Below are 59,210 nucleotides of genomic sequence, written 5' to 3'. Positions count from 1 at the left end.
GAGTAGAACAGCTGATGGTGACGCTCTGGGTCTGAGAGGCCTGGTTATGTTGCTGATTCATTCTGATTGGTCCGGCTGTTTCCTTGTACGGTTATGAGGTGCACCAGAATCATGCCTGAGTAAATGCTCCCAAATTGAGAATTTGAAAAGATCTATTGTACATGCATATGAAATTTTAGAAACAATTGCTCCAAAAACAAATATCTCACCAAAAATTGAAGTAAACATTTTGCTATGATAAAATTAATTTGTAAATTACACCACTTTGTAAAAATATGCAGTTTATATAATGTGTGGTTTGAGCAAAATTGATTGGGAGACCATACATTTGTATGAAAATGCCTCTAACTTCTTTTGTTGTCGATTTTCTATACTTTTATACTACTTTTGATATGTCACTTTTTACATATTTAACTCTTGCTTAGTAATTAGATTTTTTGTTTGCCAAAAAAATGATAGTATGAAATTGTAATCTGATTATAATCAAGAAGTATTACATGTCTGTTAACATGATCTGATTTATTGTTTTCTGATATTATGTTTTCTGAGGATAATCAATAAGCACTTGATTTTGTTACTTGAAAAAAATCTGCACTTGATTTGAATAGAAGCAGATTACAAAAACTATGCAAAACTATTAAATAGCTCAGTAGGGGTGGGATTATGTAAATTTGCTTCTTCCCACTCCTACTTGACTTAATGAGCACTATTTTTAATGAATCAAATGTGATTAAGTGTGTGCATTTATCTGCTTGTTTTTTTTAGTCAATACAATCATTTCTGTAATGAGCTTGATAAAAATGTGTGTGATTGATTATTAATTGTATTCCTTACAATTACTGCTTGAAATAAACCAAATCAATGAATCAATCAATCAATCAATGAATCAATCAATGAATCAATGAATCAATCAATGAATCAATCAATCAATCATTCAATCAATCAATCAATCACTCAAACTAAAATAATATGCAGTGTTTGATGCAAGACTAAACCTTGATAGCTTTTTAAAGGAAATAATGATACTGGTCCATTTGCCAGTTTGACAATCTTTTTGGATGAGATGGATTTGTGTTTTAGTTTAATTTTGAATAAACAAATAAGAAATCTTCCACATAATAAAACCTTACCGGCAGGTGGATTTTAATGGAACCGAAAGTATCTGGATATGGTCTAGTCAAAAAAAGGAAACTATTTGTTTGTTTGTGAATTTTATACAGAATGCTATATGTATTAATAAATTTTGGACTGATTTTGGAAATTATGTTAATCGTAAAACTGAAATTCTGAACAATCAAACTTTTAGAAAAAGACCCAAATGTGGATTGTTATTATAGGGACCTAATTTTGTTTTGGAGGAATTTTCACATTTATTAAAGGACATGGTCAAAGTCCAAACCTAATTTTGAACACATTTTCATGAAATAATGCAAAATGATAATATCATCAAAACAACGAAAAAAAAAAACAAATTCCAGCCATTTTTAAACCTATTTTTAAAAGGTACTTTTTTATGTAAATAAATCCTGTAGCTCATTGTATTTTTATTCATTTGGTTATGTGGTGTTTCTGTACTTTGGTTGTATATAAGGGCTATACGTTTTTTTTGTTTGTTTTATTAATTTAATTTAATTTAATTTAATTTAATTTAATTTAATTTAATTTAATTTAATTTAATTTAATTTAATTTAATTTAATTTGTTAATTCATTCATTCATTCAAAAAAATGAATAATTTAATTTAATTTAATTTAATATTATTTAATTCTTTATTACTTTCTTTTTGGTATTCACATTTTCACTGTTTATGTTGTTTACAAATAAAGTTTTTAAAAAATAAAGAAACAACGACTGCCCCCTAGAGGCAGGTCCTGCAAAAACATGATGACGTTTCACATGCGACACAACAGTCTGCTCTTGCAACAGCCACGCGCAAAATGTAGCCTAGTTAGTTTCATTTGAGAGCCTCGGGGGAGAAAAAGTAGATATATTCATCTAAAAGTTGTTCCGGATTGTTATTATAACCTTCACAGTGTGAGTTTGCAAATGGACGTCGAGGAGAGGTGCGTTCGCCTGCAGGAGAAGACGTGAAGCGAGCGGCTCCGCTCTTCTTCCTCCTCTGACTGCTGCTGAATGAGACACGACCGTGGAGCTGCCATGTATGTAGCCGAGAAGCATGAGTAGTCAGGACAGTCAGACAGACGACTACGCGGTGCAGCAGGAAAACGAATTAGAGGCCCTTGCGTCTATATTTGGGGAGGATTTCCATGATCTTCGGAGCAAAGACCCCTGGAAGGTGGAAGCTTGTTTGCAGTGTGTGCATCATGGGTGGTGGTGGTGGGGGGGGGAAGTTTGATTGTGATGTACTAGTAAGAGTGGTATTTATACCCCTAACTTCATCTCATGTAGGTTAAAAGGCCTCCCGAGGTCTATCTCTGTCTGCGGCCCAACGGGTTAAACAATGGCCAGGAATGCTACGTGACCGTGGACCTGCAGGTGAAATGTGTCCCCACTTACCCGGACGTGTAAGTACTGATCTGTGATGACACGCGAGTTTTTGTGGGAAATGGTGACTGTCTGATTAATATATAGTCCATCTGAAACAAATGTGCTTCTTAATTCATCCTTTAATGATAATAGGTCCTGCATTCCAGAATGAGGGGCTTTTATTTTGAAAGATTCAGCAACCCTCTATAGACCCCCCTAATAATTTCCCTCTAAACAACTCGAAAGTTTTTTGATAAATTTCTGCAAAAGAAGTTTCATAAAGTTTTTTCCATTTAAAAAAAGAAAAACCACATATTTATTTCATACAGTTTTATGTTTTGAGTGTTAGTCCTTAATAATTCAATTCCTCAAAATATATTTTTTAATTGTTATATTAAAATCTGAAATCTTCTTTCTCTTTCGGCTTTTCCCATCAGGGGTCGCCACAGCGAATCATCCTTTTCCACCTCACTCTATCATGAACATCTTCTACCCTAACGTTAGCCAACTTCATGTCCTCTGTTAAGACATCCATATATCTCCTCTTTGGCCGTCCTCTTGCCCTCCGGCCAGGCAGCTCCATCTCCAACATCCTTCTACCAATATATCCACTATCCCTCCTCTGAACATGTCCAAACCATCTCAGTCTGGCTTCTCTGACTTTGTCGCTAACACAGGCAACATGGGCCGTCCCTCTGATGTACTCGTTCCTTATCCTGTCTAACCTGGTCACTCCTAAGGAGAACCTCAACATCTTCATCTCTGCTACCTCCATCTCAGCCTCTTGTCTCTGTCTCACTGCTACCGTCTCTAACCCATAGAGCAGAGCTGGTCTCACCACTGTCTTGTACACCTTTCCTTTGAGTCTTGCTGGCACTTTTCTGTCACACAACACTCCTGACACTTTCCTCCACCCGCTCCAACCTGCCTGCACTCGCCTCTTCACCTCTTTTCCACAATCCCCATCACACTGAACTGTTGACCCCAAGTACTTAAACTCCTGCACCTTCTTCACCTCAGTCCCCTGTAACCTAACGCTTCTACCTTGATCCCTCTCGTTCAGACACATGTATTCTGTCTTACTACGACTGACCTTCATACCTCTTCTTTCCAGAGCAAACCTCCACCTCTCTAGCTGTTCCTCCACCTGCTCTCTACTCTCACTGCAAATTACAATGTCATCCGCAAACATCATTGTCCAGGGAGATTCCTGTCTTACCTCGTCTGTCAGCCTGTCCATCAGCATAGCAAACAAAAAAGGACTCAAAGCTGATCCTTGGTGTAGTCCCACTTCCACCTTGAACTCCTCTGTCTGACCTACAGCACATCTCACCACCGTCATACTTCTCTCATACATGTCCTGAACTACTCTGACATACTTCTCTGCCACTCCAGACGACCTCATACAGTACCACAGCTCCTCCCTCGGCACCCTGTCATACGCCTTCTCTAAATCTACGAACACACAATGCAGCTCCTTCTGACCTTCTCTGTACTTTTCCATCAACATTCTCAAAGCAAAAATGGCATCAGTGGTGCTCTTACGGGGCATGAAACCATACTGCTGCTCACAGATCTCCACCTTCTTCCAGGCTTAGGAAGAAGCCGCCTCTGAAAGTGTCCAACCCACAGCAAAATCTGATCGAAAAGAGGCTGGCTGTGGGCGCCTCTGAAAGTGTCCAACCCACAGCAAAAAACTGACGGGGATGCCCTGCCTCCAGACTCTGAGCGTTTCCCACCGCCTCAGTTGAAGTCAGACTGTTCACTTGGCCAGCCTACCGATGAGCTCGTGAGTGAGTGAGCCAGAGGCCGCCTCTGAAAGTGTCCAACCCACAGCAAAAAACTGACGGGGATGCCGTGCCTCCAGACTCTGAGCGTTTCCCACCGCCTCAGTTGAAGTCAGACTGTTCACTTGGCCAGCCTACCGATGAGCTCGTGAGTGAGTGAGCCAGAGGCTGCCTCTGAAAGTGTCCAACCCACAGCAAAATCTGCCGGGGATGCCCTGCCTCCAGACTCTGAGCGTTTCCCACCGCCTCAGTTGAAGTCAGACTGCTCACTTGGCCAGCCTACCGATGAGCTCGTGAGTGAGTGAGCCACACGCAGATCCAGATGTAGTGTTGGCAGCAGGTTCGCGCACACCACGAGCATGGAGTCTGACAAAAAGGCCCCGCAGAAGGAGCGAGCGGCGTTGCCCCACAGGGAATCTAACACCGCCGTGGTGCGAATGGTGGAACTCCCCACCGACAGGAGAGCTCTGTTCCTCGCGTTGGACACCGAAATGCTGCACGACGACGAGACGGTCGAGCTGGCTTTTCGGGCTCTGCCGCCCTGCGAAAGGTCTTTGGTGCAGCTGCTCCTCTACCTCACCTATTGCTGCAAAGGACAAGTCCTCCAGTTGACCTTGGAGGACCCGGACTTTTCGAGCATGTCGGCCCCCGTCAGGGAGGACTTTGCGCACGGAAGGCTTTTCTGTTTCGTGTTGGACATGAACGGGGGCGACTCTCCCGGAATTTCTAGCTTTGTGGCCGCTGGACGCGAGTCGGGTAAACGTCGCGGTCGCGAGGACGGCGACCCGGCCGAGTGCGTTTACGGCGGTGGTCTACTGCGTTTCGTGGAGGCGGACGCGAGCGTGTTCCGCAGTCCCGGGGCGAGCGGAGACGAGCATTCCGACACCAGTGTGGACAGCGAGCCTGACGAGGGCGATGACGGCGACGAGGAGCCACACGACTGGACCGCCATCGACTACGAGCTTGGAGAGGAGGCCTACAACGCCTTCATGAGACTTCAGCTCGTCAGGCAGAAAGCTGTGTCGCTGAACAACGCTATGATCGTCATGAGAGACCCCAAGGGAGAACTGAACCCTGCGTTCGAGTGGTTAGACATTCGCAGCGATACGCTGAACCCCGACAAGATAGATCGGAAAAAGGTCAAGGAACTGCAGGGCTCGATGTACGTGCCCGCCTGCCAGGGCGGAAAGCAGACGACCGCGCTGCCCGAGGCGATCACCGGTCTGACGCTGAAGTCCCTGGCCGAGGCGATAGGGAGGATCACGGACACCGAGAGTCGGGACCAAGGCAAGGAACTCTTCGAGCGCCTGGTCTCGAGGCTCGCAGAGGACAACTGGAGAAGGCACAAAGTGGTGCAGAGGTACAGCTCGAGCATCCCAAACAACGCAAGATTCTTGGAGGAGGTGAGAGCCTTCACGCGAGCCCTCGCGGGCGGGACAGCGCCCCAAGTCTGCGTGGGTAGGCTCCTGGTGTTTAGGTACTCGATCGAAAGGCTTATAGACAGGGACAAACCCGACGCCTTCCTGAACTCCATGCTCCACAGGCACATGCCGGTGACGAAGCCTCGCATCTCGAGAGCGCTGCGAGAGATCAGGGCCAACCGCAGGACCCGGCACCTCGCTCGGCTGTTGACGGGCGGCCGCTGCCACTGCCCCTGCCCCCGGCCCGGCCCGGCCGTCGACCAGGATCGTCGAGGGAGGAGGTGCCGGGAAGACTGTCAGACTGCGTACGCGTGCTTCTACAACGTGTGCGAGCAGCACCCCTTCTCCGTGAGCAGGTGCGACTACAACCATTACTTTGCGCACCTGTACCCTCACCTGGGAAAACTCGAACGCCTGAGCAAGGACATGAAGACGAAATACGGAGGACACAGGCACTTCGAGAGCATAGCCAACATGGTCTTCGACATCCTCGCGAAGCGCCGTTCCTCGCACGCCGACGCGCTGTACGCGGGGCTCCGGGACCTGATGGGAGAAGGGATGCTCAACTCGCGCCTGTCTCTCGGCCGCGCTCTCCCCGACATACACGAGGAGCTGTGCCTGGAGTTCCCGGCTGAGGACTACTACGACGACTACGCCGAGGACCCGCGCTCGCTGAACCCGGTGAAGGTCTACGACCACGCGCTGGTGCGCTACATGTTCTCTGACAGCCTCCAGGTGGGCAGGCTATTTCAGGCCTCCACCACCTTCAACTACGTGGTGACCAACACCGCGCCCAGGTACACGATCGAACGGATCATGCTGTTCAACGTCACCGGGCCCGGGGAGGGCAAGAGCTACGCCAACAACGTGCTGAACTGCCAGTTCAGGCAGGTGAAGGGCTGCATAGAGACGCTCACGTCCTTCACCCCGCAAGCTTTCAAGTACAAGCAACAGAGGAAAGCTTGCGTGGTGATGATAGACGACGCTCACATCACCCACGAGAAAAACCTAAAGGCCCTGGACAAGGAGTCCAGCGTGATACCCAACACGTTCAAGAACCTGCTGGACACCAGCGTCTTGGAGAGCGACGTGGTGGGCAAGGACGCGTGCAGCGGAAAGGTGGACACCGTGAGGTATCACGCGGTGCACAACTGCGGGTTCGTGTGGAACACCAACACCCTGGGGTTCGTGAGCGGTACGTCATCAGGACCGACGGCCTTTCCGCTCTTCATCCTTTTCAGAGCCTTCCTAACCTCATCCTTTCCAATCTCTGCTACTTCCTGCTCCACAACAACCACATCTTCCTCCCTTCTTTCCCTGTCATTTTCTTCGTTCATCAGCTCCTCAAAATACTCCTTCCATCTTTTCTGTACACTCTCTTGGGTTGTTAGCACCTTTCCCTCTCTGTCCTTAATCACCCTTATCTGTTGCACGTCCTTCCCATCTCTGTCTCTCTGTCTGGCTAGCCTGTACAAGTCCTTCTCTTCTTCCTTTGTGTCTAACCTGTCATATAGCTCATCGTAAGCTTTCTGTTTGGCCTTTGCCACCTCTCTCTTCACTCTACGCTGCGCTTCCTTGTACTCCTGTCTACCTTCCTCAGTCCTTTCTACATCCCACTTCCTTTTAGCCAACCTCTTCTTCTGGACGCATTCCTGTACTTCCTCATTCCACCACCAAGTCTCTTTACCGTCTTTCCTCTTTCCAGATGACACACCTAGCACCTTCCTACCTGTTTCCCTGATAATCTCTGCTGTAGTTTCCCAGTCCTCTGGAAGCTCATCCTGACCACCCAGGACCTGCCTCAACTTCTGCCTAAATTCCTCACAAGTTTCTTCATTCTGTAGCTTCCACCACTTGGTCTTCTTTTCTGTTTTCCCTCTCTTCTTCTTCCTGACCTCCAGAGTCATTTTACACACCACCATGCGGTGCTGTCTGGCTACACTCTCTCCTACCACCACTTTGCAGTCATTAACCTCTCTCAAATGACCTCGTCTACATAGGATGTAGTCCACCTGAGTACTCCTACCTCCACTTCTGTATGTCACTCTATGTTCCTCTCTCTTCTGGAAGTAAGTGTTGACTACAGCCATTTCCATCCTCTTCGCAAAGTCCACCACCATCTGTCCCTCCAGATTCCTTTCCTTCACACCAAACCTGCCCATCACCTCCTCATCACCTCTGTTGCCCTCACCAACATGCCCATTAAAGTCTGCTCCAATAACAACTCTCTCTCCTCTGGGAAAACTCTCTATGACCTCATCCAACTCACTCCAGAATCTCTCCTTCACTTCTAACTCACAGCCAACCTGTGGCGCATACCCACTGACTACATTCACCATCACCCCTTCAATTTCTAACTTTAGGCTCATCATCCTGTCTGAGACTCTTTTCACCTCTAGAACACTGTTTACAAACTCCCCCTTCAGAATCACTCCTACCCCGTTTCTCTTCCTATCAACACCATGATAGAACAGTTTGTATCCTCCTCCAATACTACGTGCCTTGCTGCCCTTCCACCTTGTCTCCTGCACACACAGTACATCTACCTTCCTTCTCTCCATCATGTCTGCCAGCTCTCTGCCTTTCCCTGTCATTGTGCCAACGTTAAGAGTCCCTATTCTCAAACCTATGTTCCTGCCTTTTCCCTTCTCTCTCTGGCCACGGACCCTTCTGCCTCCCCTCTTTCTTCCACCAACAGTAGTCAAATTTCCACCGACACCCTGTAGGTTAACAGCATCGGTGGCGGTCGTTGTTAACCCGGGCCTCGACCGATCCGGTATGTCTAAAGTGTGGATGATTCGCATGGTTATTTTGGCAATTTTTACGCCGGATGCCCTTCCTGACGCAACCCTCTCTATTTATCCGGGCTTGGGACCGGCACAGAAGTTACTGGCTTGCAACCCCTGTGGCTAGATTATATTAAAATCTGAAATGATAGCAATTATTTGTTAATTTAAAAAAGTACAATAAAGTTCAAGTTTCACTTTTTGAAATGACTGATAAATATTGAACTTTCTCACTACATTCTCGGTTTTTGAGACGTACATAAAATATCATTACTGCAACTTTAAAAACAAAAAGTCTTATTTGCATCCAGGATGCAGCTGCACACAATAAAGAATTTTCCTAAGTAATAAATTGAATGTGGACCATAAACATATTTTCCTTTTAGTTTTAAAGTAGACTTGAATGCTGTAGATTTTGTTTAAAATTTTATTTACACGTAAAAAAACCTGATATAGGAAAAAAATTAGATACATTCTTCAGTGAATTAAAGTTGTAAGATTGGATGTTTGTTGAGCATGTTTAAATCAGAGTTTAAGACTGTCTGTGTGTAAATCTCTTTAATAGACATTTTTCCATGTTTTCTAGTCATATATGTTTGAATTTACTCACTTTTAGTGCAATTCAGACGTATGCTTTTTATTTTATTTATTTTTAAACGTAAATAAAAATAGGTTTATTAAGTATAAATCTAATAAATATGAACATTATACAAAGAATATCCATGAATCCACTGTGTTCTGATGATTACACCTCAGATGATTTAAAAAAAATAAAACATTTACAGAAATTTTCAAATGACAAATGAAATATAAGAGAATTTGGAAGGAATGTGGATGCAAATGGTGCAGGGATTTCAAATATTTTGGCAGAAATAGGCTATGGTTTTAGAGTAATTCAAATCAAATATCTAGATTGCAGTTTTAAACGTTTCTTTTTTTTTTTTGCTGCTATTGCTATCATCAGGCCTCCAGAGCTGGAACTGAAGAACGCCAAAGGTCTCTCAAACGAAAAACTGCAGAACCTCCAGGATGAACTCACTAAGCTGGCAGCAGTACGATGTGGGGAGGTGAGGATGCCCTGGAATGCATCTTGATAACACTTTTGCACAAATTATTGTTCATTATTTTGGTAATGGATCTACTTGCTCTCAGGTGATGATTTACGAGCTCGCAGACCATGTCCAGGGGTTTTTGAGCAAGCACAACAAACCTCCATCGCGCTCCTTCCACGAGGAGATGCTAAAAAACCAGCGGAGGCAGCAGGAGAAACAGGCCCTGGAGGAGCAGCAGAGGATGGACCGGCAGCGCCAGAAAGAGGAGGAGATGGTCAGGATGGAGGGGAGGGGTAGAATAGTCTTCTGTGCTCAATCTCTAAATGAAACTTTCTGTGGATTCTTTCTTTTAGGAAAAGGAAATCATGGCTGTAATCCAAAAAAGAGAAGAGGAGAAGCGAGAGGAGAAGAGAAGAAAGGAAATTGCCAAACAGGTGTTCTTCTTGGAGATTATTCAGAGGGGAGATCGAAACACTTCATCATTGATCATATCAGCCTGTTCTGCTCATTCATTCAAATATACAGATGTGTATTAACAAAGCTGTTGCAGAAACTCCCTCAGGCTATAAAATGTCCCGTGATCCTGGTAGAAAAACCGTGAAACCAGAGCAAATGTATTCTATATAATCTACTAGGAAAAGTGGAAGAACAGCTGCAGTGTATTGACCTGTTCTACCTTTCAACAATTTCCTAACCACAGGAGCGTCTTGAGAGCATAGAGTCGGTGTCTGTGTTAGGAAAAAGTCCACCCAGTTCAGGTGGAACTGCTGCTGAACTAACTGAAGCCAAGGCAGCTGCTGGGAACCAGCGACGAACAACCTCAAGTTCACGCCACAGGTACAAGATCCGCAATCTGAGCATCTTCGTTAGTGGAAAACAAGTATTTGAAGCAAAAGAGCCTTTAAACGCTTACTTATTGTTTTTTATAAATGACATGAAAAAAGGAGGCAAAAAACCAAACAATTTATTGATCATACTCAACTTTTTAATTATGTTATATATCAAATAATAAGAGGACTAAAAAAGTATTAAAGTCATAAAAGATTTTTTCCAAATTCATTTTCATTTTTTTAAATATGTCTAGAAAATGATAAAAATGATCAAATTTTAATTTGTTTTCCAAGGCGCTTTTGTAAGTAGTTATTTACAAAATACAGAGTAGTTTTTTAATTGCTAATATTTTTTTAAGTATTCAATCTTTTTTTATGAATTTTTTTTTTTTTATTATTTTGTGTTACTAACTTTACTAACCCTTAAGAGGAGGGGTTTACCAACCCCACTTTTTTAATCTAATAGTCTAATGGAGATAAACTATTAGAAACCCACTGAGGTTTCTCTAAATCTCAGTGGGTCTAAGGTATTGTTTCTGCTTTAACCCTGTAATTCTTGTGTTTTATCCTACCAGACGCGACACAGTAAACGACGACGGGCTCCGCCCACAGGAGCTTCTGCACTTTCACAGCAACACTTTAGGAGAGCTCGTCGTCCACAAAGGCAAATGTTTGGGTGAGAGCCGTCAGTGCTGCGGGTTTGCTGCTGAAGCCACCACAGAGAAGCTGACGTCCATGCTCCTGACAGGTGAAAGCCAGCGCCTTGGTCGTAGCGTTTACTGCGCTTTTGAAGCCAACTCTGGAGAGTTTTCCGTCCTCTATGAGTGGTCGTTGCGCTGGAGCAAGAAGATGGGCAAGTTCTTCACCAGCCAAGAAAAAGGAAAGATAGAGAACTGTAAGAAGCAGGCAAGTAGAGAGGAAAATGTTGGAAATTTGTATGTGGAATTGTGTCTTTAGAGCAGAAACGTGTGCTTCGTTGCTACTCAAAGCCTCTATAACAAATTCTCCTGAAGCTTTGACATGCTTCTGCTTTTGTCTGAAAACTTTACAGATCCATGCAGCAGAAAATGAGTTTAACTCCCTCCTGCGTCTCAGTCACCAAAACTTGGTTCACTACATGGCGCTGAGCTCCATTGAGAAGGAAGACTGCCTCACCGTTCATCTGCTGGTGGAGCATGTGCCAGGAACCAGCTTGAATCAAAGTTTAGGTGCTGACTCCCCGGTCCTTCTGGACAAACTCTGCCACTACGCGGCACAGCTGCTGTCTGCCCTTGACTACCTCCACACCAACTCCGTTGTCCACAAGCATCTGGGGGCCTCCAGCGTGCTGGTGGACTCCGAGGGCACCGTTCGCTTGACAGATTACAGCTTATCGAAACGGTTCTCCGACATCTGCAAGGAAGACATTTTTGAGCAAGCCCACGTTCGTTTCTCTGAGGGCGTGGTCATGCCAACAAAAACCGGCAAGAAGGGGGATGTGTGGAACTTGGGGCTGATGCTGCTGGCTCTGAGTCAGGGCAAAGAAGTGATGGAGTATCCAGTGACGGTGCCGGCGAGCTTGCCTGCTGATTTCCAGGATTTTTTACACAAGTATGCATGAAAAGGGAGTCTCACTGCATTTTTACTCTGCGGTAAAGCTAGTTACAGTAAAACGATTTATATAAAAATGTGTTATTGTCTCTTAAGGACATTTACAACTTAAAAATATATAGATAGGTGCAAAACAAAAAAAATAAAATCCAACTTTAGCAGATGCAAAAACATTCATAAAAATGTTGCACTACAAAAGGCTGGTAAAATTTCACAGTCCTGTTTTGATTAGGACTTTAAAGCAAATGTAAAAAGATTGAAAGTCAACTGATGTTCTTTATAATCTTTTTTCATTATTAGGTTATCGGAGTAAGGCTGCACTATATGAGGATAACTCACGATTTACGATATTGGTGATCAATATCGCGATGACGATATAATTTGCGATACATGAACAAATGAGAAAAACAACTAAATACATCATTTCCATTTCACTTTAACAGATTAATTATAAAAAAAAGTGTCAACATAACTTAAATTATAATCCAAATGAGTCTTGTCTACATAGGAAGAGAACATCTACCATAAAGGAGTCCATCCGATTGGTCAAATGCATAAAGGAATTAGTTTGATTCATTTAATACTTCAAGCTGGTTTTAGCACATTTAAGGTTAAATTATTTTGCAATCTTTGGCGACTTTTGTAAAATGCGTATTGCAAAACTTATCAGTTTCACACCAATGCAGCAATAGGGCTGCATGATAAATCGTAAATTTATTGTACAGGCCTATTGCTGCATTTGTGTTTTCTTTACTAAAACAGAAAAACTCAAACCAGCTGCAGCATTTTTAATTTTCTTCTAACAAGAAAAAAAGAGGAAAAACAAAAGACAAAACATTGATTTATGTGTTTATCTGCTTTAAATCCAAATCAGAATTCCAGGACAAGACATAGATCCTGCCAACACCTATTTGTGCTTTTTTTTGGTGTCAGTTTTGCATTTTAGAAAAGTGATATAAATAAAAAAAATTAAAATGTATTTGTGATAGGTTTATTAAATATTTCGTATCTCAATATGAATTTAGCCCCTCCTCCAACTATAATTTATTATCATATTAAATATGAATTTAGCAAGACATATAAAAAGGACTAAATGCAAAAATCAAACACGGACTGTGATCTTCGTTCTCTTTCAGATGCGTTTGTCTGAATGATGCTGAACGCTGGACGACTCAGCAGCTCTTGGACCATTCCTTCCTCAAACCTCCGTTACCTAAAAACCTCCTGCACTACCAGGAAACCAGCCCAGAAGGTAGAAGCCATACAATTTTAACGCAAATGATGTGATAAATCATTTATGACCAGGTATGACAAAGCTGAAAGGAAACATTTTTGGCACATGCTTTAGATTTTTTCTCCAGCTTTTGTCCAAACATCAAGTTTTTGGCCCGTGCAAAATGTAACCAAATTCAATTAAACTTTATTTATAAAGCATTTTTAAACACAAAGTGCTTGACATAATAAAGCATCTTTCAAACTTGAATATCATTCTGACAAATGTTGAAAATAGTGCCATTAAAAAAAGTCAAATCTCTTTTGCACCGCGACTGTTTTAAACTAAAATGACTTTACTTCAAGTCTACCTCGTCCTTTTAAACACGATTAAATTTTTAACATAACAAAATGCTTTAGTGAATAAAAATGGGAAAATGTTCATAAGCCAGTAAAAGACAGAAACTAAGCGATCAAGGAACAGTCCAGCTCTACATATTTTCTTTTGTAAATATACAAATCTGTTTTTTGTTCTGTTTCAGATCTAGCGGAGGACTTTGCATCAACCGTCATCCCACAAAACCACATCCTCAATTCTCCCTTCAGCTCAGGGTTGCAGAGACAATTTTCCCGTTACTTCAACGAGTTTGAGGAGTTGCAGCTCCTTGGTAAAGGTGCCTTTGGTGCTGTCATTAAGGTGAACTACACTGTTTTTGTAATTCAGATTTTTTTTTGTTTACATATGTTTACATTGAAGTTTTGCTCCGCTGGTCATCTTTTCTGCGCAGGTCCAAAACAAACTTGATGGCTGTTATTATGCAGTGAAGCGCATCCAGGTCAATCCAGCTAGTAAGCAATTCAGGCGGATCAAAGGCGAGGTCACGCTGCTGTCGCGCCTGAACCACGAGAACATTGTCCGCTATTACAATGCGTGGATTGAGCGCCACGAGCTGCCCTCCACAGGCATCCCGAGCAACTCGGACAGCTCAGAAGCGCAGAGCCCAGCTGACCAACATCCAAAGAGCAGAGCATCACCTCAGCGCATGAATGAACTGGGTCTGCCAGACAACGTGGAGGACATGGCGCCGCCTCCTGCCCTGTCCAGCTCTGTGGAGTGGTCCACCTCCATTGAGAAATCCTCCAGCGCGAAGTGCAGCGGACATCAGTCAAGTGATGAAGACGAAGATGAAGATGATGAAGATGTATTTGGAGCATCTTTTTTGTAGGTTTTTTTCCCCCAGCCTGAACTAAGACTCGTGTTTTGGAAGAGCTCAAACTCCTTAAACTTGTTTTCTATTTAGGCCTTCAGACAGCGACTCAAGGAGCGACATCATCTTCGATAATGGCGATGAAAGTGCTGATGAGATGTCCCAGGTTTGAACATTTTCACCTCATCCTCATTCACTTTGTCAGATCGTGACTCATCCAAGAGCCGACTTGGTTTTTTTTTCCTCCAGGCTGAGAAGAGCGAAAGGCCGGCGACCGACACGACGGAGAGCTTAGACTCCGATCGGCAGCTGTCCATAGCGCATTACTTGTACATACAGGTGAGCCTCCTGTTCTCCATTCACATTTACCACTTGGCATCTCTGCTGTGTTTTTAACAGACTTCTGTTTCCCCGGTAGATGGAATACTGTGAAAAAAGCACTTTAAGAGACACAATCGATCAAAGTTTGCACTTGGACCAGAACCGACTCTGGAGACTCTTCAGAGAAATCCTGGATGGCCTTGCTTACATCCATGAGCAGGTTTAGACTTCATTCATGAATATCCAGATGAGCTTGGACAATAATTTGAAGCCTTGTGCCTCAGTATTGTGATTATTTTTCTTGTAGGGCATGATCCACAGAGATCTGAAGCCAGTCAACATCTTCCTGGACTCCCAGGACCACGTGAAAATTGGAGACTTTGGCTTAGCTACAGATCATCCTGCTAATGTGGTACAAAGTTTAAAAACTTTAGCCCAGCTTAGTGTTTTTGTAAAACTTTATTGTAACTCTAAATTTTTAGGTTTTTTATTTTTTATTTTTTTCTCTCAGGCTGCAGGGAAGTTTGAGCTGGAAGACAGTGGCTCTGCTGCCGTTCTTAAACCGGACCCAACAGGTACTGAAAATACCAGACAGACATACAGCTCTGAGTTTCAAAACCTGTGGCAGCTGAATGACAGTCACTCGTCTGGCCCTTTAAATACCTTTTGCATCACTGTTCAGGAAACATGACAGGGATGGTGGGCACAGCCCTTTATGTTAGTCCAGAGGTTCAGGGAAACACCAAAGCCACTTACAACCAGGTAAATTTATCTCCTACAAGTTTACCACAGCGTGTCTACTTCACTCCTTAGCGCCTCCTATTTATCATTTTGCAGAAAGTGGACCTGTTTAGCCTGGGCATCATCCTGTTTGAGATGTCCTACAGGCCGATGACCACTGGCGCAGAGCGGATTTCTGTCCTTGGCAAGCTGCGAGTGGTAGGTCAGGCAGACAATTGGAGCTTCAAACATGTCCTGGATCTGAATCCTTTTAAGCTACAGTCTCTTTGAACCCTGCAGGAACCCATCTCCCTCCCAGAAGATTTTCCAGCGTATAATCAGGGAACACAGGTGAGAGTGATTGCAGCTTTTTTAATTTATTGTGTATTAAAGTAGCATAGCTGCAGTTTTCCTTTCTGTCTTTCAGAGAAAGGTGATCGAGTGGCTTCTAAAACACGACCCAGCCCTTCGGCCCACCGCGCAGGAGCTGCTCAAGAGCGAACTCCTGCCACCTCCTCAGATGGAGGAGTCGGAACTGCATGAGGTCCTGCAGCACACCATGGCTAACATCAACGGCAAAGCCTACCGCACCATGGTGGGCCAGCTTTTTGCCCAGAACGCCTCACCAGTAATGGATTATACCTATGATATAGATCTGCACAAGGTGATGCACAACCTTTAAAATATACCAGTGACCTTTTTGATTTTGTGTACTTTTTTCTCTGTTTTTAGCATGTCCAGATCAACAATGAATAGCACAAAAAAGTCCGGAACTCTGATCTTTTTCTAATCTCAACCTGCAGATGTCACTATAGGCACGCAAACATCTTTCTCCATTAAGCTCTACAAGAGAGTACGGTGCCCTTTTTCATGCTTTTAATGATCCCTCACAAAGGCTGTTTGTTTGCTTTCCCTTCAGGGCAACTTCAGCGTTAACACTGCCAAATTGCAGCAGCATGTGTACGAAACCATCACCAGGATCTTTAAGAAGCACGGTGAGCACACTGCCGCGTTCAGTATGCACGAACAAGAGTCTTTGTTTACTGTCCTCGCGCTGCCGTCTCTCCGTAAGCCTGCTTCAGGTGCTCCAGCTTCTGCCCCAAACAATACACTCACTGTTAGGAGTGCAGATTTCTGCAATGGTGTTGCCTTTTTTCCCCGTTTTCCTGATGGCGTGCAGCTGTGCTTGTTTATATCAGCTCGCATGCAGCTGTGGGTGGAAGGATCTTCATGGAGATGTTCTATTGACGGCTGATGTTTGTCTCCAGGTGCCGTGCGCCTCCAGACTCCTCTGCTTCTGCCCAGAAACAGGAAGTTGTACGACGGCAGTGAGCTCGCCTGCTTCATGGACCACAGCGGCATGCTGGTCACACTGCCCTATGACCTTCGAGTGAGTTCATTACACACACGCACGTCCACACCAGCACTAATCACTCATCTGTTTGCATCAGCAAATGCAAACACTTCACAGTGTGAGGCTGCAATCAGCAGCCGCCTCGAGATCCTTAGGCCTCAGGAAACCCTGAGGACTAAATGGTTGTTTCCAGTCTGTGATTGATTACAGACCGGTATGCACCGACTTCACTGTCATTAAAAATGCCCAATACTTCCCCTCTGCCTTCTCTGTAGATGGCGTTTGCGAGATTTGTGGCCCGCAATAATATAGCTCACCTGAAGAGGTAAAGTTTCTAAAGTGTTTATAATCACTAAAATTTGCTGTTTACATGCAACTCTGGAAAGAACAAGTCACAATGTGATTATATTAGCATCTGTGAGTGTCAGAAACGAATGATCATCAGGACCACTGCCCTTTGATTGCCAACCGCTTTCTGCTTCCTGTTTATTAAAAGGTACAGCATCGAGCGTGTGTTCCGCCCAAGGAAGCTGGACCGTGCACACCCCCGGGAGCTCGTGGAGTGCGCCTTCGACATTGTCACGCCCGTCACCAACAGCTTGCTGCCTGACGCAGAAATTATTTACACCATCTCGGAAATAATTCAGGAATTCTCAGCGTTGCAGGTGAGACGGCGCATGCTTTCCAAGCTCCGTGTTTGTGCTGCAGCTTCCTTCTGAACAGCTTGTCATCCGATTGCCATCAGCAAAACTTGACCTTTTGTTGTTTTTCTGTTCCAACCCCCCCGCCGCCCGCCTGTACTTCCTATCTGAATTCTTAACATACCAAAGTGTTGGCAAGCCTCGCTGATTTACACTGTATTTATTGTTTATGTTGTAAATCTGTTATGCCAAGCTTTGTCCGGTTACTTCCCTCCCTCCTGGTGCAGTCCATTTCCTGTCAACATTCATCCCTGCGCTGCGTCAGTCATCCACCCCGAACCCAGTCAACCTTGAGCCCGGGCCCTGGGTTATCCCTTTTATAGATCCCGTTTCTGATCTTCTCCTCTGCCCTGCTGTTTGTCTGAGAGCTTTTAAGAGTACGTCCAGGACAGAATGAGAGGGCAGCTGGACATAGTGGTTGTTATTCGCAGACTCTTTATTGCGCGGTGGTGCCATTTGGTATTGACTGTAATTGCAGCTGAGTGGGTTAAAGGTGTGTTTGTGCCTGCAGGAAAGGAACTATAACATCTATCTGAATCACACCAGCTTGTTGAAGGCCATCCTGCTTTACAGCGGCGTCCCAGAGGACAAACTAAGCCAGGCCTCCAACATTCTCTGCGACGCCATGGTCAGTGCTGTTCTTTATTGATGGGATTGTATCAGTAAACATAGAGGTGATCTTTAATCTCTTTGTTTTTGACTCAGAATGAAAAACTGACTAAACGTGAGGTGGAGGCAAAGTTCTGTAATTTTTCGCTATCGAGCAGCAGCGTAAGCGTCCTCCTGGTTCATGCACATATTTTAATTTCACACATGCTCAGTCATAACAGTTTGGCTTCCCTTTTCAGCTGCAAACGCTCTACAAGTACATAGAACAGAAGGGCAGCCTGCAGGAACTGGCACCGCTGCTGGCGTTGCTCACCAAACAGAAGACGGCCGTCACCCAGCTCGCCAAGCAGGGGCTGAAGGACCTGGAGGAGCTGATTTTGCTTCTGCGCAGACTGGGCGTGAAACTGAGGGTGAGTCTCTGCACAGACAAATGAAAATGAGGTGATTTTACAGGCTTCCTTCTCAATGCAGGTGTTTTCTTCTCATTAGGTGGTGGTTAATTTGGGCCTGGTCTACAAGGTGCAGCACCACTCTGGAGTCATTTTCCAGTTTGTGGCTTTCATCAGGAAGCGGAAGCGAACTGTCCCAGATATAGTGGCTGCTGGAGGACGCTATGACCACCTGGTATGTTTGAATCTTTTATTCTCTAACAAGCTTTCCTGTATTGTAACATTTCATTACTATATCCTGTTTTGCTTTCCACATAGATTCTGGAATTCCGAAGTCCGACTTCGACGATCCCAGTGCCGAATGCCGTGGGGGGCAGTGTGGCTCTGGACAAAGTCTGTGCAGCCATAGCCAGCATGGAGGAGCCAGTGAGACAGACACTCTTACAGACCTGACTGTCCTGATTACTGTAATGAAGGCGCAGCAGGCTTAGTTTCATATTTAATAACGGCTCTTTGCAGCCGTCCGCCGCCACACGGCTACTTTTAGCAACTTTTTAATGACTATGATCACTGCAGCTATTAACTGCATGGAGTCAATTTCTATGTTTTGAATCCAGACAGTTTGATTAATTTATTGCTATTATTTTTATGTTGCTGAATGTTTTTTGTCTGTTTTTCTTTATGTCAGGTAATGGTGAGCTCTTGTGATGCACTAGTGGTACCAGTAGGACACTCTTCCATGTGCAGAGCTATTAATGTCGTCCAGAAATTGTGGAGCAGCGGCGTCTCTGCAGACATCACCTACGATTTCTCACAGGTCAGCATGTTTTTCAAAAATTTTCAGGTAGTTTCTTCTGCTTTTTCTGTCCTTGACTTATCTTGAAATACTGATGTATTTGTTCCCTTCTTTTGCTGTTGCATTGCTGACCACTTTAGTTACAAACCAGAGGAACAAAACTATTACAAATTGCACAAAAAGGGAAATAAACAAGAATAAACAGCGCATGGAAAACTGCTAAACTATTGGAAATACCATAGGAAGCAGCTTCATAAATGCAGTTGTTTAACATTTTCATCAGTAGCTGGAGTTTCATGGTTTTTTCCATGAATTTGAAGCCCTTCGTTCAGTTTGTAATTTTGAACATTCATGACAGTGTTAAAAAGTGACACTTTCTTGTATATAAAGTTCTGTTTAAAACAATCGAATCAATTAAATGATGCAACACACTTCCTTTGTCAAATCTTTTTTCTCTAAGCTGTAAAATGTAAAAGTACTTTTATTCCCTGCCATTTTGTCTTGATGTATGAAATTTTAGAGTTGATAGGATTTTTCTATTAAGAGACAACTGAAATTCTTATATCTAGTAGATTAAGCAGAATCTGCTTTGAGGTTCTTTTTAGTTCACTATTTTGTTATGTAGTTAAAAAAGCACAATCACAAGTATGTGTATGCAGGCTTTTATAAATGAGATCTGTCTCAATTCAACTACCCTTGTGCTATCCTAGTCACTTTGACATTGGGAGTTGGGTCATCGAGACCCACTAGACAGTGCTCTGAACCTTTTTTCTTCAATGATTTGTGATCTTCACTGGTGTCCATGGATTACATGAAATCCTTTTCACCTTTATCCTCCTTTGTCATGGTAGGGAGAACACGTCGATGTAAGGGTCGGGGCATCTGGACCCCATAGGACAGCACAGGGGCTATTCATTGTACAATTTGCCTATTTATTAACTTCTATTTTTGACTAAAAAGTATTGCTTCATTTTTTAACACATTTTTAAAAAATAATTTGATACTCTAGTAAACGTCTTAAATTCGTTTTTGCTAGATACATTTGTTTGCTTCTTTAGTTTCTCCTTGACTGTTTTACGTCGGTTTAAGGAAATATGACAGAGAATCTGAGTTCAGGTTTATCAAACACGATGAAGAGTTTCAGTCAGGATCTGCTCAAATTGGGTTTCCCCCTGAATCCGACATTTTCTATATCTCTGACAGTAGAAGCTTTTGTGTTAAGCAGGTGACTTCCTGATCACACACTGCCCACATGCTTCTGCTCCTGCTGTAAGCTCAAGCTGGATTTCCGTTGTTGGGAAAAGGCTTGTTTTTTCAGCAGCAGACTCAACGTGGCAACATGAGAAATGGTAACTGAGCTATGGTTTGTGGTTACATTTCACTCACACAACCTCTATAAAATACACTTGAATAAATTCTTCTAAATTATAAACTTGAGAATACCTGAACTCAAAGGAATTCCTCACAATAAAAGCATCCAAAAGGCCGAGCTTTGGTTGCAATGTTTGACCTTTGCTGTGTTTGTGTAGCGATGCTTCCTGTCTCGGCCCATTTCAATGCCCTCCTGTTTTTTTTCTTTCTTCTATTGTCTTAATTTTCCACCTCTGCGCTTAATGCCTGCATTTATTTTCCACTTTTTCCCCCTGAAGTCCACAGAAACATTTTGGAGGCTTTGAGTCTTGCTGAAAACAAGCCAAATCATCACTAAGGGCTTTGTGATCGTTTGTTCAACACCATCTTTCTACTCCTTTACCCATGATCTCCCCCCTCCCTGTTAGACTTTTGTTAACACTCCTCACTTCTTTGGAGGAAAGATCAGAGCCCCAAGAGATGCTTCCGTCTTTCAGCTGATCATCTGCCCGTAAGCCGCTGCTTAGCTTTGACATGACCTCATCTGTCGGTGGGAAAGTTGGGAGAAAGGAGGAAGTGTGAGGGTTTGCATCATGACACAGCAAAGTGCACACTGCTGGCTCTGTTCTACACCCTCGCTGCTCACAGGAGCCAAACCAAAATGAACCAGAAATGAAAAACTCTGCAGACACAATCGCGCTCAGTTACCCTATCCTGATTGTGGTTTCGATCTGGGCTCATTGCCTTCCTCTCTTGATTCGAACAAGTCTTTTTTTATTTGTTTTATATGTTCTTTTTTTCCTCAGCAGTGTCTGCTCACTTTCTGCAACTGGATCACTCACAGAGGAAATACAGACTTATGACAGTTAAATTATGTAATTTGGGTTCAGTGAATTTATAACCCTTCATTAATTCATGGAACAAATCACACTGTAAAACTTGCGTAAGGCGGGGAAAGCTGTTAAGCGGTTTCCAGTTCTTAGAATTCATCCCACAGTAACCAGCATGTTTCATGTCGAAATTGTGAGAGCAACAGGAACTGGATTTCAGTTTGGCGTGAATTTCTGACCCAAACAGTTGAAGTGTTTTTTTGCTTTGTGTTTTCAGTCCCAGGAGACGTTGGTGGAGCACTGCAGGCTGGCAGGCATCACATGCCTGGCCCTCGTGTCTGACAAAGAAGGAAACTATGTGAAGGTGATCCAGCCTTTTCAGTCCTGGCCTCAGACAAACACAGACACCTCAGATGTTTTGGATGTTCAAGGCCACAAATAACCTTGCAGTTTTGCATGATAGATCCCTAGCAGTTTCACACAGCTCTGTGAAGAGCTTTCTGGACTCACATGTTAAAGTGATCTCCATCTCTCAGGTGAAATCCTTCGAGAAGGACCGACAGTCTGAGAAGCGAATTCCAGAGTCGGACTTGGTGGACCACATCATTCAGAAATGTCGGACCAAGTTCTTTGATGAGAGAAACATCAGGTAGGGAAATGTTTTTGTAGGCGCTGCTCAGAGCTCTGGAACCGGGAGATCCTCTTACTAATGTTGCCCTCCTGCCAATGCAGAGAAATGACTGAAAGCATGAGCCTTCAGAACCCCAAAGGATCGACCCAGAACTGCACAGGTATGCCGACCCACCTCTTTCTCTGGAATTTTTCAAATGTGAGTAGCAGACTTCTCTATCCTGCTTTTGAGGAAAAACTGAAGAAGTGTAAATGTTACATTTTGTTCCACAAATGTCTTACAGAACATACAGTATAAGATAAGAGTATCGACTTCTGTACGTTACCTAACCTTCAACTGCATAATCTTCTGCAGGCTCTTCAGAGCCTCATGGGAGCAGCAGCACAACCAACATGAACGTGAACGTCATTAGTCCGGAAAAGGTTTCTGCAAGTGCCAGACGGCGCTATGAGACTCAGGTCTGTGACGCACAAACAGGTTTCAGCTGAGATGTTTTTTGTGTGTGTTGTTGCATCATGCTTGGAACCGTTTTTAGCAGATTTGTCAGAACGGGGCTCACCTCACAAGAGAGGGAAGCAGTAGAAGGAAAAGCCTGCTGATTGGAGGACAATGTGGACACCCGCTTGCTACTTTACTCATGGAAACTTACAAACTGGTTTCTAATGAACAACATCTTTCTTTTTTTTTGTATTGTGGCTACAAGCTACAATCTGCAGGCTACAAGCTTCCTGCTCCACTCCATTCTGATGCATCCACTTGAAGACAAATAGATCCATATACGTCTTTGTTTTCCTCATCTGAGCTGGCATCTGGCTCAAAGCTGTACCGCTGGATAGCTCCAATATTGCTCCCCATTTTTGTTGCACCGGCCATGTTAGCAGGAGAGAGTGTAAAGGGAGAGCTGTCAGTTATGGTTGATGGGAAGGGGGGGGGGGGGTCGCACACAAACTGTCCTGCCCATAATTCAGAAGCAAATTTCCAATCAACTCCTGCTGCTCTGCAGAAACTATGTCCTGGAAAACAACACAGACAAGTTTTTAGATTTTGGCAAAAAAACAGCAACCATTATTAAAAGACCACTGCTTTCCTCCTTAAAATGTTTATTATTTAAACTTTCAGCCTTTGCAGAGATTGTTTTTTTCCAGCTGTTTTTATTTCATAGGAACAACTGTTACTCATGTCTTCCTTTATGTCTTTGTTTTTTTTCTGCCTTTGCAGATCCAAACTAGACTGCAGAATCTCAGCACCAATTTACAAAACAAGAGCAATGACATTGAGGTTCTAGCAGTAAGTTTGTTTCTGTTAATATCTTCCTTTCAGTCAGAGGATCAGGATTTTTGTCTACTTTTATTTGTTGAATCAGAGAATGGAGTTAAGAACCGAGAGGAGCCATGCTAAGCTCTGGTACTGGTGGTCAGATGCTTCTGAACCATAAACACAAAACAGAAGGCAGACGCTGTCGTGGACATGAATAAATGTCCTATTAGATGGTTAGTTTGTGGTTGTAGAGTTGTGGCTCCTCATTTTCCTGCTTCTAATGTTGCTGGTAATTCCAATTGCATTTCTAAAATGTGTTCACATCTGGACTGCATCTGCGGTGCAGCGTAGACCTTATCAGAATCAGCGTAATGCTGGGGAGACCTCCTAGTCTTTAATGCTGCATGAATCAATATGGGAGGCGTTTGATCACTTTTGAACAGTCGCTCGTGAGCTTTTCATGTGATTATCTTTGATATTTTGTTTAGTTTATACTGTTATAATCTCAGTTTTGTTACCTTTCTTTTTCCACAGGTTGACTTGCAGAAGGAAATCTTGATCAACTTCCTGTCTCTGGAGGTTTGTTCATTTATAGCTTTGTAAAAAGCACAGTACATTAATAAATGTTCGCACACCGGTGACGGCTGTCAGGAAGGAGGAAGGGAAAGAACAGCCTGGGGAGGTCAGCCTGCTAGACAGGAAGAGGGAATCCCGTCTCCTTCCTTTCATGATGAGGAGCGAAGTGAAGGGAACTCCCGCTGCACTTTCCAGTGGCCTGAGAGTCCAGGGACACTCCAGTTTGGCTCCCCTTTCTAAAAAACAGCCTGTGCAGTGCAGTTAACAAAACACATTTTAGGTGTTAATGATCACATTCCTAACATGTGACCAAGGCTTTTTAGCTCATAAAAGTCCCAGGTTTCCTCCTGCAAAGGCTAATTATAAAGCAAAGAAATCCAAAGAGAGCTGAAAAATGTTCTTACCGCTGCAGTTAAATAAGCAAAGAGCCCCCACTCCAGAAATGAACGGCCCACCAATGCAGCAGCACATGCGATAATGACGGTACGTTCTGCATTTGAACCCTCAGTGTGGGTTTCTCGGCAACCCTGAGTTTTAAAACGGCTCAAAAAAACAATTAAACCTAAAGGCCGTCACTGTTCTGCCACAACAGGTGTAAAAATGTTTAGATCATATTAATCTAAATGCTATCTGCAAAATGCGACTTTTCTTGTTAATTTCTATTTAATGTCTCCAGGATATTTGGGGGTTATTGTGTTTCATGTTCCTGTTTGATATGCATTTTTTTTCTTCCTTTTAACTTTTTACAAGGTTTGAACGTTTTATTTTCTAGTTTGAAAGCGAAGAACAGTTCAACAGCAGCGTGAAGACCCTGTTGTCTCATCTCCCAAAGCAGCGCTACCTGAAGTCCATCTGCGACGAGATCCATCACTTCAAAATAACAAAAAGGTCCTTTTTTCTTAGTAGCTTTGTTGTAACAAAGGAAAATTGTTTTTATGTGATCAAAGTCACTTGAAAATTAGGAAACGGAACAAGTCAACCAGCCAGAGTTGCCACAGCAGTTCAATTTTATCATGTTAACTTAAAACAAAATACAATTTATTGGTTTCTTCCAGACCTAGACAGAAAATTGTGGTTTCTGTGTTTTTAGCATGTTCTTGTGGCATTTTGACGGAGGACAGATACGGTATACAGAAAATTAGGCTCAAAATTTCATTTATGTGTATTTTTGTATTCAAATCTTTGTAAATCAGGAAATTGTTTGATATGTAGAAAATACTCTGGGCAAGCCACAAGCTCCCTGCTCCATTCTGATGCATCAACCTGTAGACGACTAGATTCATGTATGTCTTTGTTTTTCATTCGAGCTGGAATTTGGGGATGTTAGGTTGGGGGTGTGAAGGGCTGTAAGCTAGCAGTAGAGTAAAGAACTATGAGGAAGAGGGTGCTGAAACTATGTTAGAGAAAATAACAGTGGTTTTTAGATTTGGGCTAAAATTGGCATAATCATAATTAATAGACATCTGGAAACAATTTTATAATAGGTAAAAAGATGATTGGTGTGGCACTTTCCATTAAATCTATTTAAATAAAACGCTGAAACATTTCATGGCGTTTTAAAAAGTCTGTTTTGAGTTGCAATAAGTGTTAACAAATGTACATATACGTTTTTCATCTATTTCAAATTATCATAAAATATTTACAGTTTTGGAATCAGATGAATAATGAGGCTGGATTACACTTCACGAAATAGTGCAAAGAAATGAATTATGGGAACACAGATTTATTTGAATATGACTCCACATGTTCATTCTTTCAATCCTACTGGTTTCTTTCCTCTTTGAACTTTTTTTTAAATAAAGCTTTAGAGCAAAAGGTTAAATATGTAAAAATAATGAAAGAAAGCTGCAGGCGAGCTGACTCTCAGGTGTGACTGTGACAATCAGATCTTCAAAGAGAGTTGTAAAATGTAACCTCCGAGCATATAAATCCTCTGCTGATCCTGTTTCTTGAGGAGCAGAGAAGGGAGGCCTTTCTGTCTTATTTGGTCTTGTCATGCCGGGCCTGTAACGGCTCTTTGACTGACGTTCCTGTTATTGTGGCTCTGATGTTATGAGTGACCATTTAAAGCTGCCCTGTTAGGCATCCAGTCCTTTTTTGCTGTTTTAAAAATGAAAGCTCTTTCTTGAGAAGGCGACTAAGGGGTTTTTCCTAGGTTTTATTTTCCAGCTGTTTTAAAGCGACAGGATCAAATTTTTTCTGTTACCTTTTATTTTGAGACACAACTGCTGGTATTCATGCCATCCCATGTGCATATGAGTTACCACATGTTATACTTTTGGTGTTCAGTTGGTGTAAGAGCTCATGTATGGACAGCAAACCTGCGTGCAGTTCGTCCTGATTAAATTTTTTATCCTATTAAACAATTCTACAATTTATAATGTTGCATCACAGCTTCCCGTCCTCCTGAAATAGACTCCCGGTGGAGTTGTTTCCTCATATTAAACAGAACAATGTCCCTGGAAACTCTCTGGGTTGACTTGAATTGATCTAATTTTGAAATCTTCCATTTGGAAATACTTTCTTTTTCTTTCTCTTTCTTTTGTTTATAAATAGCACATGTTCTTCTCTTCCAGGGTGGCTGTGGTTGTACTGTACAGCTACAAGGATGACTACTACAAGATCCTCCTGTGAGCATTGCAGGGATCCCAACGGACCAGGAAGTATTTCAGTTCGACTTGGACTGAACCAAGTCTCAAAGGCGGCTTTTTTTTTTTTTTTTTTAACCTTTAATCTGTGAAATCGGATGGACAATTTCATTGATTTCTGCTGTTTTGGATTCAGGTGTTGGAGCCAAATTGTACTTCCTTCCAAAGAGACTTCTGACAGGTTCTGGTTTGGACATGGTTTTCATTAGACTCTTTGCCTTAAGGCAACTCTACAGTTTGAAAGAAAAAGGGCTTTTTATTGAAGATTACACCACAATCAGGGGAATGTTACTTTTCTATTAGCAACACGTTGGATAAAGAGAATAAAAACTCATTTTTCTCATCTGTTTTCTGTGGATGTGTGCTAATTACCTTCATTTGTTTCCACAAAAGCTAACAAAGAACTGACCTGTTTTTATTCTTTTCTAGTTAAACCACTAAAGCATTATTTTGTTTGTAAGAAAAGGCAGACTTTAAAGATGGAATTGGGAAAGCTTTCTGTTACACCTCTTCTCATGTATTTACCAGCAACTTCTGGAAATAATTTTCAGATGCATCTTTTAGCCCCTATTATCAAAAGTTATACAATGTAATTTATCAACAATAATGACATTTTTTTCCACCTTTCCCTTTTGTCATTTATAGCGTAATGTGTTCAAGCTATTTGTTGGAGTGACACAATTACAAACAAAATGTAATTTTAGTTTACGCTGGAATAATGGAGCTTTTGCTATGTAGCCAGCCATCTTTCAATTAAGTGGCTGGGGGTTCAAATCCCAGGCTGCACAGGTTCATGAGATACTCCAAATTGCCTGTAGCTGTGTGTGAGACCTATGCTGGGATAGGCTCCAACAGCCACGTGGCCCGAAAAGGAATAAGGGGGTTCTCAAAGTGATGAATGAATGAAGGGGTTTAAATTCCATGAATACCATAGTGCCTTTGATGCTCAGCTCAACACTGCATCAAGAAAAAAACCAAGCATTAAAGCATCTCCATAACAGTTGCATGTAAATGATGTAAAAAACTAGCTAATGGAACATATTTCTAAAAGTTTTGTGGGGGATTAATGCCTATTTTTCTTAAAGATTTTTTGAAATTGTATTTAAAATGATAGAGGGCCCTCACTTTATCTTAAAGACTTGAAGCTAAATCTGAATCCATGAAATATTTGCAAAACTTGTATAATAATGCATTTTTGCTACAGTCACCAGTGCAGTGTGTGTGTGTGCTTCCTCCATTTTTTTATATCAAAGCCATAATGGTGCCATGATGTATACGCTATGGTGATAAAACAAATTCTAAACTAAGTTGTTGTACGGTGGGGGTGGGGGTGGGTAAAATACAGTTTAAATGTAGAAAGAAAAATACAAGAATTTGACTCCTCTTCATTCATATGAGCAATTTCATGCTCTCTTGAGAAAGAATATAAGTTCACTCCTTCCTAAGGATTAGTTTGTAACTTTGTGTTTATGATTGAAGAAACACATTTACTTAATTGATCTGTTTTTTTGTTTAAAATTAAAGTGGCTGAAGGGGAAATATTTAAAGACCAAAGATGAGCAAATTTCCAATCAGAAGCACAAATCCAGGACCAGATGTTCCTGCAAAGAATGAATACCACAAACCAATCTCAGCCTGGATGACAACACTGTTCTCTGGGGATTTGAAACTATCAGTCCATGCCACTTTGGATACCACTTTTATTTTTCAAAATAAGAGAAAATGTTATTGTGTGTATTCTAGGAAAGATATTTACAATATTTAAGACAAGAAATAAATAAAATCAGATAGAAATGGTCAAAGGTCTAAAATGCACAGGAACTTTGGTTACTAAAAGTTTATTTAAAAAAAACAAAGTGATGTTTTGTATTAATAAATAAAGCTATGAAAAAATAAATAGGGTCCTCTTCTGTCCTATTTAAACTACCTTTTTTTTAAAAAACACAAAGAACAAAGAATCGCTTACAGTTTACTCATCATTTCAAAGCCCAAAAAAAAGCAGGTACAAATGCAGGAGAACACCTAAAAAGAAAAATGTTTTCTCAACAATTTTCACACCAAAATCGGGTTGAAATAATAAACATGGATTTTGGGAGTTGCCACATTTGATTGACCAAACTGGAGGCAGCAGTGTGTCCACGTAAGTGGTTTAACATTTTTGTGTACTTGATGTTAAAATCCCAGATTATGGTTTTAATCCGGCGAGATGTTTCTACACGATTCCTCCACAGAAGATAGCTTCCTCTCTTAAATAAACTGTTTTGTTTTTTTGTGACACTGCAGCTTCAAATTCAATGTTTTTTTTTATTAATTTGAATTTAAATTTCTTAGTTTTTTTCTTCATTTGGGATTATTTCCCTTTACATCAGCATGTACTTACAATAACTCCACACGTGTCTAGGAATGGAATCAAGCTTGATATCAAAGACATTTTTCTTTTTATGAGACAAATGAAAGATTCACCAACACTCCCCTCCTCTGCTGATCACTAAATGACAACTTGAAAGAGCTAAATTTACAAAAGCTTAACGAAAAGTTGTAGTTGGTCATCTGAGCTTTCACTGAATACATTTACTACATGTGCAAAACGTTTTTTTTTAAATTGTTATCAAAATCATTTAATCTTGGCCTTAGACTAGACACAACACCTCTAGAACAAATACTGTCAAAATATACAAAAACTAGATTGGAAACCACACATTCTACATCAAGGGTGCTGTGATGGAGCAGCTCCACTGCTCTCTGGGCTCCATATGGATTACGATGGTCGCACGAGGCGCAGCAACATCCTTGGCATCTCTAACCTCTGCCCTAGAGCTTTTGGTGCTGCTTTCAATGCCCCAAAGTTCCAGTTTTTCATAGGGCAACAAGCAGCAGAAATAACATATATTGTTCACAGTCAAAAAGTTTGATTTAACCAGAAGAACTTTGTCCTTTACATGTCCGTTTGTCCATCCACCTCTGGGTATGTCATTCCAAGTCCAAACACAGATAATTATGGGTGTATAATGAAAGAAAAAGTGGTCATTTGTTTTTGTTTTTCTTGACTGAAGTAGCACACAAAAGGAAGCTTGAAAAAAATAAGGCTTCCTCATGTGTATGTACAGTAACTATAAGAGCCACAGTGGGAGACAGCCAGAGGTGCAGGAAGAACAGCTCCGATCTGCAGTATTTCTTTCATTTTCAACAGTTATTTAGCGTGACGTCCAGTCATTGGCTAGTTTGGCCCTGGGGATGGTCATCCTGTCTTTGCAAGGGGAACTCATGTCTGGAGAGAAGTGAATGACGCCACAGTCGTTCTTCACATTCTGAAACTTGTTCTCCTTGGAGGGCTCCATGTAGACCACAGAGTTCTTGTTTATGTGCTTTTTCAGGATCACCGTCTGCGAAGAAACAAGAGGTAATAAACACACAGAGGCCGTTATTTAGTTCACTGCTGGTCTGGAGCGACACCCAATTAACTTTGACCTTTCCGTATCATTTAAAGGTTGACACTTTTTAAGCTTTTTATTTCTAAATGGAGTGGCAAAATTAGATTTAAAGTATTTTTTATCACTGTTTAAAATAAGCAGTAGAATTGAAAAAAAGTTTGCTAACAAAAAATGCAAAATAAACACTTTTTTTTTCATTTGACAGTATCCGTCACCTTCTTTGGTGCACTATAGCAGGACATCTGCACCCATTTCTTTTTCTTGTTGATGAAAAACGCAACAAAGAGGAAGATGATGATGGCCAAGAGGAGGCCTGCCAGAATCCAGGCCGCTGATTGGTACACAAGGGCCATCTCAGCTTGGCTGGGGTAATTATCACCAAACTCTAGCCCATCTGGAGGATAAAGACAAACGTGACTTTCAACATCTGTTGCTCAGATGGATTCTTTTTTAGAAAAAAGTCAGCACCTGGATAGAAAAGCAGGTTTTTTGAGGAAATAACTGGCTGATATTAACACCTTCCTTTTATTTCGTGAGATATTTTGTAACAAAAAACAAACTAAACAAAAGGATTCGAAGATGTGAACAGTTACCTGTGTCAGCAGTGATGGGTGGAACAGTGACTGTGGTCATCTCAAATACAATCTCCAGTGAAGTGGTGATGGTATCGACGGTCACTTTCACTGGCACTGATGTGGTCACCTCTGAATGGAATTACACAGAACTCTCATTAATATTTGCAGCAGCAATTTCATGTTTTCTGGCATGTGTTTATTAATTATTGTATCCAGGATCTGTTCTCTTATCCGCCATTGGCCGGCTTTGTAACAGTGTTACGCAAAACACAGGTCTCCAGCGGGCGAAACAGCACAAACAAAAGCCTGATTGAAACAGCTAAATATCAGGAGGGACAATGGAGGCTTAGGTTGAGGTTTTCCTCTATAGGAAAAGCTGACATTGGGCTTTGCTTTCCTGTGTTGCTGCAGGTAAGAGCCCTGCGGGCCAATTCAGCCGGGACAGGAAACGCGTGAATGTGCGGATGCTGGAGGAATGTTTTCGCTCTGCGTGACTGCGTCACATGGAATGTTTAGCGAGCACTCCTGTTTGCTCATGCAGCGCCACGTTGGCTCGGTCTATACAATCCATACACTTGTGTTTGTTATTTCCTTCTATAGACATGCAAGTTTTAAAAGAAATAAACAAGTAAAAAAAAAAGTGACCGCCTAAAAAACTCACCGAGACAGTGCGGGCAGCACTGGCCCTTGCGTAAAACCGGTACCCTGCAGTTGGCGGCTGGACAGCGCTGGGAGAAACACTGAATGGTCCCGTTGTTGCAAGTGCAGCTGGTGCAGGCGTTAGTCCTCCAGGAGTCACCAGCAAGCAGCACCTCTCCTTCAACAGTTAGGCAGTACTGCTGCTGACTTCTGTTCACGGGCAGCAAGGGGCCCAGTGTCTCCTCTGAAAGTAAAAAACACGTCATCATTAGTTGGATGTGCCTCTATAAAGTCAAAAGAAGTTTGCTGAAGTCAGCATCCCCCCCCCCCCCCCCCCCCCCCCCAACTGTTACTGCACCCTAAAGGCAGCATTCAAGATAAAACCCTTTGCTGTGTGTTAAACACAAAAGCAGGCGACTTTATTACAGCTGTCAGTTCAGCCTCAGATCTTATCTGTTCCTTTGATCCCACCTCTGCACGTCTGAGATCTTTGGCCCTTTTGTGGCCAGGGGCATCATAAAGATGGACACACTGTGTGGTTTCCACTGTACACATTCATCTGTCAGGGATATGTGCATTATTCCCACATTCCTGGTGACCAGGCCTGTACAGATAACAAAGACTGGCTTCTGAATGTTTTCCCTTTGTGAGAGGAGATGCAGTGATAAGGCCTGCTGGCATTCTCAAGGAGCAGCTCTCAGGCTCAGTCATGCTTTACTGATTTGTGGGCCTCAAGCTTGGGAGTGATTGAGGTTTGTTGTTTCTAAAAGTGGAAGAGGTGTGCAGGATCATTTCTAAATTAAGATCAATTATGCCTACACATTTGTACTAAAAGTTCATTTCTAAAATGGAAATTTCAAAGCCTTTTTTTGTTATTACCTGGACAAACGTGGCAGCAAGTATCCTTGTTTCTGATCGGTGTCTGGCAGAGAGCTGGAGGACACACCTCGGTGTCGCACAGGACTCGTCCCTTCCTGCAGGTGCAGCGAGTGCACTCGTCCAGGTTCCAGGTCTCTCCTTCCACATAAAACTCCCCTCCAGGTGCTCTACAGACCATGACATCCATTCCTTCTGGCTGACCACTGCCTGACTCGTCTACAACAAACCAGAGAAAGAATATTAGCCTTTGACTCCAACGTACGATTTTGAACATAAATCTATCCTTCAGCAAAATAAGTTGTAGGTAACAGTATGTACCTGAAGAGACTTAGGGCATCACATTTAAAAATATTGAGCTAAAAACATCTTCAAAGGCCCTAAAGAGTGGGGAAAATCTGTAAACAGTTAGGAGTGAGTCCCTTCACTGCAAAAGTGTACATTGCTTCCGTAGGTTGTAGACATTCCTGGACTCCTAAATGTTCCAGATGACATCTTAGTCACCCCTTCACAAATAATCTTTATGAGTTGGAGACTTTTGAATAAAAAAAAGTTTGGGTTTGGATCAGTTTAACATGTAATTCCCAAGAAAAAAAGACATAGGAAGTGGGTGAAAGGGCAAGTGAACCCATGCAGAGTTCCAAAAGGCATCTACAGAATGCTGATATTTTTATCTTAACTTTTGCCAGTAAATTAATCCAGTTGTTAAATTTTACAGAATTTATCCTAAAATAAATAAATTGCATGCAAAAAATAAAATATAACATCAAGATACATTTGACCAACTTTTTTATACATTTACGGTAGTTTAGTGTGATACCCACAAATGTAAGCACCTCAGAAAATGTCCTGATGAGGAAAGTTGTTTGATAAAATATATTTTTGGATTTTCCAACCCCTTTTCATTAGTGAAGGTAATTTTAATTTCTTATTACTAAAATAAAAATTCAAGGTATATTTGTATGTCTATGAAAAAGAAAACCAGGGAAAAAACATGGCTACCTTCACAGGAAGGACAGCACTGGTCCGGCTTGACAACAGGATGTGAGCAGCTGGGCATAGGGCAGGAAATGAGCACGCACATCTCCCTCCCAGAGTGGCAATAACAGTCACGGCAGCCATCATGCCAGCTGTCACCTTCTTCATAGCGGTGTCCATTGGAGGTGAGACAATAGCTGGGCGTTGGAGCTGGGAGTGTGGGGCTGGGGATGCTTTCTAGAAATACATCAAAGGTGCAGAGGTGAAGGAAAAGCTTAGTGAAAGTCAGAAGGTCATTGAACCGACTGTGGCAAAGGAAATAATAAATATATTCACATTGGAGGTTAAATAAAACACTTTTTTGGTGAGTGTAAAGTGTTTTTTTTTATACATATAAAATACATGATTAAGCAAAATGGTCGGATTTCCTTCAACCGGTCAGCGCTTTAGTATTCTTTAAAAACTAATAAAAACATAAAATCGTGATGATTTTCCAAATGTTTTGGTGCCTCAACCTAAGGGCCGTGTCACACAGCCACTACATACATGTTGCGCATATTGCATGTGTGAAAATTTATCACACGTGCATTTACGTGGAAAAAGTTAGAAAAGTTATAGTCTTTCACAATAACATTTTCACGAATGTATCACGAATGAACCACATTAAAACCAGGGAAAAAGTACAAATGAATCACGCAAAGGACACAACGGAACAGCCTAAACTTGTGCATCAATTACGTAATTTGAACATGATATGAGCACCATATATGTGGTATAAAAGTTATACATTGGTGCGTGAAAAGTCAGTTAGACAGATAGTACATGGAGCGGTTCAGGAAAGTCACAAATTTGCCTATACATCTCGCAAAAATCACTCACAAGTGCGTAAGATTTACGCAATAATTGCATATAATTACGCAAAATATGCATAAACTGCAAAATTCTCAACTGACCAAAAATTACGAGCAGCTCAAAACGGAATTTACCTAAAGACCCGTCAGCCCAAACCGTCAACGGAGTTCTGCGCACATTAATGAACCCAAAAAAAACTTATGAGTTACGTAAATTATGCATTTATTGTGAAAGACCAAAATTTCATAAGTGGGCAATGCTTGTTAATTTTATTAATTTTAATTTTATTCTTTTATTGTTGTTTTATTGTTTTATTGATTTTATTGTTTCTTAATTGTATCATATTGTTTCTGATTTTATGTTTAGCACTTTCGCTGCCTCTGCTTTTATAAGTGCTATACAAATAATAAATTGATTGATTGATTAAATGTGCACAATGTACGTAGTGGCCTTAAGATAAACACCAGTTTAATTATGAATGTATTAAAACAGGTTAGTGGTCAGACACAAAGCTTGCAGTGCAATAACAATAGAGAGAAAAATGAAACCATTTGTATCTTTTCACTGTTCATTGACTCTGACAGGAACCATAATGAGGTCCAAGAAAGGAAGACAAAAACAGAGAACCTGCAGTCAAACTTAAAAACAAAAAATATCAAACTCCTTTGTTTGGGAGATTTCAACCAGCTTTCTCATGGCTGTCACTTAGATACTTCTGGGTCATTTCACGAAGTGAGGGACTTTCCTAAACACTTTGACTGCACCCAGGGACCTTATTAAAAGCCAAACTTACTAAGTTGTCACAGCACTACTTTAAAGCTTAAAGAAATCCAGAACAAAGACAAGTCCACTCAACTGTACAGCATAAAAACATTTCCAAAATAAAGATATTTTCCCATGCACCTTAAAAAAAATCTGATTTAAAAAATCCCATCAACTGTCCATTGGGTGTTAGCTTTATCAGTGTTTGTGGAAAGGAGGCTCTGAGTGCACACATAACCTTTTCATGAAGGAGAACTGTATCAGGCTCAAATATTTATAATACCTGGCAGAGTAAACATCCCTTAATGTGGCTGGGCATAAATTTGGCCTCTGTATGCAAGCTTTAAACTCATGCACGGCAGGAATCTAATTAAAGTTACACACATTCCCCAGCATTAAAGTAAACAACAACAGGAACAAAACGAGCACACATAAAACCACCAGCACAGGAGCAATGGATCATTTAGAATAAGAGCTTCCACTGCAGGATCAAAAGGTCACTGCTGTGTGACTTCTCAGTGTGTCCTGTGCTCCAAAATAACTTATTATTCATTAAATAACTAATATAAGAGCAACTTAGTGTAGACTATATACTGTAATGATAATATAAAACTGGGATAAAATGCACCCCATTCATCTGTGTAAATGTTTACCTAAGATGTAAGGAGGAGCAAAGGCAATCCAATAACTTTGCAGAGTTGTACTTTCCTTAAAGACCCACTTAGATGAAAACTGCGTTTTTAACATGTTTTTGTAGCATTTTTCTGATGATGGAAGTCATATATAAAGAAAATTAAGATTAAATTTGTATTTCTTAGTATTTGTTTGATCAAGTCGTTGTGAATTAAGAGCAGATGATAAAATTGCTGTTTGAAAAAGAGCATATCTGTTTTGCAGAAAATACACTGGGTGGGGCCACAAGCTCCCTTCTTCACAGACAAATAAATCGATGTACGTCTTTCTTTTCCTCGTCTGAGCTGGAATCTGGCTCAAAACTGAACGGCTGGATAGCTCCAATATTGCTCACCGTTTTTGTTACACCAGTAATGTTAGGTCGGAGGTGTGAGGGGCTGTTAGCTGTTAGGAGAGTGTGTAAACACATAGCTGTCAGCTATGGGGAGGGGAGGTGGTGTGGGGCTTCCCACAACTCAGAGGCGATTTTCTAAAAAACTACTGCAGAAACTATGGCCTAGAAAATGACAAGTTTTTGAATTTTGGCTAAAAACAGCATAATCAAAAATAAAAGATTACTGGGAACGCTATTACAATACATCAAAAGATGATCGGAGTGGGACTTTAAAAAAGGTAGTAGAAGCAATGATGTACTCTCACCTTTGCACATGCACACAGAGCAGCCCTTTCTGTTCTGCCGGTAGCCGTTATTGCAGTGCTTGTCACAGGTAAAGGGCGGACACTTGACACAGCGACACATCTCACAGCCGTGTTTGTTCCTCCTGCAGGGGGAAAGACAGGCAAACATTTTCCATCATCCAAGGAAGTAAACAATACCTGCCGTCACTGAATTTCAAAGAGCATCCAGTACCACTTCAAATTCTGCAAAACCCAGATGCTCAAGTAATCAACATCTGGACAGGTTTTCTTTCTTCCATATTAACTGCCTTTGAAGTAAGGCAAATAAAAGGCCTACATGTGAGATCCCTGTGGTTTGCTCATCATACCAACCTTAAAGACTTAAAGAGGCAGACTATAGTTAATTCACATGCTTTTAATTCAACCTGCTGCCATCTTTATTGGCCCAAAAGCCTCAGGCAAACCTATAAAGGCATAAGTGAGCTGTGGCCTTCTGAAGACTAGCATTGACAATAAGGGCTTGTTAATAATATTGAGGCTTCTGATGCAAGCTGGCAGCTGTAAACCTCCTCAAACTGAGCAGGAGGGAAACCTGAGACGGCAAAGTTAAAGGAACAAGCTCGCACGCAGGGAGAAGAGTGTCTCAAAGTGCAGAATGTGGAAACTGGACAGTTGGGTTCAATTATCCGCCTAATAAAAGACGGACTAGCAGGTTGATGAATTGTCAAAACGGAGATGAAAGAAGGAGCCGCACCTACCCGGCTCTCATTCTGGACTTCCTCTGTTTCATTGCTTGCCTCATTTTTTTCCCCTCCGTCACTAAGCCTTCCGCTCTGCTTTTTTTTTTTTCCTGCAGAAAAGTGATGATCTCTATTTCATCCTTAGGCCTCATTAGCCCAGGTTAATTACTTTATCAATCATCGCCTGCCAAAATCAAAACAGGCCCACGTGTGAGGCCCTGTGAGAAGATGGCAAGAAGAAAGATGTGTCCTCACTTTCAATGATAGCTCTTGCATTTATCTATTAGGTCTTTCCTCCACTTCTGCCCTTTAGTCATAAAACAAAACATGATTCTGTTCCTATTTTTAGAGAAAAGCTCTCTGTTATGGTGCAATACGTTGAGACTCTCACAGGTATGGAAACTGTGCATCGCTGTAGAAATACTGTCCGTTGACCTTAGATCAGAGCTTTTGTTCAAAGATAGTGTGAGGAATGTCAAGCAGCACTTTGGGCTCCAGGGGGATATAGAAAGGCTTAGGAAGACAGCGAGGCCCCTGGCCAGGGACCGCTGGCACTGCACTTTTTCCAGTGTGGTGCAGCTGTGATGATTAGAAAAATGCCCTTCTTGACATAAACAGTTAAAAACAAAATTCTGATTATGGATGACAGAAAAATTGAGATTCTGCTGTAGGAATTCCCTTATTGCTATTATTTTTCTAAACTGTAATACAAGAGAAGTAAACATGTGCTTCAGGACTTTTCCGAAAAAATTATGTTTAATCTGTGTATTACAGCACTAGCTGCATGTGATTAATGTCTCCTGAATAAACAGAAATCATTCACTCTTTCCATTGTGGCCTCGTGTGAGAGACAACGGATCTACGCTCTGCAGCGTGCAGCGATTCAAACTTCTGACAGCTGCTTATGAAGGATAAAACCAAGACTTCCTGATCCCCTTCCCCCCAACAGACACCGGATCTTCCTCATCCTCTGCAGACATACCAAGCTCATCTTAAGCCATAGCTCAGGTTAATACATCAAAAGGTTGACTGTATATGTTCCACGAAGGCCCCTTTTGTCCTGATAGGTTTTTGATCGTTGTTATGAGACGGGAAGATGATTTATAAAATGAGAATGGCGAAAGCGTCCCGGCACAAAGAGCTTCCAGATGTTTGATTGGTTTAAATGGGCTTAAATGGGTTTCAGGGGAAAGGAGGTGATGGGGGGGGGCTGAGATGCGTATGTGGACCTCACAGTAGCTCACACGCAAACATAGCCTTACACACTGTAAAGTATATGATCCTGACATTCAAACAATAGTAGCAAAAGTTCACAAATAGGCGCTGGTTGTGTGGTGTAATCAAATTTACTGTAATTTCTATCGTGGTATGGATTTATTTTTTTCAATAATTAAATGTATGGAGGCTGGTTTACGTACACATATCCATATGGGCAGGTCTTTGTGCAGGTCAGAGGTCGGCACTTGGGCATCGGAGTGACGCAATCACACACCTCACAGCCAAAGTCATCCTTCTCAAATCCCAGTGGGCACTGGAGAGAGCAGTGTCTTCCCAGGTCTGGGCAGGAGTCATCTGAAAAAGTTAACAGAAAGGGACTCTCATCGTGAACATAACCTATCATGAAGTCAATGAAACAAGGTAAATAAAAAATTTATTCCCAAAAAATTCTGGATGGAATTAAAAAAGACAGACTTACTGTTGAGACACTGGCAAAGGAGACACCCGTTTACATCCTGATAGAAGCCATAAGGACAGTCGTTCACTGACAGGGAGCAGTTTTGCAAGGGAGGGCAGAGAATCGGGCTCACGGTTTCATAAGTTGGCTCTGAAAAAAGAAAGAGGCATTGAAAGGAGAGTACTTTATAGATAGAAAAAAAACATACTTATCTTTGTAGACTTGCCAGCATGTGCAACAAATACTGATTTATGTGAGACAAAGACACTCAAAAGTCTTTTTTTGCAAGGTTAAGTCAGGAGTCTTCCCATTTAGGTTTAGTCTCAGTTTGTTATAAAAATAGCTAATATAAATATTTACTGTTACAAATTGCCTTTACTGCGTTTAAACAACTTGTGGGCGCAGAATTACAGGCTTTTTGTATTCCTGCATTTGCAATGCAAAAAAAATATCATAAAGACAGCTTTTATTTTTAGACTTGACAGTGAACTCCAGCAGTCATGGAGCTTAAAAACGAGAACAAAACATGTTCACAAGTACCAAACCCTGGCAGAAACAAGGGACCAAGAACATCAACAGTGGTCAATTAAGCATTTTTTGCAAAAATGGAACCCCATACCTCAAGGCTCATACCTCAAGTACCCGAGTGTCTGGGACTTGTTCAGTCCCAGTTCAGTCCCAGTCTCAACTCCAAATCCCTCTAAAATGAGTTGGACCTGTTTTTCATGTTTTTGAAAACTTTGTGGTAGTCACCATTTTGGCTGAATAAGAAGTTAGCTGCCCCTGCTGCCTTTTTTCAAAAATGAGAGCTGTTTTGTCTCAAATGGAAAAATAAATTATGTTTATAAAAACGCACTAGAGTTACATTAAAATTAACAAAAAAGGGAAAAGAAGGTTTAAGCTTAAGTGAGAGTAAGTTTAATTCTGCTGAAAAGGTATTATTGGAGTCACTAGGACCTCACTTATGTGTGTTATCTGAAGAACTAACCTGGTGTCAGTTACTTTTGTTTTTAATTTGGACTCAAACAGTAAGTCAAAGTGTTGCCCCATGGGTTTTCATCTATGAAAACCCTTCTTATCCTCAGACATGTATGTCTTACTTCACCTTCGAAGTATAGAAGGACTTTTTGAGGGTAGAGACTGAACCAAATCACTGTAAAGTGTCTGTGTTTCTCAAAACACTCTGTGTCCATAATTAGTACAAATGCTTTCAATATATATTTTATCTATTATATGCTGTGTGTGCTCAAAGCCTCTTAGGTTTCATTCATGTATTTCATGCCAACTGTAATTGCTACTTTTTAACACTGCTCTAAACAGTAATTAAAGATAAGCTTTGAGCATTTACGCGGAGGTGGGTGGCACTGCGGGATAATACCCCTCTGTCGTATTGTGCAGAGCTGTCTCCTCCTAACAAGCTGAACGTGTCTAACTCATGTTCAGGCTCCACCAGTGAAGACGAGCAGCTGCACTTTGGTCTTACGTCAGATTTTGGTACGGCTTCAAATTCAGGCCGGCTTTCATGTAAATCTGTGGCTGAGGTTGGCCGCACTAACGGCCGCACAGACTCACTTGTGCCACAGAGGGATTCTTGCCACGTTCTGTGGGAGGAGCAGCTCAACGAGCTGTAACTAATTAAGCAAGGAGAAAAGTGCCCTCCAATTACGCTGCCCCCCTGCTTTAAGGGCATGCGGTAACCTCACACACAGGTGGGTATCATTTTGGCGGCAAGGGTAATAAAGCGACACAAAGAACCCCGCAGTTTGAAGAATGCTCTGTGGCCTCCCCTTTAATGAGCCCACGTCGACATGGCTTCTGCAGCCAAACTGCATAGCTGCATGAACTCCCTGCATAGGGTGTTGCAAGGTTAATGGCTAGCTCATTTCGATTTTTGCTTCCTATTTGACTCAATAAATATCTAAGAAATTTGCTTGGGATGACTTTCAAATACCTTCGCAGAATGGGCAGCACTCTCCTGGGATCTTCACAGGATTTTGGCAGCTCTGTTTGCAGGCCATGGCCGTGCAGTGTGGATCTCCATCCACACACTGGCAGAAGGTGCAGTCGTCCTCTTTCCACTGCTCCTCATGCGCTCGCAGCTTGTTGTTCACCCAGCAGCTGGCCTTGGTGCTGTCCACAGACAACAACTCCACATCTGGGAGGCAAAAATATTAAATGCATGAGCCAAAAAAGATGAGAATCTTTGACCTGACCTAAATAAATAACATGTTCATTTGATTTTGCCATTCTAAAGTTACCATATAACAGGTGGTCAATTTCAAACAGAGCATACAAAGGAGCTAAGAAAGTAATGAAATTCTAACCAAGAGCTAAAACCCTGATAACTTCAGGGAACTCATTTACATTAATAAGCAGGAAGGGGCCTTTGCTTTGAGACAACATGTGTATGGACTTAAGCTTAAATCAGACGGATGACGTTTAGTGTGTTATTGTGTCATCCGGTAAGAGTTTGGAAACAGAATAGACTGATGACTTTCACAACATCTGGCCGCCACCGTCTCTGCTCACGTTCTCAGCAAAGGTTTGAACTAATCCATGTGACTTCCAGTCAACCCCCCGCCGCCCTTCAAAGGTCAAAAGGAGAAGCTGGAATTTCGAGCACAACCGTCTGTCTAAAGCAAAGATGGCCCGTTTAACATTTTTACATCTACCCTAAAATTTGAGACCGTTTGAAAACCAAACTGAGAAGTTATTCTCTTAGTTTAAAAGTACGGATGATCTTTGACATAAGCTTTTTCTCAAATGAACAATTGCCCATAAAACTGTGCTGTGGTTATGGGAGGCGTCATATTTTATGTAACATATAATTTGTGCATGTTTGAGAGGGTCACATGCTTGGCATTTACTTGTCTTTAAGCATGCACTTAATGTAAAGTCTGTTATAACCATAGTTAAAACAGAAGGAAGTGAGGTCGTACTAAAGGTCATTGCTTTCACAAGTTACAAATTAAGCTACATTCACAGATGTTTGTGTCAGCATCTACTAATTCTGTTTTTTTCTTACATTTAAGAGAATATCAGTTTTAACCCTTTATCTACCCAACCAAGACAATATCAATAAAAAAAAGGTTTTTCTGCTTCTTTTTGCTTTGGGGGACTAATACACACGATCAGTGTTTCTTAATAACACATTTTCTTTATGTACTCTACAGTTTGGTTGAGCACATAAACATTATATCTTATAAATCCTATTTTTCTAATGCTTCTTCACGAAAGATGCATTCTAAAATCACGAGAAAAGACCTTCAATATTTGAGTTGTGGGACCTAAATTCATTAAAAAAAAGATCTAGGAGTGAGCGAATAATAAAAGCACACCGTGTAAGGAGCTGCTGACTATAAAGCAAACCCCCCAACACTAACTGTGCTCTTTGTTCTTTCCCTTTCTCTCAAGGATCTTATTAACTGCAGCCACACATTCAGAGGTCAAAGCTGGCTACCAGCTCCATCCATGAGCTTCTGGCAGGCTGTAATGTGCTTCCCAACTGGGTTGTGAGACCCCACACCCCCATGATCTTTTTTTAACTATGCCAAAATCACATGTCGAAGCTCTTTACCTGCCTTTCAACACATGGTGTGTGAAAGCACTTCTCCATTACATTTGCCAAGTTTAAAGCCACACACTGACAGATCCTATATTGGCTTCACTTAACTTTGATACTCAGACACATAATAAACTAAAATGCATCATTTTAACAACATATGCGGGTTTACCTATGCAGACAGGGCAGCACTCGCCCTCAGGAACGTAGAAGTTTTCACAGTCCAGCTCAGCACACTCTGCCTTGGAGCAGAAGGAGATTCCTCCTCTGCACTGGCACAGCCAGCAGGAGTCCATGCGGTACACCTCTCCATCAGAGAGCTCCTTCCCATTATGGACACATTTGGGAGAGACTGAGGACACAAAGAGGGAAAACATTGCGTGTTAAGTGTGTTACATGGGTGGGAAATATTCTTAAGGCATCATGTGTCCTTCACAATTGGCTAAAATACAAAGATTTTTCTATCCTGTCATCTCTTTATGAGAAAAAGATGTCAGATTCAACAAAAAAATCTCTTTTTTTGCCTTGAGAGGCTATTAGCTCTGCTTACAATCAATGACACATTCATTAACATCTGTTCATCTTTGTCTTAGAATGGAAACGTATATCGAAACCAAATGGAGCAGAGGTGAGTCTGACTGCTATATAGGCCTGTGGGGTGGAAATGGCATTTATCATACAATGGAGCTGAGTCGGTGGGGAGGAATTTCACAGGGAACTATCAACTATTGAAAAGACTCCGGAGTCATGCAGTGCAGAAAAAGAGAGAACCAGTATGGGTCTGAGGCTTTGGCAGGATCTGGGCTCAGTCTGCTTGTGGCAGGTGGAATGAATCAATACACTGTCCTGTTTCCCCCCAAAACATTCAGACATTTCTGAAACTCTTTCAGCTGCACTCTCCCAACCGTGAAATTAAACTCGCTTAGTTGCATCACCTTTTGAAGTTGGATCTCATGCACAGACAGTTCTTATCTTTTCAAATACAAAGACAAAGATTAAAAAGAAAAAAGTAAGAAAAAACAAAAACCGGTAAACAGTGCAGTTGTTATTGAACGCAATTTAAAGAAAAATGGAGTTTAATTACAGTTGCTTCAGAGGGAGAGGAAACAGAGGATTACAACAAATGCAATTCAAAAGACCCACTGTGGTTTGAATGCCGCAAAATTATATGACTCACTGTAACCACACAGTACCTTATAATCAAACATATGTCAACAAGAAGAAAGTGAGACTATCTCGTTATGTAAGAAAGTCTGAACACTTGCAGAGGAGCTATGCAAGTTAGATATAAAAAAAAAAACAGAAAAAGATGAGAAGGCGGTGGTTTCTGTACAGGAGAGCAGAGGTTGGAGCTGCATCTGTACACCATACTTCTGAGTACAGACTCAAAGCGTCTGTGCCAATGACCCCATGCCTCTCGACAAGCAGTACTCTTACAGTAATGCAAAGCAGGTGCGGCCGCCAAGTTGAAAGAGAGCAGGATTTGTTGATCTCTTATTCTCCTTCTTGCCATTTTTTGACCACATCTCTAAACTTTGCGTGCAGAAAACACAGGGAAAACACAGCTGGCTGACATCAAAAAAGATTTTTAATGCTCACAGAAGTAATTGGAAGTCACATAAAAGATTTTTGCATTTGATTTTCACAGATTTTGTTAATTATAATCATATGATCATATGATATGACTTTCTGTCTAAAGTCAGTCATGCTTTTTTTGTTGTTTAGTGTTCCCCGAGTGAAAGTGATTATTAACTGTGGTGATGGATGGGCTGTAACAAATTGTCCAGTAGCTTCTCTTAATCATTCCTAATGGACTGTCATTCTGGTGTGCCTTCTGGTCAACAGGAAAAGCAAAAAAAAGTATTTCCTTGCAAATGAATAATAAAGGGATTTGTCACACAATGCCCTTTACGCTGCACTTTAGTCGTTAGTGAGGTGCAAGTACTGGCCTCTTGCTAACCCTACCCTATGTAAGATGCCCATGGGATGTCCACACTTATCCCTATTGTCCAAGTGTTCACTTTAAAATGTCTCCTGCGGCATGCCCGTAGAAAAAATGTGCATTAGGAGTTTGGCTCTACGGAGTTACCAAGCAGTCTACGACCTTAATATTTCCTGTGTGCCGCATACAGGTTGACCCATTTTTTGTCCGCAGACAGCCACACGGAGGGGCAGATGTGACTATGGCCCATTATTCAAGGTTGGCTGTATGTTTGTCTGAATAATCACTGCGATGATGCTTAAAGCCAGTTTAAGTCTCAAAATGCTTGAAACTTCAACCTTCAATGAGCGAAAGGTCAGGGCTATGATTCAGGACTGCTCATGAGGTCAAACCAAACAGGTTGTTGTTGTACATTTTGAGCACCAATCCTCGCCAGGGCAACAACAGATGCAAGAAAATCAAAACAAAGTGTCACAGGAAGAGAACAATTTTATATTTCCCACTTTTTGATATAATCAGACTTTTTAAGATGCTGTGTTTGCAGGTGCTGCTTTAGAGGCCAGTATAGGATTGGGGAGTTGACAGTGGGGCCCAGTGTAGGCCTTTGTCCATGTCGCTGTTTGCAGAGCTTTCTGACACGACACGCAGTCATGCAGACCTAATGGACAGTAGAAGCAGCACAAAAGGCCACAAACCCCAGGTCCAGAGAGCAGCAGACACTTGTTATCAAAACAATGATCCCATGGCCTCCACGGCTGCCAGTCGGCCCCCGCTGGCCTGCCGGACTCGATTATTCTCCCCACTGGCAGACTGGAGCACATAAAAAGCATTCCCATCAATGAACTGTTGAACCTTTTTCCCTTCTGGATGTGTGACCAGACAGAAACCCTTTGACACTGCACTTCTGTTGAGCAAATTCATAGCCTAAGCAACTTTCTGGTCACCGGGCTTGTTAAGTCCATTAATTCCAGGGCACGGCACTCATTTAAACATCTGGAGGGGTCAGGACGGGAATTTGTTCTGTTGGTAAAACAGTGAATATTTGTTGGGTGTGTAGAGTAAACAGGCCAATACCACAGGTCCCCTCCCAGCTGTCCTCACTCTGCCTCTGGCCTCTGAAAGTGCTGCTATCTGAGGTTTTGACTGCTGTTTTTTAACTCTTTAAATCTGAGCCTCCTCGATCTCTGCGAGATCAAAATCTTACATTCTTAATCCTGAAAGGAGAACTACATTCTATTAGGGATTCCCCGTGTTTACCCTCTCTTTAATTAAAAGAAAGTTCTGAGGTTTCAAGCCCGAATGACGTCTATAAACAGTCAACCCTGCAAGGCAGCGATTCAACTTACTAAGCAGCCAAAGAGTAAGATCCAAACCTTTTCTTTTCTTTCCTGGTGACACATAATCAACTGTAAATAGTTTTTTTTCTGAGTAAATTCACCTGCAATAAAGTCTGACTATAACTGCTGCTTGGATTGGGAGACCAATAACAATAGAAATCAAGTGCAATCACCTTTACGACACTCAAAGACATCGCAGCAGTTTCCTGGCTGACCGCTGGCTTGACTGAGGAGGACCCGGTGCTCTCCGCTTGGGCACTGGAGTTTCTGGCAGGCCCGGAAGTTGCAAGAACACTGGGGTGTTACGGATGGGCAGCAGCCAGCAGGGGGCGTGTAACTCTTAGTCAGGACTGAGTCTTCGGGGCAGGAAGGCACTGGCAAAGTTGGGCATTTAACCCCAGCACACCTCAACTGATCTGCAAAGAAAACACACATAGGTAAGTATTAACAAACAGGTGCTCTATTGCTTCTATGCTCTCAATGCCTGTTCTCCTAGAGGGAGGAGTTGGTTTCTGCACTTCCACGTGTGTGAGAAGTCCTTGGTGGAGTCAGCTGGGCCACTTTAGAGGGATGCTACTCATGTTACGGTCTAAAGGCTGAGTTCACAAAGTCGCCCAACACAAACTTTGCTACCGGTCACCAGATCTCAACTGCAGCCCCTGTCAGCTACACAGCATGGGATCAGAAAAAAGTGAGGCTGTAGTCTTCTCTCCACACAACTATATTTTTTGCATATCCTGTCGACACAACTCTGATCCTGTTAAGCCCGGTTTGACTAGCAAACCATCCAAACAGCCCTCTAAAACCAGCCATTAATGGCAGGAAGCCTTTAACAGAGCTACTCTTCAACAAAATGCTCATGTTAGTCCATTTATCTGCATTATGGCTTTAATATCACCCCCTAAAAAAGGACTCAGGGCTGAAGATAATTTGGGAAAGAAGTGTATTTTGGAGCCTTTTCAGGAAAAAGAAGGGCACAGAACTTGCATGAGAACAGTCACTTTCACATTACAAAGGGATAACTCAAAATAAAAAAATGAAGTATTTGTTTTGGGTCACTATGATTTTGCAATGAAAAGCAGAAAAATAATCATTTTGTCTTTCCTGTGATCAATGACTATTTCTTCTCCAGATCCTCTTGCAGACAAAAAGGAAAAATCTGTAGATATTCACAGCAGGGATAATAAATTCAAATTGTGCAAGCATATTGGCATGAAAACATTGCAATTTTTATTTAATATCTCCCTCTTTAGAGGAGTAAATTAGCCAACAACCTAATTAGTAGGTTGTGTGATTTTTATGACAGTTTATATACAACTTTGGAGGAAATGGAACAGGCCGAGTCCTATGCGTGACATTTAGGACGGGGGGGTTGAAAACGTGTTGATATTTTTTGGGTTCTTGCACACTCACTGGTTGGCAAAAAGCACTTGAAAATAAATAGAGAACAAAAGACTTCCAACAGCAAAATGAGCCAAACAGCTGGAAAAGCGTTTGCTGTCTGGGACTGTATGCCTTTGCTTTAGAAAGCAGACGATCTTGAGAACAAGGAAAAACTAAAAAGGTGCAGATTTTGTTCTGCCGTTGCGTGTGCATTGAGCATATTACGTCATTTGGTTTAGAAATTTCGCTTCCAAATTACTCAGATGAGTTTCTGCTTTTGCAAACCTATAAAAACGGATTACTAAACATTTTAAATGCATTTCTAGTGTTCCTGATGTGCAACATCTGACTACTAGCTACAGAATAGTTGTTGTTCAATCAAACTGAATTTTCTCCAAGAAATACCAACAAACTGATGTTTTAAAAAGCTATTTATTACACTTTTTTTATTTAAAAAAACAACAACAGTGTTTGAGTTTTTAATGTATGAAAATAGCTCATTTTAAAAATAAATACTAATCTTTTGCCCATTATACATGTCACTGGATATTCAGAAAAAAACATAATAACCAAAAGTTGAAAATCTGGTTTTAGATGAATAGACAAAAACTATATACTATAACCGATTTTTGTCAAATCATTATTCAAATTAAACTATTAACTTACCAATTTAAACAAAATTAATTAAGTGTTTCACCAGTGACAACCAGCCCTCATGAAACCCATTAAATATTTATAAAGAAATGGATCCTTTGTTCTATTTACTGTTTAAAAATATGACGTTGTTGTGTGTTCCTCTTTTACGTCTTCTTTTTTAAGGAGGAAAACTATAAGCATTTATTGATGCCTTTTATAATTTTTGTTTGCCCTTGTTTTTGTCTGAGTTTTATTCTTAAATTCTTTTATAAATGTGAGAAAAATGCTACAAGAACACGTTAAAGACACCAAACACACATTTTTCATTGGCGTGGGCCTTTAAGTCCATTTGAATGCTGTGCCAAAAGTTAAACAAGTTGAACTTTGACTAATCAGGGACTCATATTTGGTAGTGATGTGTGCGTAGCGTCTTTTTTCAAAACATGGAAGTGCCAACCGAGAAATTCTCTGACACCAAGTCCTTCATATATCGGAATAGAGCTGTGAAAGAAAAGCCTGGACCAAGATTTGCACCACTTTGCACCAAGCCTTTTCCAACTGTGAGTACATGTGCAGCGACAGAGCTGTATGAACACTATATGCTAAACGTGTGTTCAAGAATGCCTGCTTAGCGTGTTCTTCAACGTGCCACACATGCCCGGGTTAAGACAAGACCCAGGCTCATAGCCTGATAATGACTACACTCTGCTATTTCTCAGTTTCCCACCTCCATATTCTCATTCATTACAGTTTTAAAGATCTAATGCTGACTTGCAGACGGCCCCAGAATAAACATAGAAGGGAGAAGGTCTCTGACTGTGACCACTGTACCTTGGTGGGTGGAGTTAACACAACTGACCTATGAAACCGAGGAGAAGGGAAACGTTGAGATTTTCTGGCTCCAGATAAATACAGCAGGAGTGTAAGGTATCTGTACTGTACTGTTTGCTCAAGCAAGCTTGGCACAGCACAGACAGCCACAAAGCTCGCATTGAGAAACGTAGCTGAATAGTGTTATAGAAAAAGAGGGGAAAACCCCTGAATTAAGCAAAGCTACAACCCCCTTTAACGGTTTCTGGTCTAATTTTCTATGCTGGGAGTTAAATAAACTTCAATTCTTATCAGCTGCTGATTTACCTTCGTTTAAACCTTGTGCCATTTGATGCTGCTCAGCTAAAAGCTTTTTAATGCCAAAGAAAGTGTATTGGGACGATTTGAAGAAAGGTTTTGCAATGATAAACATTTTTCTGTGTATTGTGGGCGTGCGCTGGAGAAGGCAGATTACTCTTTCAGTTGTGATAATGGCTGGGGTTAGAGAGCGCTGGGAAAGGCAGATGGCAGACACACCATTGTCATTTAAATGAACAGAATTGTATCCATCTGTGGAAATGGTCCAGCTATTGCAGCTCTAATTAATATATATATATATATATATATGTTTTTTTTTAGCTAGATAATTTAGAAGCACTATAGACAAACACAAGACATGGAAAAGCCAGCAGCTAATGGTTTTTATCCGGTTTGTTCTCTATCTCTTAACATAAATGGCTATAATTAGTGAATCATCAACCGCAGAAACAATCTTTGTATCACGATAGTGGCAATACTCCAGCTTGCACAAACACAAAAGCCCTGATTTGGTATGCTTGATAAATTCTCCCTGCAGATTAGGCAGCATGTGCTTTTTTATGACTCTATGAAGAGAATGGAAAACCTTTGACCAGAAAGACAACCCCACAACAATATGCAATATGCAACAATATGTTTCTTACGTACACAATATATGCTTTTTTCTTATCACTGAAGCAAGAAAATTGTTCATTTTAAGCAATTTTTACCTCCCCCTAGGATTAGGTACAAGAAGAGCAGTCTTTTCCCAAAGCAGAGTAGCTCAACCGGGCAGAGGAGGCTGCGTTGACAGCCTGAGTTTACTCATGGAAAAAGCACACAATGTGAGTTCTGTTCACCGACTGACTTTAGAAAACAAGTCAGCAGAGAACAAAGCCCTCTCAGTCCAGCTGCCCTCCAAGGTTTTTTGGTCTGTCTTCAGGTTTTATAAAGTTGCTCCACAAGGGATCACATCAGGGCTGTCTCACACACTAAGCTGTGGGGGCCCGCCCCTGCTCCTGCCTGCGGTTAAAACTGAGACAACTTTTTCTTTACATGTTTGTGAAGACCGACCAGCCGATCTGTGACCGAGACATAATCATTAGCTGATACACGGGTAGGCGGACATGAAGTAGCAGGTATCCCCGCGTCTGCTAGATGACTTACTCCACTGCTGTAGAACTATAATTTCAGCATTAAATCACAGCAGCTGGGATTTTTAGACACAAACATTTTCACATCTCTGTATTTATTTAGGCAAAAGTTTAAGAGTGTGTGTGCACAGCCTCTATACCATGTAGTGAAGCAATAAATTGCCATAAAAAGCATCATTTTTGCTCCAAGTATAAATATTTGATAGTCAATCTCATAGGCAGAGAATCCAATTTGGGTGCTTAAGCTTTATTTACAAAAAATAATCTAATAGTTCTTTACATTTTCCCGTTTGCCCGTGAATCTGTCAGATCTTATGGGTTCTTGCTGACTTGCAATCAACTGTGGTCAAAGGTTCTGCTGTAAACATCTCTGTTCGAAGTGAGCAGATATGTGAGCTGATGACTGTAAGAAACTGGTGTAGGGCAAAAAATGCAGGAGACTGGACCTGGTGACAGAAACTAAAATACTTAGTAAAGAAACTCGAACATGACAAAAACTATGGAGAGCCAAAACTACTGACAAAAAAAAGCAGAAAAGACAACGAAGAACTGATAACAGCTGTGGATAATTAATATGAACCTTGAGTGAGTGACTGACAGGGTGAAAAACCGAAAAAAACAACCTACAAAACAAACTGAACCACAGAATCATCACAATGATAAGACTTTGTATTTCAACATATTTTCTGTTTATTAAGTGCTAATTGGTGCATAGTTAGGACTCAGAGGGAAGATAATAAAGGGAAACCAAATAAAAATGTTTGGCATTACAAGCCACATCGTAATTGCTAATCTCAAATATGCATGCTCCCCTTCCATATCTGTTTAGTTGGAGCAAAATAACTACCCTTGAGCTTTTTAGGATAAGGTCCTTCGAGTGATTTAAGATAAAAAGTTGTTGAGATCAAAATGCCACTTGAGATGCTCTATTATGTGTCGTTCCATCTGGCACCAAGTACACACGATAAAGCCAAACAAAATTTGCCCCAGGGGAATGCACATAAAGCATTTAACAAAATAAAAGTCTTGTTTTCCTATAAAATAAGTTTGAGAGATATTTATGGGAAATGTCTAAAAGACAGCTGGGGTTTTGACAACTGCTAAAATTGTGGTTGAGTTACATAAGGATTTTGGCCACTGCGTCACAGTTTCCTTCCAGAGGAAAGAGAAAATCAGTGATGGTGGATAAAACAGGTCAAAAAACGCCAAACACTGGCTTGGACTTAAGTTAACGTTGCTAATTAATTAAGCTCAGTCAGTACTTAAATGCTTTATCCTTAAATAATTAAAGTCAAAACTGTACATAGCTGCTGGTCTTCAGACCTTGTTTTCGGTTAGCCTTTTCTGCAAGCGTTTTGCAGCATAACCTGGTTAGCAGCTGACCAACTGGATTAAAAGAAACTCCAACATTTCTTCTTTAAAGTTGGGTTTTGTCTCTCAAACCACCCAGAAGCTTCGTTTCATCACTCCACAAACAGATAAATGTTCACTGTCATGGGAAACAAGCAGACCGACGCAGACGTCTCATGCCCCCGCCAACCGGTGGCAGTCTGGCTTGGCGAGTAATAGACCCCTAACACAAAGAGGCTGCAGCCAAGCAGAACTAACAGCCCTTTCAGAACGGCACGGAGACACAGGGCAGAGGTGGCAAATGTAGGCAGACAGAGCAAGTTCAGCTGGTGCTGTGGCATTACAGTGGGCACCACTTCCCTGTTACTTGTGAACTATAACATGCCTGTGGGACACATTTCCTCAGTCCATCTGTAAGACCCTGGGAGCAAGTGGACACTCACCATAGCTTGTCGATTTAGGTGTTTTACCTGAAATCCTAGATCTGTATTTAGAGACACCAGTGGCTTTGAGCTGCTAAAAAAAATAAAACCTCTTGATAACTGTTTTTGCCAGTAAGTAACAGAAAGGAAGCTCTTCCAAACGAGCACCAAGGGGTCTTATCACGAACAAAATATGTAAACCATCCCAGAGAGTAAAAAGTCACCCAAATACCAGCCTGCCATGACCCTGAGGCCTGAGCACAAATATGTCAACAAAACAGTTAGTCTCTGTTGTGACTGCTTATCTTCCTGTGTCTTCCCTTCCTCTAACACACTCATTCCATCTGCTTTCCTCTCTGACAAGCTGGAAAAACATCTGCTTCACCCTGCTGCTTTTCATTAATTGTATACAAGCAGATTTCATTGGTGCTGAGTATGCCAAAGCTTGAATCAAAAATTGAAGTAAAACTTGAACATTGTGAAAAAGAACAGCTCTGTTCTCGTTTTTTCCCAGAGTACCTTAACTAAAATGAATTTGTTTAAAATATATCTAAAATTTCTGGGAGTTGGGTAGAGAATATTTTAGTGACAGATATATCTAGTAACTGGGCATCCCTTTCACTTTGTTTTGACAGCCAAAGAAGATAGTTTTAACCATGAATGGATGTTACAACACAGAAATCCACGGTTATGTCACTGCTATCTCATCCATCTTTCATACTCAGTCCAGACAAAATACAGGATTCATTGATAGATCTCTTGAGAACAGCATGCATGTTTTGGCCTGATCTATCAAGGTTTTAGGAACATATGATGGGATCAATTCCCCAAGGAGTTCAACAGATTTGTGTCTCGAACCGCAAAATCCCAGAGACAACTGCAGAGAAAGTTCCTCCTGACGACACAGCGGAAAATCTGCCAGGAGATCAAGACAAACAAGATAGCTATCTCACATAGACACATGCACAAACACACGTGCAGACAAACCAGCAAGCATGCTTTCATACTTAAGACTCATTCCGCACATGTACTGTAATTGTATACCGAAAGACCAATCAGCATGTTCCACGAACATGCGTCCTTTAAGGCATAACAGATGCACACATGCTTCATCCCGCATGCTCCTCTGCTTCACCATGGACGGTGGGAGGAGTGGCTGTTTACTGCTGTAAAAACTCATAAGCTGCTCAAAAATGTTTACATTTCGAAAATGCCGTGAGTTTAAACTTTCATCCAGCGGGCACAGGCAGTGGGATGAGATACACAGCACAACCATTCTTGTTAATGCTGGGCTTGATGGTATGTCTACACAATATCATATTTGATCAACACACTTCCTGTGGGAGACAATCAGCCATACAGCTGTGATGTGGATGCTCGGTAATAACCTCACTGTTCGCTGCAGACTAAACAAACTAAAATGGGTCTTTGTGGCTTCTTGCCAGTCACAGCACTGGTTTTATCTGGGGGGCGGGGGGGAGTTGCTTTTCATTTGAAATTCAACAGAGGGGAGAGACGATATCTTTAACAAGCTGGAAACTTAATCTTTTATAGCACCAAATGTTTTTTTCTCAAAGATTCTCAAGAAACTGTTGAAAAGAGAGTTCAGTCAGTCAGAGCACTCAGTTTTGTTCAGTTTTTTTTTAAATGTCACTCAAGAAGCAAACCTCACTTTGTGCATCTCCATCCAACAGACACTTCCCAGTACAAGTGAAGAAACAAACTCCTCCTCCCAATGCGGTTTTTCACATAGACGTGTCAATCAAACAAGTTGCTAACAGCAAAGGTCAACATTCATTCAAGGATTCTCCTGCTAAATTAGGAAAATTCTCCTTTTTTTTAATACTCTGGCACAGGAGAACACCCATGCACTTTCCATCACCTAAATGACTCTGTCCTGTATCTGAGTAATTCCAACATTTTGCACATGCTCCCACCTCTTTACAAACACACATTTTCTGTGTTTTGCTACTGTCAATCAAATTAACACCATTTTTTCCTTCACACCTACTTTCACTTCGGTCTCCGTGCTATAAAAAAACAGTTTTAACAAGTGACAAACACACAAGTAGAATCTTTGTGCTTCACATGGATCTACTTACATGTTATAACATGAAAATGTTAGTGACAGTCTCTTTGGACTGACACTGTTTACCTTCACACCTAATATGTCAGGGTGTTTTTTTTTTACTCTGTATCTAAGTAAATGTTTATATTGCAAAATTATTACATTGTGAATTCTAAAAGCAGGTTTTCCCTGATGGGATCTATTTGAAAAAGACTTGAGAGAGCAGGCGTCAGTCTGGAGCCATCTGGAGATTACCTGCTGCTTCCTGGCATTGGCTTCGGTTGATGTAGGCAAAGTGGTGGTGGCAGCTCTGAGACTCGCACACGCAGCCCTCAGCGGTCAGGTTACACCCAGAGAACATGCACGCCGGGTTGGAAGGTCCCACGTACTTTTCCCTGTGTCTCTCCCGGTGCTCGTGCCTCCGACCATCTGAAAACCAGCGGAAACACAAACCGCAGTCATGAGTCAGACACAATGGCAGCACTCAGGGGTGAGTGTTGAACCACCACACAAAGGCTAAGCTTACATGTCATCACTATGATATGTAAGTAGTATGAGTCTTTTTCCCATCTGTTGTGGATTAGTTTTTCTCCAAGGACAACATTATCCTTTCAGTTTCTGATCTCCACTTTGGTTCTGCTCTCGTGGAAGGAGGAAGCTCACCTGACTTGATGGATTTCATGCAAGCTTCTTGGTCTGGGTATGTAAAGGAGCTCAAGCAGGAGTGGCGGGCATCGCATAAGCACTGATTTCCAGCTTTGTCGCAGCCTGTTATCAGGGGGCAGCGCTCATCCTCGAGACCTGCATCTGGATGCTGTGGAAGAACTGTTCAGAGAGCAAAGACAAAAGAGAATTCTTTATTTTAAATGGAGCTGCGGTTGCGTAAACGTGTATCCAAGACTATAAAAAACTGCTGATGGATAAGGCAGCTTACAGGCACTGTTACAACATGTTCTTTCACAACCAACACTAAGGAGACCAAAGGATGGAGACCCCTCCTCTCTCTGTCTTGTGTCACACTACTACAACCACTGAGACCATTTGTTTGCATTTGTTTCACAACATGGGGCCCTCTCGGGGTCCCTCCTTTAGCTGGCTACAGCTACAACCTTTACGTCATGTATTGTTGCTCCTTCTAATGAGCTTTACCCAAGATGGGATCACATGGACAGGCCCCACTTGGGCAAAACTTAAAGACGGGGAGGAATGCAAGCTGTCCAATATCCTGGAATCAACCCCCACAATATACACATTAGCCTTAGAGTTCCATTCATGCATGACTAAGCACACATATATAACCCCCAAAATACCCTTCTTTATTATCCAAGGGCACCAAGAGTGGCAGCAGAATAAACAGGATGGGACAAACTGTAACACAAAGTACCCTCTTTTGCAGGAGTTTGGCTCCCAAGCTTTTAGCCTAGTGCATGGAAGAGTGACTGCAGCTTATCAAAATATTCTGGCTTTCTTCTCCAAACAGCAACACAGCAGAACAATGCATGGGAGGAAAAGCTGTCAAAGGTTTACCCATCCAGCATAAACATGACCTCTTTATCCACTCAGCTACTGTTGAGATCCTACCTGAGTGAAAGCCAGCGAGCCCAAAGTCCCCATCAGATGAACAAACAATAACCGGATGAATCAAAGTGAGTGGGAAGAAAAAACACTTTGTGGTTGTTGTTTTCAGATACAGACGAGAAGACAATAATACGACACATGTGTAGAGCTTCTTAATCCAAAACAGACGTTTTACCAAGAGAACAGCTCGTGATGAAAAGATTTGCTGAAGCAAATCAATTTGACTGGAAGAAAAAGGAAAAAAAGGCTTCCAGTAAATGTTCAGAGCAGATTTTGCTGACAGTCCCTGCACTACGGTAAACTGGTAAACTAGAAGCGGTGAAGAGAACATTACCTTCAACCTGAGCCAGTTGGCGCTTTTAATAGCTCTCCCAGACGGCCAGTGAAGTGGCAAAAGCACAAACAGCCTCTTCAGAAAACCCAACCGAAACTTTGTGATTTGAAAGGATCCTCACATCCAAATGTTTTCCCATCCTGTGGCTTTCCTGTGTCTGCCAAGATCTCTTCACCTGAGATGGTGGCAGCATAAAGGTCACTCATTGTGGCATGGAAATGTATGCAACTGTCAACAATTATGCGGAAACTGAAAGTTGACTTGTAAATAAACCGGTCTGTTACAGCTTATCTTGATTATCTGTATGGAATAACCATATCCAAAAAAGTTTCATGGCAGGAAGAGGCCACTCTGTGAGCCACTCAAGACTCCAAGCATCCATAGTCAGGATGGGACAGCTGACCTCTAGAGCCCCTGAGACTGATAGTGGGCTTAAAATTAAGGCTATGAATAATTAGATAGTAGCAGAGAAAAGGAGCTGTAGAAGACATATGAACGAGTGCGGTTGATGTGGACATCACACTGTGTTAGGTGTGCAGAGAAACTTGGCTTGAGTCAGAGAAGCTGTTGGAGCTCAAAACAGACCATTTTGGAGGTAGATTTTGGTTAGATAAAGGGGGTTGTGCACACATGATGTTATAGCATCATATCGTCCTTGTTTTTGTCTGATTTAGGTAGTTCAATGTCAGAAAAAAAACATATCTCAGTACTTTATTCATGATTTTGGTGGGCTGACACTATTTCTTGAAACTATAGTAAACTATTTTCGGCTGTAGTACTTTCAAGAATAGACATATCTTGGCAGCAAATATGGTAAACAAACATAATCATAACCTCCAGAAATAACAAGATAATAAAAAATACGAGTAAATTTCAGTTTTCAGATAAAGACTTTTTCGTCAGAACAATTTATCAAAGCAAGCAATGTGGTCAGGTTCCCAGAAGACTAAAAAATAACCTAGAGTCTACAGGTGCCCCATCCATAAAATCTTCATGTCACCAAAGCTCTGCAGTTTCTGCACTAGTAGAGTTTTACCCCCCAGTCAATCACAATGCAAGCAGAAAGCAGAGGATGGAAAAACGGAAACATTTACCTCCAACTCTTGATTGCAGGCCTAATCACTTTAAGACCTTTTGCAACCTGAGGTGGGAAATCTGGGATCAGCCTCCAGTTTACGCACACGGGACTCGTTGATCCCCCCCACCAGACCCTCTGAGATAATGAGGCTGTGTGCATTTGTGTGATTTAAAGGGTCAACAGTGAGACCAGCACTATTACCCAGACGGGCAAATCATGCAGTCTCCCGCAAATTCTGACACTTTTACCTTGTAAAGCTGTCCTCCAGATGCAAGTGCCTGTGAGGTATAACTAGGACTGGCATGTTTTGGGAACATCGGGGGTACCCCGATAGGCCTTGTAAACCCCAAACTTGGACCACACCAATGGAGCATGGGGAGTTCAAGAGGTCCAGACACTCACTGAGAGCTGCTCACTTTTGACTAGAGCTGTGTCAGTCATTTTCAATCATCTAGAAAGAAGGCAGACAGAGGGCAGGTGGCTTGCTTAGAAGGGGCCCAAGTAAAGCCTGGTTTGACCAATTTTATTCAAATGGAAACCCAACTCAACCCTTTGAAGATGAGAGAACTGTTCAAGTTGTGGTTAAGCTCAGTTTGAAACAGAAAACAGCCGGGTTATGGTGATGAAAAGGGTTTCTCCCTATATTCACTGAAGCCTTTTTGCTCCACCTTATCTCAACTACATTGTTTTAAAGCAAAAAGAACAAGACCTGCCATTGGGAGAGCTAAGACCTTATGCCAAAATCACTGCTTCCAGATATACCGTTGTACTTCTGAGTGAATGAGGCTTTGAGGAGAAGAAAGCTAACATGACTCCACTGCTGCTGGCAGTCAAGAGTCCTCAGACCTGGAGCTCCGGGGGAGCAGAGACGAGGTGAACACCAAGCACAACCCCCTGCTGCTGCGTTCTAAGATTGTCCAGAAGGCTGCCAAACTGGAGACTACACAGACGTGGTGCATAAAAAAATGAAAAACTTCTGCTCACCTTTACAAACTCCAGTCTCAGGTATGGTGGCGGCTCGCGTGCCGTTAAGAGAGGCGCAGGTCAGACCCAGAGCGCAGTAACCGAGCGTCCAGTCCGGACCGCCGCACGGCTCCCACTCCAGCCGCGCGCACTGATCACAGCATCCGCATGGATCCTTAGCCACGCTCCGGCCACCCTCGCAGCCATGCGGGGGTTTAATGGGACAGGTCCGGAGGTTACAGAGCGTGCACTCGTGAGCCGAGAGCGCCCGCACAAGAAAGAGCGCATTCAACAACACAGTTGAGAATTTGTTAAACATTTTCCAATGTTTTCCAGAGAAACAATTAAAATAGAGAAAAAAAAACAACACTCCGATTCCGCACGAGTAACGAGTCTTTAAGCTTCCAACTCTTCAGTAAAGTTTATGTCAAGTCTTTACCCCCACAGGGGGTGTGCTTTTTGTCTCCCAGCAGCTTACTCAAGCGCGTGGATGTGTCCCGAGTGTGCCCCGAAACGCGCGTCCTGTGCGCCTCCTGCGCTCACGTTCATGTGGAAATCCAACGCCGAGGCTGCGGAAGTCAGCTGCTGCTACTGTCAGCCACAAGCAAAAACGCACTCTGAGCCTTCAACTGACATCCAGGCATACTCAAATTAGCGGAGTACCCCTCCCCCTGACTGACAGCGCCACCGACCAGTCACAGCCAAAGAAAGGAGGGAGGATTTGGGCAGATTTACACGCACAACTTTCCCCCCTTGTGAGAAATGATGTAACTTTGGCTGTCAGATTTGTAAGTCTTCTATTATGCTTTGTGTGTAAGGATTGCTGATGTTATTTCTTCATTTTAATTCCCTCATTTTAAAAGTTTTGTGCCCCCTCCATCCCTGGTTCCTTTGCTCTACCCTTCTGTTTCTGGATGAGTGTGCTTACATGTGTCTGGGGTGTCCTCCTGTTTATCCAGATGGCTGTGAGTACGTAAAGGTCGTGTCTTGTTTGTTGAAGCGGTGCTTACACTGACAAATGGGCGGCCTAAATGTGTGTGGGCACAGCTGGAAGCTGATTGTCACAGTTACTGCCTCTGGCAACCCCAACATACCTGAACCCCCCTTCCGAACCTCTTACTTGCACCCAGGAGCATATAGGTGTCAGGTCTTTGGTCAGCAGGTCAACCCAGCTGACCAGAGCTTTAAGCTAGGGATGCAGAGCAAGCGGCTTGGGGGCAGTGGACAAAAGCTGATTTGTGTTGCAAGCACTAATTATGCATGCGAAGAAGCTGGTTTCCTGGATGTTGTGTTTGTTTTGGAGCGAGCCGCTCCAGGCAGATGTTGCAAATGAAGGAAGTGTTGTTGCAGGCCGACTAAGAATGGAAAACGATCCCAAGCGGCGTCTGGTATGGAGAGGTTTCCATAGACAGCAGTAAAAGGGATGAGATTTGCTGGTTTCTGCTTTTGGAGAACATCAGGAGATCAGCCAATGTGGGCACCAGTTTTTTTTATTTGACCACTTGAACTAATTTTTGATTTAAAGAAACGTAGTTGTGTCACATTTTTAATCCACAACTTACATAAGTTAGATTGATAATGAAAAATTCTGATTAGGGAAAATTTCTGGACCAAACTCAGTTTTTGTTCTCTATCTTTGCTCCTCATTTGTTTTCAAACAACTGAAGGGAAAAGCTTCATGGTCCAAGCAAGTGTGGTATGTGTATGCTAGTTTAGAGTCACAGGTCTATGAGAAAGTTCCATTCATCAGCTTTCCTTTCTCTTGCCATGGAGAGATCATGTGATGATTGACTCGTTGCACATTGAGGTGAGGTAATGGCTTCTGTGCACGTGATGAGAGCTGAGGGTGTGGGATCTGTCCAGCAGATTACATGACCTCTCTCTTGGCTCCAACCTCCCGCCG

The 59,210-nt window shown here is 42.0% G+C and overlaps 2 protein-coding genes across 4 annotated transcripts; one reads left to right on the top strand and one right to left on the bottom strand.

The window, feature by feature from the left end:
• The first annotated feature begins 1,860 nt into the window (after positions 1–1,860).
• Positions 1,861–26,897, top strand: eif2ak4 (eukaryotic translation initiation factor 2 alpha kinase 4). Of its 3 annotated transcripts, none has more exons than XR_013653206.1 (39): positions 1,861–2,295; positions 2,409–2,524; positions 9,445–9,547; positions 9,633–9,806; positions 9,886–9,966; positions 10,233–10,369; positions 10,938–11,038; positions 11,111–11,268; positions 11,414–11,952; positions 13,089–13,204; positions 13,707–13,861; positions 13,953–14,386; positions 14,466–14,538; positions 14,622–14,711; positions 14,791–14,913; positions 15,001–15,105; positions 15,205–15,268; positions 15,376–15,455; positions 15,531–15,632; positions 15,714–15,764; positions 15,841–16,077; positions 16,333–16,408; positions 16,682–16,803; positions 17,043–17,092; positions 17,264–17,432; positions 17,980–18,096; positions 18,174–18,239; positions 18,317–18,487; positions 18,567–18,701; positions 18,785–18,892; positions 19,155–19,283; positions 21,720–21,806; positions 21,979–22,091; positions 22,175–22,233; positions 22,428–22,531; positions 23,292–23,360; positions 23,865–23,909; positions 24,657–24,794; positions 26,483–26,897. XR_013653206.1 is itself a non-coding variant. In XM_023951832.2 (39 exons), the coding sequence occupies exons 1-39, from the start codon at positions 2,176–2,178 to the stop codon at positions 26,538–26,540; spliced, it is 4,953 nt and encodes a 1,650-aa protein (XP_023807600.1). In that variant the 5' UTR covers positions 1,861–2,175; the 3' UTR covers positions 26,541–26,897. The 3 variants fall into 3 exon arrangements, 2 of the variants coding, with proteins under 2 accessions (XP_023807600.1, XP_078797049.1); XM_023951832.2 differs by having other exon boundaries at positions 24,679–24,794; XM_078940923.1 differs by lacking the exon at positions 1,861–2,295 and adding an exon at positions 8,393–8,470 and having other exon boundaries at positions 24,679–24,794.
• Positions 26,898–28,236: 1,339 nt separating this feature from the next.
• On the bottom strand, positions 28,237–58,010 carry LOC101173025 (cysteine rich transmembrane BMP regulator 1 (chordin-like)). The gene is made up of 15 exons (XM_023951833.2): positions 57,329–58,010; positions 54,018–54,179; positions 53,610–53,783; positions 45,408–45,650; positions 42,128–42,307; positions 40,345–40,548; positions 38,415–38,543; positions 38,137–38,290; positions 36,000–36,121; positions 33,078–33,290; positions 32,079–32,294; positions 31,222–31,443; positions 30,579–30,689; positions 30,201–30,379; positions 28,237–29,937 (listed from the first exon to the last, which is right to left on the bottom strand). The coding sequence occupies exons 1-15, from the start codon at positions 57,624–57,626 to the stop codon at positions 29,749–29,751; spliced, it is 2,796 nt and encodes a 931-aa protein (XP_023807601.1). The 5' UTR covers positions 57,627–58,010; the 3' UTR covers positions 28,237–29,748.
• Positions 58,011–59,210: the final 1,200 nt, after the last annotated feature.

This window comes from Oryzias latipes, chromosome 22 (assembly GCF_053564925.1).
Source record: "Oryzias latipes strain Hd-rR chromosome 22, Olatipes_Hd-rR_3.1".
Taxonomy (NCBI): Eukaryota; Metazoa; Chordata; class Actinopteri; order Beloniformes; family Adrianichthyidae; genus Oryzias; species Oryzias latipes.
The sequence above is the reverse complement of the archived record's forward strand: the minus strand, read 5'-3'. Positions and strand labels throughout refer to the sequence as shown.

Excerpts from the sequence above, each read along its gene's own strand:
- eif2ak4 (XM_023951832.2), top strand. The coding sequence starts at position 2,176 with ATGAGTAGTCAGGACAGTCAGACAGACGACTACGCGGTGCAGCAGGAA. Across the intron at positions 21,807-21,978 it reads AAGAAGGAAACTATGTGAAG|GTGAAATCCTTCGAGAAGGA; the intron begins GTGATCCAGCCT and ends TCCATCTCTCAG. Across the intron at positions 23,361-23,864 it reads ATGACATTGAGGTTCTAGCA|GTTGACTTGCAGAAGGAAAT; the intron begins GTAAGTTTGTTT and ends CTTTTTCCACAG.
- LOC101173025 (XM_023951833.2), bottom strand. The coding sequence starts at position 57,626 with ATGTTTAACAAATTCTCAACTGTGTTGTTGAATGCGCTCTTTCTTGTG. Across the intron at positions 42,308-45,407 it reads TGTCTTTGAGTGTCGTAAAG|TCTCTCCCAAATGTGTCCAT; the intron begins GTGATTGCACTT and ends TTGTGTCCTCAG. Across the intron at positions 30,380-30,578 it reads ACCCATCACTGCTGACACAG|ATGGGCTAGAGTTTGGTGAT; the intron begins GTAACTGTTCAC and ends TTTATCCTCCAG.